The 72089-nt window shown below is 40.3% G+C and overlaps 3 protein-coding genes across 3 annotated transcripts; all 3 read right to left on the reverse strand.

Annotated features, from left to right (window-relative positions):
* Positions 1-5135: 5135 nt before the first annotated feature.
* LOC138873502 (uncharacterized) lies at positions 5136-7391 on the reverse strand. Its single transcript, XM_070151972.1, has 4 exons — positions 6828-7391; positions 6370-6753; positions 5647-6266; positions 5136-5466 (listed from the first exon to the last, which is right to left on the reverse strand). The coding sequence occupies exons 1-4, from the start codon at positions 7389-7391 to the stop codon at positions 5136-5138; spliced, it is 1899 nt and encodes a 632-aa protein (XP_070008073.1).
* Positions 7392-22673: 15282 nt separating this feature from the next.
* LOC138873503 (uncharacterized) lies at positions 22674-24383 on the reverse strand. Its single transcript, XM_070151973.1, has 2 exons — positions 23892-24383; positions 22674-23753 (listed from the first exon to the last, which is right to left on the reverse strand). Exons 1-2 carry the CDS (start codon positions 24381-24383, stop codon positions 22674-22676), a joined length of 1572 nt encoding a protein of 523 aa, XP_070008074.1.
* Positions 24384-25277: 894 nt separating this feature from the next.
* On the reverse strand, positions 25278-26000 carry LOC138873504 (uncharacterized). The gene has a single exon (XM_070151974.1). The coding sequence runs from the start codon at positions 25998-26000 to the stop codon at positions 25278-25280; it is 723 nt and encodes a 240-aa protein (XP_070008075.1).
* Positions 26001-72089: the final 46089 nt, after the last annotated feature.

Consider the following 72089-nt stretch of genomic DNA (forward strand, 5'->3'; position numbering starts at 1 on the left):
AGTGTTAATCGGATCATGTTACCTACAGAGCTCTAAAAATTTAAAAGCTAAATCCCATTATCCAGGAGGGCCCTGAAAACTTCAAATTAAATCTCATCTTAAGAGTGATAACTTTAAAGCTAAATTATATTTTCTAAAGGGAGAACTTACGCTAAAACTTAAAACTAAATCTCATTATCCAGGAGGGTCCTGAAAACTTTAAATTAAATCTCATTATCCAGGAGGATCCTGAAAGCTTTAAAACTAAATCTCATTATCCAGGAGGGTCCTGAAAGCTTTTAAATTAAATCCCCTTATCCAGGAGGGTCCTGAAAGCTTTTAAAATTAAATCACATTATCAAGGAAGGTCCTGAGAATGAACTTACCTGATCCATGCTCTCATCTTGGAGGATTCTGAACAGAATTTCTTGCTCTCTGAACCATGCTTTTCCATGGGAGGTCCCTGTGGATTAAAAAAGATTCTTGCCCCTATTTTAGAAAAATCTTGTTAGTTTGAAAATGTGGCGGTTAGTTTGTGGCATCATTGTTGAGCGTCTGCTTCTGCCACTGCCATGCTTCATTCTGATTAGCTGCTTCGGGCTAGCAAGGATTTGTTTGACCTTTTTATTGGAATTGGATCACAAAACCTCTGCATGACCTGAATCTCTCACACTCACTTGTGGCATTGTGTTTTCATTTGAAAGTTGTTGAATCCTTGTATTTTATCAAAATTCAAGACTCACTTGATTGCCTGAACCTCAGTTATCACCATACTGCTTATTCCAAATCAAGTCAACTGTGATGTGCCTGGCCGAACTCCGCTTTGTGCGATTTAGAAGTTGGTAGTAGGCTTTGAAATCCTTTCCTGCTTGTTCAACAAGGGCTAACTCGAAAGAGACTCATAAATATAGACTCAAAGAGCAAAGTGAAATGATTTTTGACAAAAGGAACAAATGAAAATTTTGAACACAAATGACTATGTGAAGAAGAATGAGGAAAAGAAGACTTATCTGAGGGAAGCAGCCAACTCCAATGATCATGACATGCATTCGGAATGATCAGCCTAATCCGCCCAACCAATCATATTTTCATTTTGTGTCATGTCTTCATACTTCAAGAACCGGGCTTTCATTGATCCAATTCCCTTGCAAAGTCATGAGCCTCATTCGACTTACAGTGCCCCGAAGGGTTTTCACCGACAAGCCTCTCTCATTTGTTCATCTCTCAACTCACCATCATCTTACGGTGCCCACAAAGGGTTTTCACCAATAAGACTCTTGCATTTCAAATTTTTCTCTTAGCTCACCATCGCGTTACGGTGCCCGTGAGGGTTTTCACCAACAAGACTCTCTCATTTTATTCATTTATTCTTTATGCCCAAGAACAAAGTGTTACCCAAGATGTAAATCATACCTCTATCTCGCTTGACCTGGCATCATCAAAGTTTGATCAAAAGGTCTTTCTTTGGACCGTAATATAGGCTTTTGGACAGGGTTAGAAAGAAAGGGTGGCATGAAGGCTCAAAATAATTCAAGATGAAAAGGGGTCAAAATTACAACTTTTGGAATCAGATCTTTTCAAAACCAAAACTTCTACCCCAGTTTCTTTTGGTATGGGGAATTTTAATTTTTATTTTGATGGGACCGAACCGTAAGGCTGCCTACGTATCCTTAAAAGCAATCAGGTCGAACGTAATTCAAAAGGAAGTTGTTTATTTTTGTTGTTTTTCTTTTCTTTTTTCTTTTTTTTTCTTCTCTCTTTTTTTTTTTCTTTTTTTTTCTCTTCTTTCTTTTTCCTTTTTTTTCTTTTTATTCTTCTAATTTTTCATTCATTCATTTTTTTTCATTATGTAATTCTATTACTGATTCCAAAAAAGGGATATGAAAGAAGATAAATAAGGCTCAAAAGGGATAACAAGGATATAAGTGTTTGGATAGCAGAACAAAATGCCTTCGTCATTTCAACCTTGAACATGCCAAGTACAAAATGCGACTGAAAATAAGCAAAGGACTCATACATAGTACCTCTTGACCGCATCAGAATTGATAGACATATCTACACATTTGCCTTCTATGTCTGTTAAATACAAAGCACCATTGGGAAACACTCTTGTCACTATGAACGACCCCTGCCAGTTTGGGCAAACTTTCCTTTAGCTTCAGCCTGATGTGGAAGGATGCATTTCAATACCATCTGGCCCACTTCGAATTTCCGAGGACGCACCTTTTTGTTGTATGATCTTGCCATTCTCTTCTGATACAATTGACTATGACATACTGCAGCCAATATTTTCTCATCAGTCAAACTCAACTGCTCTAGCCGAGTTTTGACCCACTCATCATCATCAATTTCAGCTTCTTTAACGATCCGAAGGGATGGAATCTTAACTTCTGCAGGTATAACTGCCTCAGTTCCATATACCAGCAAATAAGGGGTTGCACCTACTGAAGTGCGAACAGTAGTGCGATATCCCAGTAAGGCAAAAGGCAACTTTTCATGCCATTTCCAAGAACCTTGCACCAACTAACGAAGTATCTTCTTTATGTTCTTGTTAACAGCCTCAACAGCTCTATTTGCCTTGGGGCGATACGGAGTGGAGTTCCGATGCATGATCTTGTACTGTTGCCATACCTCTTTCATAAAATGACTATTGAGATTAGGAACATTGTCTGTGATGATCACCTTGGGAATCCCAAACAGACAAATGATGTTTGAATGAACAAAATCCACCACTGCCTTCTTTGTCACGGACTTGAAAGTTACAGCTTCGACCCACTTGGTAAAGTAATCAATGGCCACCAGAATAAACCTATGCTCGTGTTATACTGCCGTCTTAATTGGTCCAATAACATCCATGCCCCAAGCAACAAAGGGACAAGGTGCAGAAATTATGTGTACTCAGATGGGGGAGAAAGAATCAAATCACCGTGTACCTGGAATTGATGACACTTGCGAACAAAACTGATACAATCCCGTTCCATGGTGAGCCAATAATAACCTGCTCGAAGTATCTTCTTTGCCAAGACATACCCGTTCATATGCAGCCCGCAAACTCCAGAATGCACTTCGGCCCTGATAGTTGAAGCTTCTTTAGCATCTATTCACCTCAGCAGTCCTAAATCCGGAGTCCTCTTGTACAAGATTCCTCCACTCAAGAAAAATCCACTAGCCAGACATCGAATGGTTATCTTTTAGTCACTTGTAGAATGTACTGGATATACCCCCGACCTGATGTATTCCTTGATATCGTAGAACCAAGGTTTGCCATCGATTTCCTCTTCCACCACATTACAATAAGCATGTTAATCACGAACTTGGATATGCACGGGGTCGACATAAGCCTTGTCCGGATGATGTAACATTGACGCCAAAGTAGCCAAGGCATCAACAATCTCATTATGAATCCTGGGAATATGTCTAAATTCAACCGACCTTAATCGTTGATAAAGATCAAGCAGGCACTGTCGGTACGGTATGAGCTTCAAATCTCGAGTCTCCCATTCTCCTTGAATTTGGTGAACCAACAAATCTGAATCCCCTAGAACAAGTATTTCCTGGACTCCCATATCTATAGCTAACCTCAAACCCAGCATGCTTGCTTCGTACTCATCCATGTTGTTAGTGCAATAAAATCGAAGCTAGGCTGTTACAAGGTAGTGTTGCCCTGTTTCAGAGATAAGTACAGCCCCTATTCCAACCCCTTTCATGTTAGTAGCTCCATCAAAGAAGAGTTTCTAACCTGGCTTTTCATCATGGTCAACCTCGTCAACACACATGACATCTTCATCAGGAAAATAAGTCTTTAGTGGCTTATATTCATCATCCACCGGATTCTCGGCCAAGTGGTCGGCCAAGGCTTGGGCTTTTATCGCGGTCCGAGTCACACAGATGATGTCAAACTTTATAAGTAAAATCTGCCACTTTGCAAGTCTTCCCATGGGCATAGGCTTCTGAAAGATATACTTTAGAGGATCCATGCGAGAAATGAGGTAAGTAGTGTAGGACGAAAGATAATGCTTCAACTTTTATGACACCCAAGTCAGGGCGGAACATGTCCTCTCAAGCAGAGTGTACTTAACCTCATAGGGAGTGAACTTCTTACTGAGATAATAGATTGCTTGCTCCTTATTTCCCGTGACGTCATGCTGACCTAATACACAGCCAAAAGAATTATCCAAGACTGTCAAATAGAGAATTAAAGGTCTTCCAGGACCTGGTAGGACCAGCACAAGTGGATTCGACAAGTACCTCTTGATCTTATCAAATGCTTCTTGACACTCGTCAGTCCACTTGACTGCAACATTCTTCTTCAGCAGCATAAAGATGGGCTCACAGGTTGTCGTGAGTTGAGCAATAAACCTGCTGATGTAATTTAACCTTCCAAGCAAACTTATCACCTCTGTTTTGTTCTTTGGTGGCAGTAACTCTTGAATGGCTTTGATCTTCGACGGATCCAACTCAATACCGCGTCTACTGACCACGAATCCCAGCAGTTTCCCAGACGGGACACGAAATGCACATTTCGCTGGACTGAGCTTGAGGTTGTACCTGCGGAGCCTTTGGAAAAACTTTCTCAGATCTTTGACATGATCAGACTGCTTCTTTGACTTTATGATCACATCATCTACATAAACCTCGATCTCCCTATGTATCATGTCATGAAATATGGTGGTCATCGCCCTCATGTAAGTTTCCCCAGCATTCTTCAAACCAAATGGTATTACCCGATAACAGTATGTTCCCTATGGCGTGATGAATTCTATCTATTCTCTATCTTCCTCATAAATCAAGATCTAGTGATATCCAGCGTAACAGTCCATAAAAGACCCAATCGCAAGCTTGGCACAATTATTGATCAGAATGTGAATATTCGGTAATGGAAAATCTTCCTTTGGGCTTGCTTTGGTAAGATCACAGTAATCAACAGAGACCCTGGTCTTACCATCCTTCTTTGGTACTGGCACAACGTTGGCTAACCAAGTAGGATATCGAGTGACCCGAATGACCTTTTCAGTAAGCTGCTTTATGATTTCTTCTTTGATCTTCACACTCATGTCAGTCTTGAACTTTTGCAACTTTTGCTTGACATGAGGGAATGCTGGATTAGTTGGCAATTTATGAACTACCAGATGAGTGCTCAGGCCCGGCATATCGTCCTATAACCATGCAAAGACATCTTTGTACTCAAACAGTGATTTGATTATCTCCTCCTTAACTTGCGGTTCTAAATGTACACTTATCTTATTTTCCCTAACATCATCCTGGTCCCCTAAATTGATTGTTTCGGTTTCACTCAAATTAGGCTTTGGTTTTTCTTCAAATTGTTTTAGCTCTTTACTGATTTCCTTAAATGCTGCTTCTTCATCATAATCTATTTCATCGTCATATTTTACTTCTTGGGTTGTTATTTCAGAATTATATTGGCTTTTAAGACTTGGCTGAAAATTCTTCATGCATGTCATGTCATTGCAACCCGCATAAAAAGAACTGTACAAAAGAAAAAGGAACAAAATAAAATACTATTAAGAATAATGTAAAACGGGAAATTTCATTTCATTGAAAATAAAAGGATAGAAGGGTTTGAACATCAAAACAAGCAAAAACTAAAAATCTGGATTACAACCCTGGAATAACCCAGATAACAGAAAGGAAAACAAAGCAAACTACCAAACCTCCTTCCTGGTGGAGAGAGAAGTAGCTTCCCAATTGCTAAGCTTCATGTTTGGGCCAACGAGCTGCACATCTGCTTTACTAGAGCCTTCACCAACTTCTACCACATTGACCTCATCGAACAGACTTTGGAACCTCTTGATCAGCTCTTCATCAACATCGACCATAGGTTTTGGGATTAAGGAGGTTGGAGGTTTTTCGGCCCCTGGCTTGACAAAAGACTTAGAGATGTGTGTGACGGGCTTGGAGAGCGACCATACCTTCTGTTTCAGATTTTTAACCCTTTTCACGTCCTTCTCTATGGGCGTGAATCCCAAACCAAACAAACCAGGATTCCCATTGGGGCGCACTGGGTGCACAATACCCTGCAGAGAAGAGCCCAGACCCTTGCCCGGCACAAAACTATTCTTCAACATTTCATTCGCAACCATGACGGACGCGGAGGATAGCTTATGACCTAGAATGCATTTTCCTTCAGGAATTTTCTTTACAGTCACTATTTCGAAAGTCTGATAGACCCAAAGTCCCTTATCATCTTCAGCTTCAATAAATGGAATAATTGTGTCATTGCAAGCTGACAAGTCCTTATCACCGTGCACAACTATTTCCTGCTTGTCCTATTCAAACTTCACCATTTGGTGCAGAGAAGATGGGACTGCCTTAGCAGCATATATGTAGGGCCTGCCCAACAACAGATTATAGGAGAAAGCCAAATCTAACACTTGGAATTCCATGGTAAAACTCAACTGGCCATATCGACAATTCGAGCATTATATCTCCAACAGAATCTTTACCTCCCCCATCAAAGCCTCGAACACACACACTGTTCAAGTGGATTCTTTCGGTGCCAATCTTCAGTTTTTGCAGAGTAGACAGGGGACAAATATTCGCACTAGAGCCATTGTCAACCAAAACTCTTGAGACAACAGAATCTTCGCACTTCACCGTGAGATAAAGAGATCGATTGTGTTCAGTGCCCTCCACAGGAAGTTCATTGTCCGAGAAAGTGATCCTATTTGCTTCGAAGATCTTGCCGGCTATCTTTTCCAAGTGGTTCACTGTGATCTTATCAGGAGTGCCTCGTTCAAAATCATCATCAAGACCCTGCAATGTTCATCTGAATGTATCAGCAAAGACAAAAGAGAAATCTGAGCTAGTGTTTTCCTTAACTGCTCCACCATGGAATAATCCTGCACTTTCATCTTTTTCAGGAACTCCTCAGCCTCTTCCTCGGTAACCGATTTCTTTATTGGCATTTGGCTATCGTTGAATGGTCTGGCTTTCCTTAATTCTTCTGGGGTGAAACATCTCCCAGAACGAGTCAATCCTCCAGTTTCATTAACTTCTTCCTCTATTTCTTTTCCTTTGTATTTCACTATCACATGTTTATAATTCCATAGAACAGCCTTGACGTCCACCACTGGCCGCTGGGTTACTGGTTTAATGATGATAGGGGTAATAGGAGCCCCCTTCACAACTATGACAGACTTACTTGGAATCCCTAGTACTACCACTTTTGAACTTTCCGGACTTGCCCTGATATCTTTCGACAGCCCTTTCACAACCAACACTGGTGGTTTCGAATTGAGTGAGCTCGATTTTTCTGTCACCCCTTCAACTGTCAAGGGCATTGCTTTGGTAGAGTCTGGAGCTTTAACCAAATTACTTTCACTGGCCCGAATCATCATGACAGATTTAGAAGACTTCTTGGGCTCCCCATCCTTGTGAACTATTTCAATCATATGTGTCTCTTCATGGGCCGGCAAAGGGTTTTGGTTGATGTTTGGCGCTTCTAGGCTTTGCACTACAATTTGGTTTGAATCAATGAGCTCCCGGATTGCCCTTTTCAAATGCCAGCACTTCTCTATGTCATGCCGTGGAGTATTAGAACAATAGGCGCACCTCAAGGAATAATTGAGGTTCTTTGGAGGAGGATTTGGTATCTTTGACTCAATCGGCCTCAAGACGTCCAACTGCCTTAACCTTTGAAACAGACTAGCATAGGATTCTCCAAGCGGGGTAAAAGTTTGTTTTCACTACTGCCTCTCTCTTCTATACTCTGGCCTTGATCGAAAATTTGAACCATTAGGGTTTTGGTAAGGTTGTGGAGGTGGATAGGCATTTTATGGAGCTGGGTAGGTATTTTGTGGGACTGGGGCATGCCAATGTGGGTAAGGAGGGGGTTGAGCATATGCCTGTGCATGGTGAATAAGGTATTAGGATGGCCTGGCTGAGTATTGAGGGTTTTGCGAGGAAAAGTAATGTTGAGGTAGATTATATGAAGCTTGGGCGTAGGTTTGAGGTCGGGGTCGAGGATGGGTGTACTGATGAGGTGAACTCCTCTAGCCATGCCATGATCCAGGGACAACCATGGTGACATCTTCCTTCTTCTTCTTGCCTAGCAAACTTTCGGTACCACTCTGGATTGCCTGGGTGGTTACTTTTATAGCAGAATAGCTCATGATCTTACTCGACTTGAGCCCCTCTTCCACCATTTCTCCCATCTTTACCACATCATTGAAAGACTTACCAATGGCTGAGATCAAGTGGCTATAGTAAGTGGGCTCCAGGGCTTGAAGAAAGTATTTAACCATCTCGTCTTCTTCCATCAGAGGATTGACTCGTGCAGCTTGCTCCCACCATCGGAACCCATATTCTCTAAAGATTTCACTGGGTTACTTTTCCACCTTGGTCAAAGATAGGCAGTCTGGAACAATGTATATATTGTACTAAAAGTGTCGAGCGAAAGCCTAAGCCATATTGTCCCATGTGTACCACCTGCTAGCGTCCTGGAGGGTGTACCATTCTAAAGTTGCCCCATTCAGACTTTGGCTGAAGTATGTCATTAGCAATTCGTCTTTTCCCTTCGGCGCCCCTCATTTTACTGCAATAACCACTCAGATGAGCTACAGGGTCCCCATGTCCATCATACAAGTCAAACTTGGGCATCTTGAACCCGGCAGGCAGTTGGACATCGGGGAACAAACACAAATCCTTATAGGCCACACTCACCTGGTTCCCAACCCTTGCATATTTCTCAATAATTTCTCCAGACTTTGTACCTTCCTAAACATCTCTTCTTGCTCTGCATTCTTAGGTGGTTTGTCAGTTTCAACATGAGGCTCAAATTAGGGAGTGTAAGAGTAAGGATCTGGGACTTTGAAGGTGGGCTCAGGTGCATAGTAGTGGGCATCTGTAGCGAGAAATGCAGGCTCACTAGAGGATCGGTGGAGGGTAGCTTATGGAGGGGGTAAAAAAATAGGAAAAGATGTCGGAGCAGGGTACGAGGTTTTTTTGGCTGACGGAGCATGAACAGTTTGGGCTGAAGTGTTAAGGTAGTTGTGGTAAGGGGTAAAACCAAGTGCGTGTTGTGGGGAAAGATCAATGGTATTGGGTATCTGGGATTGAGAGAGTGGTGGAATGGAAGCAAGGTTTTTTGTGTAGTTAGTAGGGAATGAGGAGGGAGGGTGTCCCTTAATCTAAGCCTGATACATTTCCGCCATCTGGTGCTTCATCCTCCAGACCTCCTCTTGCAATTCCGATTCCGACTCAACAATCTCCCTTGGTGGGTCTACAACTCTAGTGTCTGTTTCCTTGATAGCCATGACTATTTGACGCTTTGATCGGGTGTTGTATGGATGACTTGCCAGGATACCAACAAACTAACCACCTTCCTGTTATTAAATAAAGATAACAGAGGACAACAACACAAAACCTCCATGTTAGCGTTAGGGAATTTATCATATGATAATATCACATTACGTGCAATGCACCTAGCAACAATTAACGGTTCTAAAATGACTTTGAGGGTCGCAGGGTCATATGGCATCACACAATTTGCTCATTTCAATCCTTCCTTCTCTTTCTTTTCCAAAGCCTCTTATCACTGTTTTCTCTTTTATCTTTTCTCTTTTTTTCTCTTTTTTTTAACCAAAAATGATTTGATCGAACTCGATGTAGGTTACCTACGTATCATGTACCTTATGAATCAGACCAAGCATAGTTCTGGAAAAGTGCTGGAAAATAAACTAAAAACAAAATATTTTCGGGATTTTTCATTTAAAACTTTTCGATATTAAAATACAAAAGGAAGTACGATAATGAAAGACATGAAAGACTCGACTACACTATGACAGACTTTGACACTACCTAAAGGACTCAGTACTCCTAGACAAGTCGCGAAAGTAAAAGACAACATAAGACAATCTCAAAACATCTAAGTAGGATGACTCCTCAAGCTGCTCCCGAATGCAACGGTCCTGGCTGGGACGGGTCTGATGATGGTCCGGATGGCCCTGTCAATCCTATCAAATCTAAGATCTGTATTATACCCTGCAAGGACACCTCGAAGGTGGGAATGAGAATCTTGGAATGCGCGCCTGCATCGGGAAGGCTGACTCTAGTAAGGTACTCACGGTGTTGTCCTATGTTGTCTACCAACCCTACCAACTGTGATCTCAGTGACTGAAGTGTGGCTCGAACCCCAATCCTTTCTGCTGCATGGGCCTCCTATGCCTAGATAAATCGATCCATTAACTGTCTAAGCAATATCCGTGAGGTAGCCTCCTCGTCAAATACTCCTCTAATACATCGGGGCAATGGCCTGCTAACCCCCCGCTGAGTAGACTGTAGCCATATGAATTACTCATGGGTATGCCCAAGTGAATATGGGTCATCTGCTAACGTATTCCTACCCATCTTCATTGCATGACGCAAATACGTCTGGATGTCGACCTCCCTGTGCGGCATAGTGTCAAATTCCCTAATGAAGTCACGAGAATCAAGAATGTAGGGGACTTCTTACCGCCTTCCTAACTGACGCATCACTCTAGCAGGGGTATATGGTCCAGTACACAAAAGTCCAATCAGTACCAAGAAGTCTTGCACGCGCGATCCTGCTAAGATCACGTCCAAATCAACCCACAGGTATTACCACAAAATCTTCTCTTCAGTCAAGGATCCTAAATAATTAACCCAATCCTGTACTCTGAGTGGTAATGCAAATTTATCGAACGTCATTCTATGCTCGATGCACTTCACTCGATCTCTTAGACAACGGTCAATCACATCTTTCTCAAACATGGTGGCGGGATGTAAGTGTACCATCATCTACAGCTGTACAACAAGTTGTTTCCCTCAAAGAACCTCCTACCTTCTCGAATCTTGGCCAAAGCACGATAGATCTCTGCCAAAATTGTCGGAACCAAGGTGACCTTTCTACTGTGTTTATCATGGAAGAGTGCAAAGGCTATTGACCCCAGACGCGTGCTAATATGTCTACCCTCCAAAGGAAATACCAGAAGACCCAATAATGCAATAGCGCAGACCATAGGACGCCTCTTCTTCCAAGAATTATAGGATATGGAAAATTCATCTATGAAGGTCTCATACCTAGTATGACGAGCAAACCTCTCAAATAAAAAGTCTAAAGGTACCCAAGATTGATCTAGACACCCCATGTGATCTTCCAAATCTATCCCTATGATCTTAAGAAACTTGGTGCTTGAATGAGCCCTTGTGTAAATCAAATCCTTGTCTAGGTATGGCAGGCGGGTTAACCCGGCTATCTCAGCTAAGGTGGGTGTCATCTCAAGATCCCCAAACTTGAATACCATTCCCTGCGGGTCCCAAAAGGTCAACATTGCTTCTATAAGGTCGGGACGGGGAGTGATGTCCATCAAAGAAATAAGAGTCCCTAATTTACCCATCAAATCACGCTGCTCAAGTAATGTGAACATGTTCCACCATTTTACTAGCCTTCTAGAGACTTTGACCACCATTGATACTCTAGCTTTGGTGAGTGGATCCATACCTGAATGGGAAAAACATGGTTAATGACTCAAGACATTATGTGACACCACAATATTTCCTTGGGGACAGTTGGGCTATTTTTGCAAAATGGTCTGAGGGGCCGAAAGTGGCTAAAAATGCAAACTCAAGAAAGGTGACCTCAAAGACATGGGAATACCTCACTAAAGCTTATGTGGATTCTAACTCTTAATAATCATGGCCCAAAATTAATTTGCAGAAATGACCCGTTTTGCAAAAACGGCCAATATGGCTAGAAGTGGCTAGATACAAACTTGAAAAGGACGGACCTTAAAAAAATATGACACCTAGTTGTGGACTCAAGATCCTAAGACATGGGTTATTGAACTACTTTTGCAAAAATAACCCTATTTTGCAAGAATGGCCGAGGTGGCCCAAAGTGGCTAGACATGCAAATTTAACAAGAATGGACCTTAGAATTAAGAGAAAACTTTATTGTAGACTCAGGGCTCTAAGACAAGAGATGACGAACTCCTTTGAGAAAATACTTCTATTTTTGCAAAAACAGTCGATGTGGCCAAATATGGCTATACATGCAAGATTTGGCTACGACCCCGGAAGCCAAGAACCCATGACCTACTAGGAAGATCGGACCCTATGTGGGTTGCCTATGTATCCCGTCCTGAAAGACGAGAATCAGGTTTGCGTAGTTCGGGAAGATCGGACATGGAGGAAAGCTTTTAAAAAAATGTAACTAATTTGGGAAAACCATTTTTTTGTCTTTATGAGAATTGATGGAAAATGTAAAATCTTTTTGGATTTTCTTTTTCTCCTTTTTTTTGAATATTTTGGAAAATGATAAAAGATGTAAAATCTTTTTGGATTTTTTTTTCTTTTTTTTGAATTTTTTGGAAAATGATGGAAAAGTGTAAAAAGTTTTTGAATTTTTTTTTTAATTTTTTTAAATTTTTGGAAAATTATGAAAGAAAAATGCGAGTGGGCCCTACTTGCTTCATTTTATACTTCACTCTCAAAAAAATTTGGTCTGCCAAATGACCCTTTTACCCTTAAAAAGATGTAACATGTAGCACATAGGGATGATTAAATATCTTTTTGGGCCATAAGCCCACTTTGACATAATTTGGATAGGCCTCCTACAACGGGACACGGTGCCTGGGACCGAACCCTGCTAGGTTTAAATGATATAATGCACATAAGTATGATCTAAAGGCTGACCTACGTTTGGGGTTCACTAGACAAGGCAATTTGGGGCGGCACGTGGTCGATGGCAGCTGCTTTAGTTGTCCGCCCACTCCACGCTCTCACGCCACCCCCCTAAAGACACGGGTGACTCACAAAAAGGCCTTGTACGCTCAAACGTACTCCGGAAGACTTGTTGCAGAAAGAATACCCATGGTTATGCAAATGATGACAATTTATAAAGCAGTAATACATAAAGGAAAAAATATAAACAGACATCCAACAAAACGGAAAATAAGACAAACAAACCAACTAAACAAAGCAAATAAAAAAAACAAACACCTCAACCGGATATCCTAAAAGCCAACAAGATCAAGTATCAGCTCGAACCTGCTAAGCACATGGGGTTTCCCCAGCAGAGTCGCCAGAGATGTCACACCCTTTTTTCTACCAACCTCGTTAAACCCTCTTAAATTAATAAAGAGATTTAGTAAAGCTAAAAAGGGGTTTTAATTAAAAAGTGACAAAATTGTGTTCAAAAGGAAATAACTCAGAGTCGCCACCTGACATTGGTTTCGGTGTGTCAGGTCACCGTTTTTATAAAAATAATTTTTCCTTTTTAAACACTTTGGACTCCAAAACCAAGTCTGCACCATAGATTCGGGTAAGGGGGTTCAATTGACTCGGGGAGAAGGTGTTAGGCACTCCCCAATTCCTGTAACGAGTACAGTTGCATACTTGATCTAGTCGGCTTTTAAGATATTCAATTGAGGTTATAACACACAAAAAAAAAAACAATCAAAAGAAGCTCGAGGTTGTCCCCACCTAAATGACGGAAAATTAAAAGAAGAAAAATTTAAGTTCTAAATTATCCTACGCTACTTCTTCTACGATGTTCGTCACGACCTCCAATTACATTCACTTCGGGGCATTCCCCGGAAATAAAATATATACAAATCATTCGGGGCATTCCCCAGATAAATTTAAATACGGGAACGACCTCTCGCCTCGAAACGAACAAAATACTAAGGCTCGCCTACCCAAGTGTGGTCGGCCTAAACATACTCCTAACGAACAATATCATCGATAAAGAAAATAAAAGGAGCTAAATAAAGAACTAAGTAAAAGAACAATTCAATTCATGCTCATGTTTCGTTTTAACTTTTCATTTTTATTAGGCCAAGCCCGATACCTAAATCATGGAACAAATTAATTGCTAATGGGCTTTGGCCTTTACCTTCCCCTTCCCCGCAGTACATTTCAAGAAAATTCAGTCGCTCATGTGAAGGAAAATAAAGGCATATCTAGCACACAATTATCCAAAAGCATTGTACCAGTAAACACACATACAGACGTGAGGATTAAGTGAAAAAGCAAACCAAAATATGATGAATTAGCAATATAATAAAAGCCACATCATTTCCCACCATGAAAAATTCCCAATCAAACCAATCTTCTCAGAATAGATCCTAATCACGTTCATTATGCAAACATGTTAAAATTCTCCTTCTCACATACTAAATTCTTCTCCAACTCATTTTCAAGTGCCTTAGAATTTCAGACATGCACCACCAGGCACATTTAGAAAAGACTCGTTCTCAAATTTCAGAAAGCAATTCATATATTCAAGGTTCAATAATCACTCAAGGAAAATAGGACTCCTACTTCATTATTGACAAGCTAGATGCTGAAGTTCTTGATAGATGACTAACTTCGCCTCTCACACTTTACATGCTTCAGCTCAATTCATTAAAGTATATAGATGATTTCCACAGGAGTACTACACATTCAGACAAGCAATCAGAATGACAAATTCTATTCAAAGTTCGTTGAAATAAAGTAGTTCAATCCTAGGCATTTCTTATCCATCGCATCCCAAAGAAACACATGAAAACTGTTGACAGTTTGCAACATAAGAAACCGAGCGTGATCAACATTTGAATAACAATTACTTAACGCCACAATCTGCTCCAAAACATACCATACTCGATCTTACTAAGCGCGCGACCAAACTGAATGCGTGGGGGAAAACTCACTAGTTCAAGTATTGAATTATTAGCACCCGTAGATGAAACAGAGAAGTTATAGCCAGATTGAGGCTCCTTTTAGGGAAAACAGTGACCCATCTTTAAATAACGAAGATAGTTAAATGCCATCACTGACCAACTAATAGAATAGAGACAGAGGCGACATTAAGCGGAGCCAACAGAGGAGACGAGAAACAGAGGACATCTTCAGCAAATAGTTTTCAGCAAAGCGACTCGGATATACATTTCGTTTAACACTCAATTTCAACCAAACATATAAAACATTGATTCAAGAGGCCAAGGAAATGCATCATTAATCTATAAGCCACATGAACAAACAAATTTCAGGAACTTAGAAATATCGAGCTAAGTTAACAGCAAGCTTAACTTCAAAACAGAACCAGGATGCATGTCAAAGAAAAAGAGAGTATCAACCAACCAAGAAGAGTATCGAATACCTCTTTCGAGCACAAATCAATGCTAAGGAAAGAAACGATAAAGGAAAAGATGGACCTATTAAGCCGAGGTTTTTCTCAACAACAATAAGAATCAATGAGTACACAAGCTTTGACTCCAAGAATACTATCGTGAAATGGCAACAAAAAAAAGAGCAGCAACCGCGATTAAAGCCGCAAGCAGCAACTGGAACCTCAACTCGGCACCGCAAATCTCGAATCGGACACGAACTCGAATCCAAATTTCAATCAAAATCCATTTCTGAACATCACGACCAGAAGAAGAAATTAAAATATTTTCTTTTTTTTTTTGGTATTTCCTGATTTTCGAAAATGGTACAACACTTGAACAAAAATCAAACTCAAACTATTTTGGTATTTTGTTTTTTTTCTGGAATACCAAACCAGACCGGAAAAAAAAAGTCTGAAAACTCCAAGAACCCTAGAACCTTCTCTTTCTAGATTTTCTTATCTCTGAAATTTTCTCCTCCCAGAGCCCCAATTTTTCTCTGATTTCTCTCTTTTATAGTTCGAAATCGAACAAATGGACTGTCTAGATTAATAGTGATTCAATCTACGGCCTCCATTTATTTGATTCCAACTTAGAGTGCAAGAAAACGCGTCTATAATGATGAGATTCGTTGGGACTTTGCTATGTGGAAGAAGAGAGGAGAAGAGGGGGGGACCAGTGGGTGAACTCGCCAGGTTTGGGCGAGTTCCGGCAAGTTTGGAGGCGGGCAACGATGGGGGTTGCGGCCGGTCTTGAGATTAGGTTTAGGATTAGGGTTTTTTGGGAAATATTGGGTTTATATTTGGGGGGTGTGTAGATTAATCATGGTCGTTGGATCAAGAGGGATGAATGGCTGAGATTAAAAATTAAAAGCGGGGCGGGTCGGTGGGTTTCATTGGTCAGGAAATTGGGTTGGCTGGGTTGAAAAGGTTATGGGATTGGGTTGCCCAGATTTGGGCCTCTTTAACATCCGAATTAGGCCTATAATTTGGGACTTTAACCCTTTTAAATCTACCAAGTAAGAAAACTTAAACCTTTTCTTTACAAAAGGATTTAAAATTTATTACGATTAATTAAAGTAAAATATATCATACTATGAAACTATATTTTATGTAAATTATTATATTCAAAATAATAGTGAAAATCATGGTAAAAATAAAAATATATGACCATAAAAATATTAATAACCTAAACTAAATAGAATAAAATAAAACATGAAACTATTTTGTATTTTTCAATTTTCTTGTGCTTTAAAAATAGAATTAAACTTAATAATAAAGTAAAATCCTATAGAAACAAGTTCAAATAAATATCCTAAAAATACTAGGATTATTAGAAGTGATTCTAATACGTGTGTCCAAAATTACATATCTACAGTCATCACACTCAAAACAAGCTCTGGGAGGATATGGCATTGGAAACTATGCGTACGGGTACTCCAAGACCCCTGAACACCTGAAACACTGTTTGAAATCTGAGATGCAAACTGAGTTGGCTGACCCACAAAACCTCTACCATGCCGTACTCTTCCTCCAGAATAAGGACCAGTGAGTCTCTCCAGTCTACGAGGTCTCCTCACTTCCCTATACTCTCTCTCATAACCTCGTCTGTACTCTCTCTCCTAGACCCACCTGTCTTCTCCATGGCGAGAGGTCCTCACCACTGGCTGAACTGGGACAACAGGTTGTGTCGCTATGATGCCCGGAACCAAACCAATGAGAACTCACTGCTCTGTAGTAGGGGTGGTGGAAGTCTGGGTCCCTTCCCCGATCTATGAAGTAGTTGGTACAACCTGAATCAACCTCGCCTGAACTAATGTACCAAACATGCTCAGGAACTGTGCTAATGTCTCCTAAAGTGCTGGAGTAGAAGTATCAGTAGGTGCATCTGGTGCTTGGGCTCTGGCTGGAACTGCTTGTGGCTCCTAGGTGGCATCTCACACGGGTACTCTGGCTACACCGCGTGCGCATCCTCGGCCTCTACCCCGGCCCCGACCTCTAACGGCTCTTGTAGGGGGCGTGGGGGTTTGATCTTCTCTGATAGCACAAGTTCTCACCATCTGTGAGAGAATGGAAGATAGAAGTTTAGGATTCGTGATGTCAAAAATCTTGCATGACAGGCAAATCAAATGAAGTGGAATTTTTCTAACGGTTACATAGCCTCTCGTAGATAAGTACAGATGTCTCCATACCGATTAGTGAGACTCTAATAAATCGTCTTGTGATCCATAACTCCTATGAACCTAGAGCTCTGATACCAACTTGTCACGACCCCGGTTCGCCCTCCGTGAACCATCGTGACGGCGCCTAGTCTGTACGACTAGGTAAGCCTAAGATGCGGAAGATAAACCAAATTTGTGAAAGAAAACAATTTAAAACAGAAATAGAGTAACAAAAAACAGTGTTTAAAAGTGCATCTTGGCATACACAATATTAAGTCTTAAAAACCAATACACCTTCCCAAAACCCAAAAACCCATGAATCACAAGCTAAGAGATATATAAGAAGCTCTAACTCCAGAAATGTCTAACAAAAGAGGAATACTGAAGGGCTATACTATTACAGGAAGATAGAAAGGGACTCCACTGTCTGCGAACGCGGCAGATATGCCTCGAAGTCTCTACAGAAGCGCCTCGCCTCAAGCATGATAAGACAGAGTAAAAGTACCTAGATCTGCACATGAAAAACATGCACAGAAAGGGCATGAGTACACCACAGCGGTACTCAGTAAGTGTCAAGCCTAACCTCGGTCGGGAAGTGACGAGGAAGGTCAGGGCCCTACTGAGGTTAAATAAAATATAAGGGTTAACAGTGTAAAATAACACAGTATAAATAAGTGCAACAGTAAGAAATGACATAGAATTGAAAGAACAACAACAACTAGAATAGAGACAAAATAAATCACGGGAAAGAAATACAACTCAACACAGAGGTAACAACAACTATCCAGTGGATCTCCCGGGATACCGTCCTGTAGTCCATCATATATATATCTGAAGGATCTCCCGGGATCCCGTCTTGTAGTCCAACTATTAGTGCGCGGTGATCTACCAAAATCCCGATCCGTAGTCCCAAATATAAATACCCAGTACTGGGGGAATCTATCGGGTGCAGTCCCGTAGTTCCATAAAACTGTGCAGGGGGATCTACCGGAATCCCACATCCGCAGTCCCAAATAAAAAGACAATGGGGATCTACCGGAATCCCACATCCGCGGTCCTAATGTAAATATACAACAGCAACAGGAAAATATTCAGCAAATGTCAATTTCATATTAAGGCAAACAAGTGATTCTAGTCTAGCATGCTGCACAGAATTCAGGTAAAGTAGTTTGAGCAAATAAAGCAATTAAATCACTTAGACATGCTTTCTTACGCTAACAACAGGCTTAAAGTGCAAGTAATATAAACAGGGAAGGAAACATACTAGTAATTACTTAATGAAAACCAAATTTTCAACAATTAGCACAAGTACTCGTCACCTCATGTACAAGGCATTTCAATTAACATTAATACAAAATTTTAAGGGGAAGGTCCCCCACACAAGGTTAGACAAGCCACTTACCTCGAACCGGCTCAAAATCAACTCGAAACCACGTTCTTACCACGAGTACTCGACTCCAAATGGCCCAAATCTATTCAATTCAATTTCATATTGTAAATAACACTTCAAGTAACCGATTCTACAAAGAAATTCTAAGCAAATATGCGAAATTAGATAAAATGACCAAAATGCCCCTCAGGCTCACGTCTCAGAATCGGTTAAAATTTATATTTTCAGAATTCTCATACTCTCACAAATTCATACATACCAAAATTATCCAAATCTAAGGTCAAATTCCCAATCAAAAGTCAACTTTTAGGTCTAAGAACTTTCTTCCAACTTTTCTCCAATTTTCATCTCCAATCTGAAATTAATTGGTAAAACTAACTATAGATTGATGGAATATAACTAGAAAGGGTTAAAGAATTGTTACCCACTGATATCCTCTTCAATTTCTTCCCAAAATCGCCCTCTCCCGAGCTCCAAATCGAATTTCCAACTTTTTAAACTAAACCCTCAAAATTTCATATTTCTGCCCAGCTGTTACCGCATTTGCGGTCCCGCCTCTGCGAAGCCAAGGTCGCATCTGCAACTTCTCACTTAAAGGCCAGATTCCGCACCTGCGATTATCTATTCGCAGATGCGATAAGTCTCCCACATCTGTGGAATCTGCTGATACTCCCCAATTTCACTTCTATGGTTTGTTCGCCGCTTCTGCGGATCTGCACCTACGGAACCCAAATCGCATATGCAGTTATGACAGATATCAGCTGAAGCTGCAAACTTCAAACTCCAAAATCATTCTGTCAAACATCCAAAATCATCCAGAGTCCCCCAGGACGTCAACCAAAGGCACCAACAAGTCTAATACCACTGTCCCAACCTATACACATCCTTAAAACACCTAAAACAACATCGAAACGACGAATCAACCACAGATTCAAGCCAAAGAACTCCAAAATTCTCAAAATACGTTTTCAATCAAAAAGTCTATCAAACCTCGTCAGAATGACCTGAAATTTTGCACACACGTCACATTCAATACTACGGAACTACTCTAACTTTCAGAATTCTATTCTGACCCTCGGATAAAAATCTTACTATCGAACCGGAAACTTCAAAAAATCAACTTTCGGTATTTCAAGCCTAAATTCGCTACGGACATCCAAAACACAATCCGAACACGCCCCTAAACCTGAAATTATCCATTATAGCTAATAGAACCATTGGAATTCCATTCCAAGGCCATCTTCACATTGTTCCGTCTATGGTCAAATTTTCAAAACATAAGCTCTCATTTAGGGACTAGGTTTCCCAAAACTCCCTGAAACTCAAAACTGAATATCCCGGCAAATCAAAATAGCAGAAATAAACTCGAGAAAAGCAGTTAATAGGGAATCGGGGCATTAATTCTTAAGACGACCGGCCGGGTCGTCACAATATGCGTTGATTTACGTACTCATACTATAGTTTTACACTAATTGTGCAGGTATTGAGACATGTACATATGGTGGTTATCTAGGCACATAGGTGCAGCTACTAAGGAGACTTTGTGGTAAGATGCAATCCATGTTACCATCCGCAGCACACGGAGTCCCCGTCCTATTCATTTACTGTATTCTATCTTTTTTCTATTCCAAATAGTTGTCGTAGTTGTATTAAATATTCTAGTAGATGCTTATACACTTAAGACATCGAGTTTTAGGGATTTTTATGACATCCGGATTTATATCCTGACCACATTCGAACATTTAAAATAATATTAGTATTTTACTATGAAAATGAATGATTCCAGTTGTTTATTTCATTATTTGTTTCGAGATGTGTTTTGAACTATCTATCGGTGTGTTGATTTAATAGATAGCTTGCCTAACAGTAGCTTTGGGCACGATCACAATCTATGATCGAAATTGGGTCGTGACATTATAGATGTGACTTCATAATTGCATTTGAGTAGTCATGTTGAGGAAACTCCGATAAGGATTCTTGCACTTTTTAAGGTATACAGATTAGATTTGTAGAGGTGGGACTATCTCATTTGTTTTGGATAGTGAAAGTGTGTTAATAGTCAGATAGCTGGTCGTATGTATCTTTAGTTGGTGACTTGAGTAGATTTGTGCTTGATGGAGCTCGGGTTTTAAGGTATTTGATGTGTTGTGATATTTCTAAGTATAGTAAGATTATCCTTCTTGGAGGTCTTAGTTTGAGTAGTAGGGTTCAAGAGGTTGCTAGCATTATTTTTGCGTTTTGGGATAATAAACAAAATAAGAAGGACTTTAGAGACTCAAAGATTTGTACATTCGATGCATTGGGTTCCACGAGGTTATAGCATATCATAAGTGATTGGCATGGATGTCAGAACAATAAAAGAAAAAAGATCTAGATATAATTTCTTGATAATTGGGTTGATAACAAATTGTATATATGTATTCATAGTTGAGGCTGGTGGTTTTAAACTTACTTGTATCCAAAGATATAATGGGTTCTTATGGAAGGCTTATTACTTACTTTAGAAGAATATGGAATCAGTTTGGATGTCTAATGGTAGGAGTGTTGGAGATGTGTATTCTATGGCGGGTTAGATTTGCTTAAACAGTGCAAGGAGTCATGGATACGTCATCCGAAAAGGGTTATAGTTATGTGAGGCACTTTCTACGATTGGATTTGATAGAGTGATAGTTTACCATTTCATTATGGAAGTTATGACCTATTGTTTGGGTACACAAGTTGAATTGGGTTGAGTTTTCTTAGTTGTTGCATAATGGACAGATGGAGTAAGTTTTATAGATACTCTTATACTTGTTGAGAAAAACACCATAGACACGGGGAGATATTGGGTAATAAATTGCTTTTTCACAGATTTATCTTATTTCGATTATTACTTGAATGATGCACAGATTATGATAATTGAGGTTCCATGTGAAATTTGGTGTGACTTGTTGGTCGGGCACTTGTACTACATGAGACAAAGCTAACAGACCTAGAATTAGTGCGATCATATTTAGATAAGTTATATTTGGAAGAAGAATGCTTTTAGGCAGCCTAGAACAAGCAATGGTTCTTACCGATCAAGAGATTGTCCTATTGCTGTATGAAATTAAGAACCAATTTTCCAAGAGATGGATGTTCGGGATTAATGGATCATTTTGGTACAGTTCCATGAACTATGTGAAAATCTATACAATTACCCTATAGATTGATAGTCCAAGTTATGAGCCACTAATATTAGACTTACAACACTGGTACGAAGAAAATACAACATCGGTTTGAATATACATAAATAGATGTACAAATCCTAAACTACCATGAACAAGGGGTAGCTTATATCTAGAATGCTCGTGCATCTTTGACACTAGCCTCTTCATCCATAGCAGCTCAACTCCAAGATTTGTATATAAAGTGTAGAAGTGTAGTATGAGTACAGCCAGCCTCATATACTCAGTAAGTATCAAGACTAGCCTCGATGAAGTAGTGTTGGGGTTTTAAGTCCGGGATACTCACTTACATAACTTGTATACCTTAATAACATATACATGTACACAAAAATAGTACTGCAATCTAAGCATGCAGTACAGATAAGGCCAGTGGTGAACATAAATAAGATATACACAAGAATTTCAACCAAACTAATAAAGAAGATATGCGCCTGGCATCACTAAATCATCAACAGTTGCATACAGATAAGATAAGCATAAATAAACAAGCCAAGTTACCTAGATTGACATATAGAGAAAACATGTACTTTGATTCAATTATTCAATCAAAAGGGCGTATAGAGAATATATGTATAAACATCAAATAACCGCCAACTATTGAATATAAACAAGATATGCATGAAATATCAAATAACCGTCAACAATTTTGTATAGAGAAGATATGCACAAATAAATAAGTCAAGTTACACGGATAATATAAAGAGAAGATATATATATATATATATATATATATATTGTGAATTAATTCATCATGTAAAGCAAAATATAGAGAAGATATGCATAAAAGGCATGTATATATTTTGGAGCTAGCATATATAGAAGATATGCGGTAAAATCATGTATACATCCAAGGAGTTTCCATACAGAGAAGATACACAAGCTTGACCGCTAATCAGTTTCCCATTATTCGCATGTACTTCATCAAGAGAGAAATATGACCATACCTTTGATGCAGCATATGACTTGAAGAAGACATGTTCCCTTGTTTCCACTTCTGGATTTGTACAACACCAACACCTTGAAGGTAAAAAGTAACCCCCACCTTCTGATTGTATCATCAAGAGGCAGCTTCCCCTTCCATAGCTTCCACATGAAAAATGATATCTTGAATGGCAATCCTTTTGGCCACATATTTTTTTAGATAATGCTAGGCTCCCTTCTCTTCTCAAATAGTCCCAAGCCAACTTAACAGTGAACTCTCCCTTTGACTCCAACATCCAGTAAGGTTTATCAATTTGTTCATGTATCATAGGAGGCTTGATATTGTCTATGATATGAGCAGCAAGATCTTCAGGTAGTATTTCCCTCAACCTTTCATCATCCCAAACTCCCTCTCTGGCAACATCATACACATTGTGTATTGATTCATCACAATAAAACTCCGGAGGAGTAACAAAATATAGTGCACCTAACCCTATCCAATTATCAAACCAAAACAAAGAGAATTTCATTTTTGGTTGCCACAATATCTGATGCTCCACCAAATCTCTACACTCCAACATTCTTCTCCAAGTATGAGACCCAGCCCTCCAAGGAACCACAAAAGCATTTAGCTTCTTACAATATTTTTGACTCATGTAGGAACTCCAAAGAGTAGGTTTTGTTTTAATGTTCCACCAAAGCTTGCAAAATAAAGCTTTAGCAACATCCTGTAATGATCTAAAATCATCTCCTCCTTCCTCCACTGGCAGACATAAATTCTTCCATGATGACCAATGTTTACTTTTTACACCAACTGAATTGCTCCAAAAGAATTGTGCAAACATTTTGTGTAGGTTTTCAATGACATAATTGGGAGGATTAACAACAGAGAGAAGGTGAATAAGCATACTTTTCAATAAATGAGTAATCAACACTGCCCTACCACCTATAGACAAGAGCTTTCGCTTTCAAGATTGCAACTTATCAAGAACCTTTTGAATAAGTCCTTGATACTACTCAATTTTCCTTCTAGAGTAAAAAATAGGACACCCCAAATAAGTAAATGGAAATTCTTGCCTTTCTATCCCAGTAACTCTTTGAACCTTGTTTACCACCTCCAAGCTAGTTGAGTGATGCATATATAGGGCTGATTTCGACTTGTTTATAAGTTGTCCAGAGGTAGCTTCATATGCACCAAGAACCTCCATAATAAGCCTCAAAGAAGTAGCATCTGCAGAGGAGAAAATGATGGTATCATCAGCATAAACTAGATGATTAATTTTAGAGCTCCATTTAGGCAATCCAAAACTACAAAAGTATGGATTCCTATGAAGTGAATTAAGCCCCCTTGACAGAGCCTCCGCTGCCAATATGAACAAAGTAGTAGACAAAGGATCTCCTTGCTTGACTGCTCTAGTTGATTTGAAAAATCCAAATGATTGACCATTAAGTAGCACTGAATACCAATTATTAGAGACAAGATGAAAGATCAAACCAATGAATCTCTCACAAAACCCTATCTTTCTCAATACTTTTGTCAAGAAAAGCCAAGAAAACCTATCATAAGCTTTTGTCATATCGAGCTTGATCACCATATTTGGACCTGCCTTAGTTCTCAATCTTATAGCAATGATGATCTCCTAGGTAAGTAACACATTCTCCACAATGTTTCTCCCTTTAACAAAACCAGCTCGCTCAACCAAAATTAGGTTGGGAAGAAGCTCCACCATCCTTTCATGAATAACTCTTGAAAAGACTTTATTGATGAAGTTGCTTGGTCTTATTGCTCTCATATCAGAAAATGTAGTAATATCCTTCTTCTTTGGAAATAACACCAAGTTTGTATGAGTCACAAACTTAGGCAATTCTTGACCATTGAAGAAAGCTCTAACCATATCAAATACATCATCTCCAATAATGTCCTAGAAGGTATGAAAGAATGTCTCATTAAAGCTATCCGGACCCCCTGCACTATCTCCATTTAGCTCAAACACAGTCCTCTTTACTTCTTCAATAGTTGGATTTATGATAATCTCCTCATTATGTTGCACCTCCACCATGCTAGGTACATGATCTAATATGTAAAAATCAGTAGGGACCCTATCTTCATGAATCTATTCCTCGAAAATCTCACTGCCTCTGCTGCCATATCTTCACTATTTTCCAACCACTGCCCAGTGATATTTTGAATTCTTCTCAACTGCAATCTATTTCTTCTCCCATTCACTTGTGCATGAAATAATATTATATTTCAATCATCATCATTGAACCAATTCATCCCAACTATTTGTTTCTAAAATTCCTCCTCCAAGTGAAGATATTTAATGAATTCTGTATGTACCTTCAGAAGCATTTCTCGATGTGTGGTGATGGATTTAGTTTAAACTGTCTTTCATGGACTATGACAAGCTCCTCCAAGCTAGCAATCTTCTGGAAAATGTTACCATATGTGGCCTTGCTCCACAATGAGCGTTCTTTCTTCAATTTCTTCATCTTATTTTGAACAAGATGAAAGGATTACCACTGAAATCTATCAGCCAATTTTCTCTAACAACATTCAAAAATCTTTTATGTTCAGTCCAAAATTTCAGGAATCTGAATGATTTCTTGATGGGAGGTGCATTACGATCACAAGATAGAATCATAGAGCAATGGTCTGATCCAGTTTTTGAAAGATGTGTGATCTCCAATCCAGGTAACATCTGTTGAAACTCCATATTACCCAAGCACCTATACAACCTCTTGAAGATACAATCATCATCAGTTCTTTCGTTCCACCATGTGTAGATACTACTCTTGAAGCCCAAATCAAACAAGTTACAAGTGTTGATACAATGTCTAAAATCTTCAATTTCATTCAAAGAAACTGGCCTCCCCCCAAACTTCTCTTCATTATCAACCATTACATTAAAATCACCTCCGACAAGCCATGGAAGAGTCATATCACTGGCCAATGAATACATCGTATACCATAATTCAATTCTTTCAATTGCATCATATTTGGCATACACTAAGGTGACTATAAATTCCTTATGCGACTGGTTATTTAATAGTCTTAGTGTAAGATGTTGCTCTATACCAATAATTACCTCTACATCATAGTCTTTCTCCACAAAAGTCCATACCTTATTAGAAATATTTACAAAAGCTTGAGGTATTCCAAGCTCCGTCCTATATGTTTCCAGCTTGTGTCTATTTTGCTTTGGGTCCATCAATTCAATAAAGTAAAAATTATATTGTCTATGTATTGTAACAAGACTTTCAAACACTTGCATTGGATTAACTAACCTTATATTCAAGATAATCACATTCATATCTAATAACTGTATTTAGAAAAGGTCCTTCTCATCTGTACACCAATGCCAGGGACACTAGTGTTCCCCTTTTGCTGTTTCTTTCTTTCCCTGCTCGCTAATTTTGCTTTCTCAATCTGCGTTGGTGATAAATCTCCTTGTCTAGCAACCTTCTTGAAATTTTGAGCTGTGGATTCTGTATCAAGATTTTTTCCTCCTCTTGTGTGTGGGTCTTCATCGTCCTGTGCCTGATTATGCCCCACAATCTGAGTTTGCACATGTTTTGACATCATCAACTTATTCAAATTTTCCTTTACCACCTTCAAAGGTTGAGCATTTGAAGCAGTAGTCACCACTGGTAGGCTCTTTGCAGCTGAAATATCATTCCCAACAGTGACTGTGGTATTAGGATTCAAAGTGTTTAGGGATCCATCCATTTGGCTAGGTTGAGGGTTAAGGTTAGGGTTAGGGTTAGGGTTAGGGTTGGGGTTAGGTATAGGGTTGGGTATTTCGATTAGTTTAGTGATTCTGGGTATTTGTTTCTTCTTTGCACTGTTTTCATGCATTACAGGTTTGACATCACCTTTAGCTCCATCTACCTTGCATTGTTTTTTCTTGCTAACCTTGATAGCTTCATTCAGTGTCATATGATCTTCCTTTTCATCAACATCTGCTAAAGAATCATTCTCCACTAATTGTTCATCATCTTCCATCTGATCTTCATCATCTCCCTCTTGACTTTCTCCTTTATCTTCTAAAAATTCCTCCGTTTGGTCACTCCATAATTTTCCCAGTTGTATATTGCCAATGTCTTGTGTTGGTGAAGGATCTTCTTGGCATAACTGATTTTTAGTAACAAAATGAGCTAAGATTAAACGTTAATTCCTTAGCTACCTTCACAACATTGTTATCTCCATTGGTTTCATTGTTGTTGCCAAAAGAACGACTAACACATTGAGTAGTGGATTTTTTTCTTGTTGTAATTTCCATCTCCTTGTCCTTAGCACTAGCTGATTCCCCCTTCTTTGTAATCCTAGTTCCAGCTAGATTAGGACTAAAAACTAGTACAGCTGGGTTTAAGTTTCTCTCAACACTCGTAGACTTAGGATTAGTACTGCATTGATCCGAAACATTCTTCACAAGAGCCAACTGAATCCCACCTTTAGTAGGAGAAGGTTTATCCACCTGAATTATCTCCTGGACTTTATAAATAACTGCCAACTGATTATTCTGCACTTCCCTAGCATCAACATCATTCAAAGCTGCAAATTTATTAGATGTTTGCACCGTCCCATCAGTAGCATTCTCGATTGGAACCAATTTTTTCCCATTGTTGGACTGATTAACTTCTTGTTGTGCCCCATCCTTATTCTTGACACGTTTATCACACACTTTCTTCCATTGTTCCATAATGTTTCCAACTACCGTCCCACTCGTAAGAATCATTATAGGCCCCTTATTTTTATCCTTGTCATTCATATTTCCTGCTGGTTCATTCTTATCTTTGTCTTGCACCATAAGTTCAGGATGTATTTCCAACACTCAAAATAATCATGACCTTGTAACTTGCATGATTTACAATATTTAGGTAAATAATCATATTGAATCTTTAACCATTTAGTTCTTACCTTCCCGGTAGCTTCATTCTCGATATCCATACGAACTTTCTTTGGTAGCTCGTCTAACAAATCAACTCGCACCTTAACTCTTGCACAACTTGGGCGTGTATTATTAACTGTTGTCATATCTAGTTATAATGGTTTCCGAATAGCTGATGCTAAAGAAAATAGGCATTCCTTAACAAAAAAGTAGGTAACAAGCTGGGAAATGAAATCCAAGCCATCACCTTATGAGTTTCTTCACCTGCCTTGAATTTGGAATCATAGATCAATGTTCTCATCTAATATTCCAAGCCATCCTTGGCTTTCACATAATAAACACTTTTCAACATAAAATCTAGAAAATATTGCCACAAAGTCAGTCGAATCAATATGTGCCTATCTTTAAGGAATCCAATATTGCATTGTCCCTTGATACCAAATTGCGCAGGGATGATTCTTCGAAGTTCTTGCAAATCTGGCCATCCATACGAGAATTTGCATACCACAGCATATTGCAAACCTTCAATAGCGCTCATACGATCCACCTCTGTTTCTGTAAACTTCACTAAGGGGTGCTCATTCACAAAAGAGACGCATCTTATCTTAATTGGCTCGACAGTAGCTTGCGCCACCTAGTTCACGTGCATGGGATTATTTAATGAAATGGGTTGAAGTATTTTTTAATAATCCAGTGGATGTTTTGTGGTTGAATTGTTGTTTAAATGTTGGAAATTAGTTGGGGGAGGCAAACCAACCCCCATAGGAGGTTGGTTGTTGATTGTAGTGGCAATGAGAGGGCTATCGTCGGTGATCTCCTCTAGTTGGAGTGTGATTCTTATTTTTGTTGTTGTTTGATGTGATTTGATTTCTCAACTAAGTTTGTATGATATTTTAGGACTTATTGGTATGTTTGGTTGAGGTCCCGAGGGCCTCCGGTCGATTCCGGGTGGTTAACGGACTAGATTTGGACTTGTTGGAATAGTAGAAAATCTGGTGTTTCAATTGTTGGATTCCTTCTATGCGTTTGCTAGTGGGCTCTCGCATTCGCGAAGAAGGTTTTAGACTGAAGGAATTTTTATGCTTCGTGAACGCGAGGAGGCTTCCACGTTCGCGAAGAAGGATTCACCTGGACAGATATAAATGTTTCAAAATCGAGGGTTTGTCATTTTCTTCATAACTTGAGATAGAGAGCTCGAATTTAGGCGAGATTTTAAAGGATTTTAGAGGAAACAATTGGGTAATGATTATTCACTCGTTTTTTGGTTATATCCCACTAATCTATCATTAATTTCATCTTTTAATTAAGGTTTTGGGTTGAAAATTTTGGGGGGGAAGTGGGAAAGATCTATAACAAAAATTTTGGGCTTTAATTGAGATTTTGGTATCGGATACGAGTAATTTTGGTATGAGTGAACTCGTGGTTGAATGTGTATTCATATTTTGTGAATTTTACCCTATTTCGAGATGTGGTCCTAGGTCAACTTTTTGGGGCGATTTTCTAATTTATTAAATCATTAATTAGATTTGTTTCTTATAGTTATATTTATGGTATGTAATTGCTTTTGGATATATTTGGCCTATTTAGAGTCGGAAAGTCATGAAAAATGCATTATTGATGATTGATTGAGGTTAGTTCGAGGTAGGTGTCTTGCCTAACCTTGTGCGGGGAAAATGCCCTTAGGATTTGGTATTGTTGTGATACTTTTGTGATATATGAGTGTCGTGTACACAAGGTTATGAGTGCATACATGGGCTAATTATTGTAAAATTCAAGTTTTACTGAGCAGTAACCGGTTACATCTTAATTGAGTTATAGTAGCATGTGTAGTTATCCTATTTACCCTAATATCGCATGTTTACATGTCTTAATAGCTTATTTGAAATCTGTGCAGCATGCTTGGTTGATTCTATGCTTTTGCTTGACTTGTATTTAGTCTTAAACTGTAGGATTTCTTGCAGTAATTGTTGCTTCCATCAATTTCGAGCTATATGTTTACTTTAGAGACTGCTAGGCGGTATCTCGGTTGATCTCCTGTCGCATATTTATTTTTGGGTCTATGATGCGGTACATCGGGAGATCCCCGTTGCATATTTACTTTTAGGGCTACGAGGTGGTACCTCGAGGTATCCTCTGTTGAGCATTTACTTTTGGGACTACGACACGGTATCTCGAGAGTGCCCCTATTGTTTATCCCTATGTGTTGTGCTGCTATCTTTCTGTAGATTCTCCTTGTTAAATTTCTAGTCTCTTATTACATTGCGATATTTTTCTGCCTTAAATTATTATATTCCAATAGGGCCCTGACCTGACCTCGTAACTACTTTACCGAGGTTAGGCTTGGCACTTACTAGATACCATTATGGTGTACTCATGCTACTCTTCTGCACATATTTTATGTGCAGACCTAGGTACCTCCTACCAGCCCTGCTATTATCAAGTGTATTTGATGCAGCTTTCAGTGACTTCAAGGTACATCTGCCAGCGTCAACAGACCTCGGAGTCCCCCTCTATCCCTTATGTTATTTATTCTTACTGTTCCTAAACACTGATGTATAGAGACAATTAGAGTTTTCCCCTAGAGCTTGTGACTTGTGACTATCGGGTCTTTGGAAATTGTTTATGCTCAAAATTGTTGGTTTTACTTGTATATGCTGAGTGGTAGTATATATATATATATACCTCTTAATATTAGTAAAACTTGCTAACGTTAATGTTTAGTAGTTATTTCTGTTATTGTTCTGTTGTTTCTACAACTGTTAGGCTTACCTAGTCTTAGACACTAGGTGCCGTGACGATGCCTTATGGAGGGAGATTTGGGTCGTGAAATGTTCCTAGAAGTAAACTGTCACAACCCAAACGCGGACCCGGTTGTGATGGAGCCTCTCGTGAAGACAAGGCCAGCCGACACTTCCCATTTTTCAATTATTAACGGTTAAGCATTTAAGAACGATCTAAACATGGTAAAATAATCTGAATAACAAATGATAACATAAATACGCAGAAGAACACTCATACACAACCCTAACCGGCGTGTCACTAGTCATGAGCATCTATAAGTCATAGTACAAATCCGCTAAGTCAATAAACTAGTACAACTGTCTGAAAAGAGATAGAAGTGATAAAGGAGTAGAGACACAGGGCTGCAGACACCAACAGCTACCTCGTGAACTCCAAATGTCCACATGAAGCTGGAGGTATCAACAATCGGGAGCGGAACCAGCTACGCCTGAATCTGCACACAGGGTGCAGGGAGTAAAGTTAGTACTCCAACTCAGTGAGTAACAAATGTAAATAAAGACTGAAAGCAAGAAATCACGTAAGGCACAAAGCATTCTATAAAGAAGCAGTAAAACCATTTAGAATCAGTAAATTGGTGAAAGGTAGGTAAAAATCCTTTAACTCAAATGTAGTTTCATGAAAAGCCTTTTTTCTATAATTAATCAGGTAATTGGCAGTCAAATATGAAAAATAAACACATAAAGGCTCCCCCTTTAGGCACAGTATCAACAAATCCGCCCCTCGGCAACATCTCAGAACAGTACCAATCCCGCGGGCAATCACATAGAACAATACCAGCCCCTCGGGCTCAATCTTACATCACAATGGGTACCCGCGCTCACTAGGAGTGTACAGACTCCTGGAGGGGCCCCTTACGGCCCAAGCTCAATATCAAGTCACCTCGTGGCGTCATCACTAAGCCCTCGGCCTCATATCAATCAAGCCACCTCGTGGCATACATATCTCAGGCCCTCGGCCTCATAACCAATATCAAATATTTCCTCACAACATAGGCCCTCGGCCTTACTCAGTCAAAATCTCACAAGCCCCTCGGGCAATAGTAAAACAATGTTTCTTAGCCCAAACACCATTTAAAATATCATTTAAGTCTTAAAACTGAGTAAACATGGCTAAATATGAAAACATTGGAAAATAGCATGACTGAGTTCAAGTATAAAGTCAAAATAGTGAGGAAATATCAATAAAAAGCCCCGAAGGGTTCAAATAGTTGGCAATAGGCCCAAATATGGCATTCAGCCCAAATAATAATGATAGCAAATAGTTTACAATCAAATACGCGGTAAAAATCATCAATCGGGGTGGACCAAGTCACAATCCCCAATAGTGCACGACCCCACGTTCATCATCAAGCATGTGTCTCACCTCAATATAGCACTACGATGTACAATACGGGGTTTCAAACCCTCAGAACATCATTTACAATCATTACTCACCTTGAACCCGTCAAATCTCTAGCTCGTGTTGCCTTTGCCCCTCAAATCGGCCTCCACTCGCGTCGAATCTATCCAAAATCAGAACGAGGACGTCAAAATATGCCAAGGGAACGAAGCCCAAGCAAAAACAATCAATAAATGGCACAAATCCCGAAATTACAAAAACCTGACCCCCGGGCCCACATCTCGGAATTCGATAATTTCCACATCAACGAAATCCTTATCCTCCCACGAGTTTATACATATCAAGAACACTGAAATCAGAGTCCAAATGACCCTCAAATCCCCATTTAGAGGCCTCTAAACTCAAGCCCTAATCCCCAATTTTTCTTCCTTAATCTCCACTAAAACCATGATTAAACAATGGAAAAATGATCTTAACCCAAGTAATTAAACTTAGGGAACTTACCCAACTGATATCCTTTGATTCCTCTTGAAATCCTATGCTTTAGCCTCTTTCCCGTCTTCAAAAATGATAAACTTATCAAAATTTCGCGAAGAAGACAATTTATACCTTCTACCCAGACCTTTTCGCATCTGCGGTCCCATATCCGCTTCTGCGGTACCGCAATTGCAGTTCAACGTCCGCTTCTGTGGAATCACTTAAGTTCCCAGCCATCTGCATCTGCGATTCCTCGCCCGCATCTGCAACATCGCAGATGCGGTTCTCCTAGCCGCTTCTGCAGTCCTAGTCAAACATACCTCTGGTCGCTTTTGCGGCCACTCTCTTGCATATGCGGCGCCACACCTGCGGTCCCCAATCCGCATGTGCGAAAATACCAGAAGCAGTAATTCAACATCTGCAACAACAATCCAAACTTCCCGTTAACCTTCCCAAATCACCCCGATGCCCCCGGGACCTCAACCAAAAGTACAAACATATCCTAATACCTTATTCAAACTTGTTTCAATCATCAAAACACCTCAAATAACATCAAATCACCCAAAACACTTCGGATTCAAGCGAAACTTTCAAAAATCTTCCGAATTCCACTTTTGATCAAAAAACCCAACCAAACCGCATCCGAATGACCTGAAATTTTGCACACACATCCCAAATAACACAACGAAACTATTTCATCTCTTGGAATTCCATTCCGACCCCTATATAAAAATCTCGCCTATCAACCGAAAATCGCCAAAATCTTAACTTCGCCAATTCAAGCCTAAATCAACTTCGAACCTCCAAAACTCATTCCGATCGCACTCCTAAGTCATAAATCACCTCCCAAAGCTAACCAAACCCTCGAAAATTACATCCGAGTCCTCTAACACATAAGTCAACATCCGGTTGATTTTTCCAACTTAAACTTCCTTAAAAGATACTAAGTGTCTCAAAGCTTACCAAAATCATTCCGGATTTGATCCGACCAACCCGATACCACAAAACACGGATAACGAAGCATAAAGAAATAGAAATGGGGAAAATAGAGCGGTAAATCATGAGACGACTGGCCGGGTCGTCACATTCTCCCCAACTTAAACAAACATTCGTCTACGAACGAATCAAGAAACATACCTGAAGCTACAAATAGGTGAGGATATATCCTCTGCATCTCCTGCTCAGTCTCCTAGGTAGCCTCCTCCACAGTACGACCTCTCCATTGCACTTTCACTGAAGCTATATCCTTTGACCTCAACTTTCGAACCTAACGACCCAAAATAGCTACTGGATCCACATCATAGGCCAAATTATCATCCAAATGAACCGTGCTGAAATCCAGAACATGAGACAGATCCCCAATATACTTCCGGAGCATAGATACATGAAATTCAGGATGCACACTCGACAAGCTGGGTGGCAAAGCAAGCTCATAAGCCACCTCCTCAATCCTCCGAAGCACCTCAAAAGGCCCAATGAACCGGGGACTCAATTTTCCTTTCTTCCGAAATCTCATAACACCCTTCATGGATGAAATCTTCAATAGAACCTTCTCGTCAACCATGTAGGACAACCTTCCTGTCAGCATAACTCTTTTGTCTCGACTGCGCTGTACGAAGCCTCTCCTGAATTACCTTCACCTTTTCTAAGGCATCCTGCACCAAGTCTGTCCCTAATAGCCTAGCCTCACCAGGCTCAAACCAACCAACTAGAGATCTACACTGCCTTCTATACAAAGCCTCATACGGAGCCATCTGAATACTCGACTGGTAGCTGTTGTTATAAGCAAACTCTGCAAGCGGTAGAAAGTGATCCCATGACCCTCCGGCATCAATGACATACGCACGCAATATGTCCTCCAATATTTTAATAGTGCGCTCGGACTGTCCGTTCGTCTAAGGGTGAAAAGCTGTGCTCAACTCAACCTGAGTATCAAACTCTCACTGCACAGACCTCCAAAACTGCGATGTAAACTGAGGGCCCCTATCTGAAATGATGGAAACTGGGACACCCTACAACTGAACAATCTCCCGGATATAGATCTCTGCCAACCGCTCTGAAGAATTCGTAGTACACACAGGAATAAAGTGTGCGGACTTGGTCAGCCAATGCACAATCACCCAAATAGTATTGAACTTTATCAAAGTCTGTGGAAGCCCAACAACAAAGTCCATAGTGATCCACTCCCACTTCCACTTGGGAATATCCATCTGCTGCAGCAAGCCACCCGGTCTCTAATGCTCATATTTCACCTGCTGACAATTGAGACACCGAGCTACAAATCCCAAAATGTCTTTCTTCATTATCCATCACCAATAGTGTTGTCTCAGATCCTGATACATCTTTGTGGTACCTGGATGAATGGAATACCGCAAGCTATGGGCCTCCTCAAGAATTAACTCCCAAAGCCCATCCATATTGGTTATACAAATCAGGCCCTGCATCTTCAACACCCCATCATCACCAATGGTCACATCTCTAGCATCATCATGTTGAACTCTGTCCTTAAGGACAAGCAAATGTGGATCATCATACTGGCGCTCTCTGATGCGATCATATAAGGAAGACCGAGAAACCACGCAAGCCAATACCCGACTAGGCTCCGAAATATCTAATCTCACGAACCAATTGGCCAAGGCCTGAACATCAACTTCAAGAGGTCTCTCCCCAACTGGAATATACGCCAAACTCCCCACACTCACTGCCTTTCGGCTCAAAGCATCGGCCACCACATTGGCCTTTCCTGGTTGGTACAATATAGTGGTATCATAATCCTTTAGCAACTCCAACCATCTCCGCTGCCTCAAATTAAGATCCTTCTGCTTGAACAAGTGCTGGAGGCTATGATGATCAGTGAACACCTCACAAGACACACCGTACAAGTAATGCCTCCAAATTTTCAACGCGTGAACTATGGCAGCCAACTTTAAATCATGAACGGGGTAGTTCTTCTCATGGTGCATAAGCAATAACTCTACCCTCCTGCATCAACATACAACCAATATCAACTCTCGAAGCATCACAATACATGGTATATAAACCTGAAGCTAATGGCAAAACCAATACTGGAGTTGTGGTCAAAGATGTCTTGAGCTTCTGAAAGCTCTCCTCACACTCGTCCGACAATACAAATGAAACACCCTTCTGAGTCAACTTGGTCAAGGGCGATGCAATAGATGAGAATCCCTGAACAAAACAGTGATAATAACCCACCAAACCAAGAAAGCTGCGAATCTCTGTGGTAGAGAACGGTCTGGGCCAACTCTGAACCACCTCTATCTTCTTCGAATCAACCTGAATACCCACGATGGACACCACGTGCCCTAAGAAAGCCACTAAACCGAGCCAAAACTCACACTTGGAGAATTTTGAATAAAGTTTCTCCTCCCTCAATATCTGCAACACAACTCTCAGATACTCCGCATGCTCCTCCTGACTACGCGAATATACAAGAATATCATCAATGAAGACTATGACAAACGAGTCAAGATAAGGCCGGAACATACTGTTCATCAAACGCATGAACGCTGTTGGGGCATTGGTCAGCCCAAAAGACATCACCAAGAACACATAATGACCGTATCAAGTCCTGAAAGTTGTCTTAAGAATATCCGAGTACCTGATCTTCAACTAGTGATAACCTGAACGGAGATCAATCTTGGAGAACACTCTTGCTCCCTGAAGCTGGTCGAATAAATCATCAATACGAGGCAAAGGATACTTGTTCTTAATTGTTACCTTGTTCAATTACCTATAATCAATGCACATTCTCATAGTGCCATCCTTCTTCTTCACGAATAGAACCGACGCACCCCAAGGTGACACACGAGGCCGAATGAACCCTTTATCAAGGAGTTCCTGAAGTTGTTCTTTTAATTCCTTCAACTCCACTGGTGCCATACGATACAACGGAATAGAAATGGGCTAAGTGCCCGGCACCAGGTCAATACCAAAATCAATATCCCTATCCAGCGGCATGCCCGGCAGGTCTGCCGGAAACACATCGGGAAAATCCCTTACAACTGGAACAGAATCAATATTGGGGTCATAGCTCCGACATCCCTCATAAATGCTAGATACGAAAGACAACCCTTCCCAACCATACGTTGGGCTTTCAAGAAGGAGATCACTCTACTGGGAACATAATCAGTCACACCTCGTCACTCATTCCGTGGCACACCCGGTATAGCCAACGAGACTGTCTTAGCACGACCGTCTAGAATAGCACGACATGGAGATAGCCAATCCATGCCCAAAATGACATCAAAATCCACCATACACAATAATAAAAGATCCACATGGGTCTGCAAACCCCTAATAGTCACCACACATGATTGGTACACATGGTGTACAACAACAGTATCGCCATCAGGGTAGATACATGAACAGGTGAAGCAAGAAACTCACGGGGCGTACCCAAATAACGAGCAAAGTATGATGATACATAAGAAAAGGTGGAACCGGGATCAAATAATACAGAGGCATCTCTGTGGCAGACTGAAACAATACATGTAATAACAGCATCTGAAGCAATAGCATCGGGTCTAGCTGGAAGTGCATAAAAACAGCCCTGATCGCCACCTGATTGACCTCCCCATCTGGGGAGACCCTTAGCTGACTGACCTCCACCCCTCGCTGGTTGGGCAGGTGGTGGTGAAGTAACTGGCGCTGAAGCAGATGACTGACCCCTCTGCCGAGATGAACTCGCAAGATGACGAGGGAACTGCCTCCACATATGACCCATCTCACCACACTCATAACAACTCCCAGGTGCTGGAGTAGGGGATTGAAGGGAACCCCTTGCACCAGAGTGACTAGCAAATGCACTCAGCATAGAAGAGCCCTGAAGTGATGGAGCACGGGATGAACTCTGAGCTGCAAGGGCACTAAATGATGACTGGCCCGGATGACAACTGTGAAAATAATGACCCAACGATGCCCCACGATAACCTGGGCGAGCTGGATGAGCATGCCTGAATGGAAGGCCTCTGTCGTGCTGAAACTAACCTCTTGAAGAAGTACCACTATAACTACCAAATCCTCGAGGCCTCTTGGCCTCCCTCTCCTCACGCTCCTAGCGACGAACAGACTCAATCTCACAGGCAATATCCACAACCTCCTCGAAAGTAGCACTAATCACTCTCTCCCTGGTCATGAGAATACGAAGCTGATGAGTGAGGACATCAACAAACCTCCTAATCCTCTCTCTATCTGTCGAAACCATCTAAATAGCATGGCGAGTTAACTCGGAGAACCTCATCTCATACTACATCACAGTCATCTCTCCCTGACGCAACCACTCAAACTCCCTACGTAGATCCTCTCTACGGGACTGCGGCACATACTTCTCCATAAAGAGAACGGAGAACTACTTCCAGGTAAGGGGTGCTACACCAACAACCCTACACCTCTCAAAATCCTCCCACCAAGTGAAGGCAGCTCCAGAAAACTGATAAGTAGTGAAAGTGACCCCGCTGGTCTCTAGAATACCTGTTGTACGAAGCATCCTTTCACATTTATCTAAGAAACTTTGGGCATCCTCGCCCTCTGCACCACTAAAGGTCGGAGGCTGCAGTCTACCAAACCTATCCAACCTACGTTGCTCATCATCTGGCATAGCAGGAACTACATAGTCCTGAGTAGCTGCAGCCGGCTGGGCTGGATGTGCCCCCGACGTCGAAAGTCCCTGCACAACCTGCTCAAGTGTGCGAGTGGTGGGAGTTTGGTATCTCGAGGATCTCTTGATATCCTCAATATATGCTAGGGATCTCTCGGTATCCCGAGGATCTCTTGGTATCCTCAATATATACTAGGGATCTCTCAATATCCCGAGGATCTCTTGGAATCCTCAATATACGTGCCAGGGATCTCTTGGTATCCCACACCTCAGTTCAGGTCATAAATACATATAAGAGATCTCTCGGGTACCGTCCCGTAGTCCCAAAGTAAAAACACACAGCAGCAACACAAGAATACCCAATTAAGCTAAATTTCGTACCAAGTAAATAGTTAATGCTAGCCTAACATGTTTCACATAACGCAATTAAGGCAGTTTAAGCAAATAGGCAATTAAGTCAACTAAACATGCCTTTCTAAACTAGCAACATGCTAAATTCACAAGTAGAATAAAATAGGAAAAAGAACTCAATTGAAATACTTAAGGAAAAACTGAATTTTCAACAATTAGCTCAAGTACGCGTTTGTCACCTCACGTACAAGGCATTTCAATTATCAATTATATCATATCCTAAGGGGAAGGTCCCCCACACAAGATTAGACAAGCCATTTACCTCGAACTGCTCAAAATCAACCCAACACCACGTCTTTACCACTAGTACTCAACTCCAAATGGCCCAAATCTATTCAATTAAATTGCATAATGTAAATAACACTTCAAGTAACTGATTCTACAATTAAAGTCTAAGCTAATACGCGAAATTATGTAAAATGACCAGAACACCGCTCGGTCCCACATTTCGGAGTCTGGTAAAATTTATAGGTTTAGAATCCTCACACTCTCACGAGTCTAACCATACCAAAATTATCCAAATCTGATGTCAAATCCCCAATCAAAACTCAATTTCTTGGCCTAAGAACTTTTCCCCAATTTGCATACAAATTCCGAAATTAAAGGATGAATTCATGTTTAGATTAATGGGTTACAAGCAAAAATGAGTTAAGAATCGTTACCCAATCGATATCTCTGAAAATCTCTTAAAATCTCACTCAAATCCGAGCTCTCAAGCTTAAGTTTTGATAAAAATGGCTAAAACCTTCGATTTTAAAATCTTATATCTGCCCAGAACATTCCTTCTTCACGAACGCGGTAAAAGACTCGCGTTCGCGAAGCACAAAATAACTTTGACCATTTTTCCTTCTTCGCGAACGCGTCCTTTCCTTGTGGTTTGCCTTCATCTCTATTTCCATTATTGTACTTTTATTATCCTGTGTATATTCTTACTGTAGATTTTTAATTCTACTGCTTATCTTATCCTGTCATCTTTATATTTATTTAATCTCAGTAGGGCCCTGACCTTTCTCGTCACTACCCAACCGAGGTTAGGCTTGGCACTTACTTAGTACCGTTGTAGTGTACTTATGCCTCTTCTGCGCATGTTTTTCATATGCAGATACAGGTACTTCTACTCAGGCCTACCATCCTTGAGGGAGGCGACTACTTCAAGACTTCGAGGTACATATGACGCGTCTGCAGACCGAGGAGTCCTTTTCTATTCTTGCCTTTTTGTATTTAGCCCTTCTATACTTTCTGCTCTTATTAGATAAATTCCGGAGTTAGAGCTATGTAGTATTTCCTTTTCTTAACTTGTGATTTGTGGGTTTCCGGGTCTTGGATTTGGATATTGGTTTTGAGATTTATATATGGTGTATGCCGAGAGGCACATTTAAATATTGTTATTCCCTTATTTATATTTTTAAATTGTTTACTTCCGAAGTTTTGGTTATCTTCCGTAATTTAGTCTTACCTAGTCGTAGAGACTAGGTGACGTCACGATGGTTCACAGAGGGTGAACCGGGGTCGTGACAAAGTTGGTATCAGAGCTCTAGGTTCATAGGAGTCATGGATCACAAGCCGGTTTATTAGAGCCTCACTAATCGGTACGGAGACGTCTGTACTAATCTACGAGAGGATATGTAACTGTTAGGAAAACTTCCACTTTATTTGATTTCCTTGTTGTGCGATATTTTGACATCCCAATTCTAAACTTCTGTCTTCTATTCTCTCACAGATGGTGAGGACACGTGCTACCCGAGATAATCAGGCACTCGCACCCCCTACTGCAGCTGTTAGAGGCCGAGGCCGGGGTAGAGGCCGAGGACGTGCACATGGTGTAGCTAGGGCACCTGCGTGAGCTGCCGCCGAGGTACCACCAGCGAATCTAGCCGTAGTCCAGTCACCTGATACGCCTACTACTGCTATCGCTCCAGCTCTTCAGGAGACTTTGGCACAGTTCATGAACATGTACACCACCTTGGCTCAGGTAAGGTTGCTTCCCCTTGCTGCAGCTATGTCTCAGGCCGGGGGAGGGCAGAGACTCCCACCGCCTGCACTTCTGAGCAGCGAGTACATGTTGAGCAGGTCCCTCAGATTATTCCCGGACCACCTGTAGTGCCAGTTTATCCCGAGGATAGGGCAGCGGCTTTCGAGGATGAGTAGTTGAGGCTTGAGAGGTTCAAGAAGTACAAGCCCCCTGTATTTAGTGGTCTAGCATCGAAGGATGCTCTGGGATTTCTTGATGAGTGTTACCGCATTCTCCGTACCATGGGTATCTTAGGATCGAGCAGGGTTTCTTTCACTACCTTCCAGCTTCGAGGAGCCGCCTATGAGTGGTGGCACACTTATGAGTTAGACAGTCCAGATGAGGCTGCTTCACTGACTTGGACTCAATTTTCAGATCTGTTCCGGAGGGAATATGTCCCTTAGAGCCTCAGGGACGCATGGCGCAAAGAGTTTGAGCATTTTAGCTAGGATGCTATGACTATCTCAAAGCATGCTATCTGTTACACTAGTTTGGCTAGGCATGCACCAGCCTTGGTTTCCACTGTTTGCGAGAGGGTTCGCCGGTTTATTGAGGGCCTTATTCCCAGCATCAAGTCTAGCATGGCTCTTGAGTTGTAGATGGACATTTCTTATCAGCGGGTGATGAGCATTGCTAGGAGGATTGAGGGTATACATTCTAGGGGGAGAGAGAAGAGGGAGGCCAAGAGTTCTCGAGAGTCGGGCCATTATTCTGGTGCCCGTACCCCAGCTACAGGTCGTCATAGTAGGGGTTATATGAGTCGTCCTATTCATTCAGCTCTTCCAATAGTCAGTAGTGCTCCAGCTCCTCCTAGGCCTCAGGAGCTTTATTATGCATCTCCGGTTTCTAGCGCGCCTCCTACACGGGGTGCTTCCAGAGGTCAGTCCAGCAGACCTGGTCCGAGCCACTCACAGCCGCCATGTCCTCCCAGAGCTTGTTTTGAGTATGGTGACACACGCCACATGGTGAGGGATTGCCCAAGACTTGGGAGGAGTGCACCTCCATAGACTTCTCAACCACAGCGTGCCCCGTAGAGTTCTCCGGCTATGACTACAGCTCCAGTTGCTACCCCACTTGCTCAGCCAGCTAGAGTTGGAGGACAGGGAGGTAGAGGTCGCCCTAGAGGGGGAGGACAGGCTAGATTCTATGCCCTTCCTACCCGTACCGAGGTTGTTGCCTCCAATTCTATCATCATAGGTATTATATTAGTTTGCCACAGAGATGCATCAGTTCTATTCTATCCAAGCTCTACTTACTCTTATGTGTCTTCTTATTTTGCTCTGCATTTGGTTGTATCTCGGGATTCTTTGAGTTCCCCTGTTTATGTTTCTACTCCTGTGGGAGATTTTCTTATTATGGATCACGTGTATAGGTCATTTTGGGTTGCTCTTTGTGGTTTTAAGACTAGAGCCAATTTATTGTTGCTCAGCATGGTGGATTTCGATATTATCTTGGGCATGGATTGGTTGTCGCCCCATTATGCTATTCTTGATTGTCACGCCAAAACTGTGACGCTGGCTATGCCAGGTATACCATGTGTTGAGTGGAGGGATACTTTAGATCACACTCCCAGCAGAGTTATTTCTTTTCTTAAAGCTCAATGTATGGTTGAGAAGGGGTGTGATGCGTATTTAGCTTATGTGAGAGATGTCAGTATTGACACCCCTTTAGTTGATTCAGTCCTAGTAGTACAGGATTTTCCTGATGTGTTTCCAGCTGATCTTCCAGGCATGCCACCTGATAGAGATATTAATTATGGCATTGATCTATTGCCAAGCAGTCAGCCCATTTCTATTCCTCCGTATCGCATGGCTTCTCCTAATTTAAAGGAGTTGAAGGATCAGTTACAGGAATCGCTTGATAAGGGTTTTATTCGGCCCAATGTATCACCTTGGGGTGCTCCTGTCTTGTTTGTGAAGAGAAAGGATGGTTTTATACGTATGTGCATTGATTATTACCAGTTGAACAAGGTTACAGTGAAGAACCGTTATCCTTTGCCTTGTATGATGATCTGTTTGACTAGCTTCAGGGCGCACGTGTGTTTTCTAAGATTGACTTACGCTCAGGTTACCATCAGTGGAACATTCGGGAGCCAGATATCTCGAAGATTGCTTTCAGGACTCGGTATGGCCATTACAAGTTCCTTGTTATGTCATTTGGGTTGACCAATTCCCCAACAACATTTATGCATTTGATGCACAGTGTGTTCCGACCGTATCTTGACTCGTTCGTAATTGTCTTTATTAATGATATTCTGGTGTATTCCCGGAGTCGGGAAGGTCATGAGTAGCACCTGAGGACTGTGCTTCAGACTCTGAGAGAGAAGAAGTTATATGCTAATTCTAGAAATATGAGTTTTGGTTGGATCCAGTGGCATTCTTGGGCCACGTGGTATCGAGTGAGGGTATTCAGGGTAGATCCGAAGAAGATAGAGGTCGTGTAGAGTTGGCCCAAACCATCTTTAGCTACCGAGATCCGTAGTTTCATTGGTTTGGCGGGCTACTATTGTCGTTTTATGGATGGGTTTTCATCAATTGCAGCCCCTATGACTAGGTTGACCCAGAAGGGTGCTCCGTTTCAGTAGACGAAGGAGTGCGAGGTGAGTTTTCAGAAGCTCAAGACAACTTTGACCACATCCCCAATTTTGATATTGCCTACAGGTTCGGGGTCTTATACGGTCTATTGTGATTCTTGGAGGATTGGCCTCAGAGCGGTGTTGATGCAGGACGGTAGGGTGATTGCCTAAGCGTCCATACAATTGAAGATACATGAGAAGAATTACCTTGTTCACGACCTTGAGTTAGCTGCCATTGTTCACGCCCTAAAGATTTGGCGCCATTATTTATACGGGGTTCCCTGTGAGATTTATACTGACCATCGGAGCTTGCAGTACTTGTTCAAGCAAAAGGATCTAAATTTGCGCTAGAAGAGGTGGTTAGAGTTACTGAATGATTATGACATCACTATTTTGTATCACCCGGGCAAGGCCAATGTAGTGGCTGATGCCTTGAGTCATCAGGCAGAGAGTTTGGGGAGTTTATCTTATTTACCAGCATCAGAGAGGCTATGGCGATGGATGTTCAGGCCTTAGCTAGTCAGTTTGTGAGATTGGATCTTTCGGAGCCTAGTCGGGTTCTAGTTTGCGTGGTTTCTCGGTCTTCCTTATTTAATCGTATCAGGGAGCGAGAGTATGATGACCCTCACTTTCTTGTCCTCAAGGACAAGGTTCATCACAGTGATGCCAGAGATGTGACTATTGGTGATGATGGGGTATTGAGGATGCAGGGTCGGATTTGTGTACCCAATGTTGACGGGCTTCGAGAGTTGATTCTAGAGGAGGCCCATAGTTCACAGTATTCTATACATCTGGGTGCCACGAAGATGTATCAGGATTTTAGATAGCACTATTGGTGGAAGAGGATGAAGAAGAATATAGTTGGATTTGTAGCTCGTTGCCTCAACTGTCAGCAGGTGAAGTATGAGCACCAAAAACCGGGTGGGTTGCTTCAGCAGATAGAGATTCCGGAGTGGAAGTGGGAGCAGATCACCACGGATAGTTAGGCTCCCACAGACTTTGAGAAAGTTTGATGCTATTTGGGTGATTGTGGATTGGCTGACCAAGTCCGCTCACTTTATTCCTGTGTGTACTACTTATTTCTCGGAGCGGTTGGCGGAGATCTATATCCGGGAGATTGTTCGTCTGCATGGTATTCCGGTTTCCATCATTTCAGATAGAGGTACTCAATTCACATCACGGTTCTGGAGGGTCATTCAGCATGAGTTAGGTACTCGGGTAGAGTTGAGTACAACATTTCACCCTCAGACGGACGGACAGTCCAAGCGCACTATTCAGATTTTTGAGGATATGCTTCGTACATGTGTGATTTAGTTTGGAGGGTCTTGGGATTAGTTCTTACCATTGGTGAAGTTTGCTTATAACAACAACTATCAATCCATCATTCAGATGGCACCATAAGAGGCTTTATGTGGGAGACGGTGTAGATCCCCGGTGGGTTAGTTTGAGCCAGGTGAGGCCAGCTTATTGGGCACAGACTTAGTTCAGGATACTTTGGAAAAGGTTAAGGTGATTCAGGATAGACTCTGTATTGCCCAGTCCAGACAAAAGAGTTATGCAGATCGGAAGGTTCGTGATGTTTCCTATATGGTTGGAGAGTGGGTTTTGCTTTGGGTATCGCGTATGAAGGGTGTTATGAGATTTGGGAAGAAAGGGAAGTTGAGTTTGAGGTTTATTGGCCCTTTTGAGATATTGAGGCGTGTTGGGGAGGTTGCTTATGAGCTTGCCTTACCTCCCAGCATGGTTGAAATTCATCCGGTATTCCATATTTCGATGCTTAGGAGGTATCACGGTAATTCGTCGCACATGTTGGATTTCAGTTCAGTCCTAATGGACAAGGATCTATCCTATGTTGAGGAGCCAGTGGCAATATTGGACAGGCAGATTAGAAATCTGAGGTCAATGAACATTGCATCCGTGAAGGTTCAGTGGCGGGGTCAGCCGGTTGAGGAGGTGACCTGGGAGACCGAGCAGGATATGCACAACAATTACCCCCATCTTTTCACTACTTCAGGTATGTCTTTATACTCGTTCGAGGATGAACGAATTATTAAGTGTAGGAGGATATGATGATTCGGCCAGTCATCTTAAGAATTAACGCCCCGGTCCCCTATTAATTGCTTTTCCCAAGTTTATTTCTGCTATTTCGATTTGCCGGGATGTTTGGTTTTGAGTTTCGAAGAGTTTTGGGGCACTTAGACCCTAAATGAGAGCTTAAGTGTTGGAAAGTTGATTCTAGCCGGAATAGTGTGAAGATGGCCTCGGAATAGAAATCTGATGGTTTCGTTAGCTCCGTTGGGTGATTTCGGGGTTAGGAGCATGTTCAGAGTGTCTTTTGGAGGTCCGTAGCTAAATTAGGATTGAAATTCCGGAAGTTGAATTTTTGAAGTTTCTGGTTCGATAGTGAAATTTTGATCTGAGGGTCAGAATGGAATTTTGAGAGTTGCAGTAGTTCCGTCATGTCATTTGGGATGTGTGTGCAAAATTTCAGGTCATTCGGACGAGGTTTGGTAGACTTTATGATCGAAAGTATGTTTTCGAGTTTTTGGAATTTTTAAGCTTGAATCCGATGAAAAATAGGTGTTTTGATGTTGTTTTGAGCGTTCCGAAGGTTGGAACAAGTTTGAATGATTTTTTATGATTGGTTGGCAGGTTTGGTTGAGGTCCCGGGGGCCTCAGGTGTGTTTCGGATGTTCAACGGGTCATTTTTGGAACTTAGGAAATTTGCAGAAAATGTTGCAGCAGTCAATTCTGGTTTCCTTCATCGTGTTCGCGAATGGGTTCTCGTGTTCGCGAAGAGGAGCTGGGACTTGGGGGTAAAGTTTGGCCTTCGCATTCGCGAGAGGGCCTCCGCGTTCGTGAAGAGGCTGGATGGTTGTGTTATGCGTTCGCGATTGGGCTTCGCGTTCGCGGGCCCATTCATGGGCCACTGGGCCAATACCTCTTCCGCGAACGTGGAGGCCCTCTCGCGAACGCGAAGGCCAAACTTTTCCCCCAGTCCTAGCTCCTCTTCGCGACATGAGAACCCACTCGCGAACACGATGATGGAAACCAGAACTGACTGCTATAACATTTTCTGTAAAGTTCCTAAGTTCCAAAAATGACCCGTTGAGCATCTGAAACACACCCGAGGCCCCCAGGACCTCAACCAAACCTGCCATCCAATCCTAAAACATCATTCAAACTTGTTCCAACCTTCGGAATGCTCAAAACAACATCAAAACACCTATTTTTCATCGGATTAAAGCTTAAAAATTCAAAAAACTATAAAAATACACTTTCGATCAAAAAGACTACCAAACATCGTCCGAATGACCTGAATTTTTGCACGCACATCCCAAATAACATGACGGAACTACTGCAACTCCCGAAATTTCATTCCGACACTCGGATCAAAATCTCACTATCGAACCGAAAACTTCAAAAATTCAACTTACAGCATTTCAAGCCTAAATTAGCTAGGAACCTCCAAAATACACTTCGAACACGCTCCTAACCCCGAAATCACCCAGCGGAGCTAACGGAACCATCGGATTTCCATTCCGAAGCCGCCTTCACACTGTTCCGACTACTATCAAGTTTCCAACACTTAAGCTCTCATTTAGGGACTAAGTGTCCCAAAACTCTCTGAAACTCAAAACCGAACATCCCGGCAAATCGAAATAGCAGAAATAAACTTGGGGAAAGCAGTTAATAGGGGATCGGGGCATTAATTCTTAAGATGACCGGTCGGGTCGTTACAACATAGGCCCTCGGCCTTACTCAGTCAAAAATCTCACAAGCCCCTCGGGCAATAGTAAAACAGTGTTTCTCAGCCCAAACACCATTTAAAATATAATTTAAGTCTTAAAACTGAGTAAACATGACTGAGTATGAAAATAGTGGAAAATAGCATGACTGAGTTCAAGTATAAAGTCAAAACAGTGAGGAAATATCAATAAAAAGCCCGGAAGGGTTCAAATAGTTGGCACTAGGCCCAAATATGACATTCAGCCCTAATAATAATGATAGCAAATAGTTTTCAATCAAATACGTGGTAAAAATCATCAATCAGGACGGACCAAGTCACGATCCCCAATAGTGCACCACCCCACGCTCGTCATCAAACGTGTGTCTCACCTCAATATAGTACTACGATGTGCAATCCGGGGTTTCAAACCCTCAGAACATCATTTACAATCATTACTCACCTCGAACGGGTCAAATCTCTAGCTCATGACACCTTTGCCCCTCGAATCGGCCTCCAATCGTATCGAATCTATCCAAAATCAGAACGAGGACGTCAAAATATGTCAAGAGAACAAAGCCCAAGCGAAAACAATCAATAAATGGCACAAATCCCGAAATTACCAAAACCCAACCCCGGGGCCCACGTCTCGAAATTCAATAATTTCCACATCAACGGAATCCTTATCCTCCCATGAGTCTATATATATCAAGAATACTGAAATCGGAGTCCAAATGACCCCTCAAATCCCAATTTAGAGGCCTCTTAAACTCAAGCCCTAATCCCCATTTTTCTTCCTTAATCTCCACAAAATCATGATTAAACAATGGAAAATGATCTTAAACCCAAGTAGTTAAGCTTAGGGAACTTACCCAACTGATATCCTTTGATTCCTCTTGAAATCCTATTCTTTAGCCTCTTTCCCGTCTTCAAAAATGATAAACTTAGCACAATTTCGCGAAAAAGACAATTTATACCTTTTGCCAAAACCTTTTCGCATCTACGGTCCCATACCCGCTTCTGCGGTACCGCAATTGCGGTTCAACGTTTACTTCTGCGGAATCACTTATGTTCCCAGTCATCTGCATCTGCGGTTCCTCGCCCGCATCTGCAACATCGCAGATGCGGTTCTCCTAGCCGCTTCTGCGGTCCCAGTCAAATATACCTCTAGTCGCTTTTGCGGCCAATCTCTCACATATACGGTGCTGCACCTGCGGTCCCTAATCCGCAAGTGCTAAAATACCAGAAGCAGCAAATCAGCAGCTGTAACAATAATCCAAACTTCCCATTAACCTTCCGAAATCACCCCAAGGCCCTCCCGGGACCTCAACCAAAAGCACAAACATATCCTAATACCTTATTCAAACTTGTTCCAATCATCAAAACACCTCAAACAACACCAAATCACCCAAAACACATCGGATTCAAGCCAAACTTTCAAAAATCTTCTGAATTCCGCTTTTGAACAAAAACCCAACCAAACCACGTCCGAATGACCTGAAATTTTGCACACACATCCCAAATGATGCAATGGAACTACTGCAACTCTCAGAATTCCATTCTGACCCATATATAAAAATATTTCCAATCAACCTGAAATTGCCAAAATCTCAACTTCGCCAATTCAAGCCTAATTCAACTCCGAACATCCAAAACTCATTCCAATTGCACTCCTAAGTCATAAATCATCTCACAAAGCTAACCGACCCATCAGAACTCACATTCGAATCCTCTAACACATAAGTTAACATCCGGTTGACTTTTTCAACTTAAACTTCCTTAAAAGAGACTAAGTGTCTCCAACCTTACCAAAATCATTCCAGATTAGATCCGACCAACCCAATACTACAAAACACGTATAACGAAGCATAAAGAAATAGAAATGGAGAAAACAGAGCGGTAACTCATGAGACGACTGGCCGGGTCGTCACATAAACTAGTAACTAGGCAAAAAAATAACTAGATGTTCAAGAACACCAAAACCCAAACGTTGGAATTGATCTTCCATTACATTTTAGCAGTGGAAAAACGTTAATAGGCAGAATATGCCTTTATTGAGTGGGAGTGATATTTGGACAGTGAACAGTATAGTAAGAAGTCGCTAATGTTTAAATATTGTACTGTAATGAAGGTAATATTAGTGGTACTTCATCATAGTGGGAGAATACTAAGGAAAATCATAGTTCGGTGTACACTCTTGGGGTAATTTCCGCAGCAGGATCCCTAAAGAGTTTAATACAAAACTAGATAGTTATGACAAAGCACTACTGGACAAAGATTGCATCAGAAATAACTTGGCAACATTCTTTAACAGAACCTTATTTGGTAATGACTTTTAATAGTCATGTAAAATAATGGCTAAAAAAGTTGCAGATGCATGGTTATGAATCTAAATGGGAGATTATTGGGGCATATACTATTAATCTTGCATTTGGATATAGTATATTATAATAATTTTCATAGTTAAAAGCCTGAGTGGGAGATTGTTAGGATATATACTATTAACTATGAGTTTGGTTTAGATATAGTATTTATTATGAAATACTCCCTCCGGTTCACAATAAGTAACCAGTCTACTTTTTCATTTTGGTTCAAAATAAGTGTCCGGTTAGGTAATCAAGAAAAAATTTAATTTGTTTTTAATCTTTTACCCTTATGTGCATATCCGTAAAAAGTTTTCTCACTCCTCACTATAACTATGTGACCAATATTTAATAAGGGTAGTTTAGTCATACTAGGTATTTTTTTTATAGGATTTAACATTTTCTTAATGGGCGTGCTAAAAGGAAACTAGTAACTTATTGTGAACCGGAGGGAGTAGTTGTTTATTCAGTTTTAATAAAGTTACAAATAGATCTTATATTAGTCTGTATCCTTTGCTTATATAGTAGATGATTTAGTGTATCGAGCTTAGCTTATACACGGAAGATTAATCATCAGTTCTTATAAGCATAAAGTTTGAGTTCACAATCTAGTGATGGAATTGGACAACCGATCACAGATGATTGTAGCATAAGATTAAATATTATTTATCTTGATTATGAGAGGGGTATAATTCCAGCTTCTTGTGCTAGTACATTTTGTATGTATTGAACGGACCAAGTGAAGATAAGTATTTTATGCTGACTTAATAAAATAAACTCTCTAGCCATTAAATGTACTTATGCTCTTAATCTTGATATAATTATTATTAGCTGTGTATATTATTATTATTATTTTGATTCATTGAAAGGCGAGATTCTATTGTTGGTCAATATGCCTGGTGATTGGATAATAATAATGTACATTGGCGAAATAATAATTAGTTGATGGAATTCATGTGTCGGTTCAGAGATTGATGATACACCTTTATAAAAGCTTATAAGCTTTCATGTGTAAACTCGGCCGGTAGATTTTGTATCCGACACATGAAATAAGTTAAGCGAAAGACTGAAGGAAATAATTAATAAATTAAATCATCAATAATTTAATTTAATTGATTAGTATCTGAATCTTGACATGGGAGTTAAATAAGATTTAATGGATGAATTTTGAAATTGAATAAGAAGTAAAATTATGAATTTTTAGTGGAATAATTCGTAAGTAATTATAGTGGATATTAATTTCAAAAATTACAAATTAATTCCATAATTGAAAGCCTTGTTAATAAAATTCTGTGGTCTCTGTTGTGCCTAAATAATAGAAAATAAATGAATTCTTTTTCTAGTGGAAAAGAAAAACAAACATGTTTTGGAAAAGGGTTTTAACCCTTAAAACTTGTGCTATAAATACATAATATTTTCCACCTAGAGGTAAAAGAACAAGGCGGCCGAAAATTTCAGCCAATATTTTCCTAGAAAATTTCGCCCACATCAAATTGCTATTTACGGATATTATTTGGGTAACACGGTAGAAGATCGTGGAACGTTCGGAGATCGTGATCGTACGGATGGTGTAGATTTCATTGAATTGTTGTGGAATTGGAGGTTCACGTGATAGAGGAGCTTTGTTCACGCTTCAAGAAGAAACTATTGAAATCCCGTGTATACTAGTTGTCTAGATTACATGTGATTTTGATAGTGGGATTGCTTCTGCTGCTTATTATAATGCATCAATTGGTGTCAAAACTCACTCACATGTAATTAGATAACTTGATTTTTCATGATACAAGAATATCGTGTTTATGTGCGTTTTCGAATTACGTGTATGTTGTTTTCTGAAAAACTGTACTGTTGTTTTATAAATTAACTGTGCAAAATTTTTTGATTATTCTTGTAATCATGACATATCTGTTTTTTATTGATATTTGATTGCGATGATCTGGATACTTTTTTGGTAAACCTTAGAAAAACGCAAAACCCGATTTTGACCGAATTATCGGTGTTTTCGGAGGTCAACAAACTTGACGGACTCCGATTGAGCTGAAATTTGGTAGCTCCATTGAAAACGACATGGTGAAAAACACTTATTGCTATGTAGTGAATCATATTGTTTTTCAGCATTTTGAGATCGTTTGGACTGTATTTTGGGCGTTTTTCTATTTTCTGGAAATTATTTCGTGCTCGAAGTATCTCACTCGCTAAAATAGTCACTCAATCAGTTAATTTCCATATGGTGAAATATGATTTATACAAGTTCTTCTGACACTGTCAAGGTTTAAACCCACGCATCATCTACAATATGTTTTCATTAAAAAAAAAAAAAAAGACAGTTATATTAAATTGTGGACGGCAAACAGTCATTTGAAGTACAAAGAATCTGGGCAATGAGTGTCGCAATCAATTTCACGTTTTATAGCTTTCGAAGTTTCAAAAGTGGATGGAAGAATTTCAAGAAATTGGCTTCTTATGACCTAATCTTCTTTATTCATTTAATTCCCAGAAATACTCCTAGAAGATATTTGGGGCCCATTGAGAAACACACTCTATCCACAGTTCTAATCAATGAGAAATCTTTGAAACAACAAACTTGATTTTCATATCATTTCGTATCTGTTAATAACGAAGTTAGTCGAGATGTGTTTCCGCAATGCGCGTCAGCTGCAGCGACCAAAATTTTTTCTGATAAATAGACGTCCTAAGATTTTCTTGTCTTCTTTTTCTTGTTGGTTATCCTGAGTTATTGCAAGTAAATTGTAGTCGTTCCCCTTGACTTTAATTTAACATATCTAAGCATATTTTTATTTTCCATGCTATGAATTTACTTGGTATTCAGTATAGTTTTTCACCAAAACAACTTTTAAACTTAGTACTAAAAATTATGTCTCATCTATATTATATTAAAAGGAGAGAGTAGTGAAGCATGTGGTTAAGCCAAGTGACAAGCTAAAATGAAGCCATTTGGCAATTTAAAAACAACATAAAAGATTTGAATTATAAATGGAAACATATTTAATGAAAATAGTAGTCCAAGATTTTCCGTAAGTTGAATTTCATTCTTTAATTAATCAAAGCCAATTATTTTAAGATTTAAACTAAAAATAAAAATGTTCTCTTTTAATGACCAAAGACGTACACCAAAAAATGATGCAATTTTCATTAAGCAAACCAATATACTATAACTATAGGTATCTTTAATTAAATTTGTGTATAATACAAATTTTGTGTATAATTCAATAATGGTATGAATTCTTTTTTGAGAAAGAATCATTGCATCTTACACATTAATTTTAAGTTAAAATAATAATTCTTTATTTAGTACAAGCTTTGTATTTAACCTTATTTGTGAACAATATACATTACTATAGGTATCTTTAATTAAATTTTGTGTATAATTTAGTTATGATCGGTATCTTTTTTTGAGAAAGAATTAATTAAAATTTCATTAATTTCGTTTTGTATCTTACACATTTATTTTAAGTTGAAATAATAATTCTTTATTTAGTACAAGCTTTGTATCTGACCTTATTTGTGAACAATATACATTATTATTGGTATCATATACATTACTATAGGTATCTTTAATTAATTTTTTTTATAATTCAGTTATGGTAAGTGTCTTTTTTTAAGAAAGAATTAATTAAATTTTATTAATTTCGTTTTGTATCTTACACATTAATTTTATGTTGAAATAATAATTTTTATTTAGTACAAGCTTTGTATTTGAACTTATTTGTGAACAATATACATTATTATAGATATCTTTAATTAAATTGTTTGTATAATTCAATTATAGTAGGTATTCTTTTTTAAGAAAGAATTAATTAAATAAATATTTTGTATCTTACATCTATATTATATTAAAGGAAATAATATTATTAACAAGAGGACAAAGGAAAAAGGCAAGAAAAATTAAAGCTCGGTGGTTAATAAAAAATAAACGAAGGTTAAAAATTCAAAAAGCTAAAAAAATGAAGATCTGTGTCATTTCTTGAGCGCACTCGCTCTTACATATTGATTTACACATATCTTTTTTAAAAATTAAGATTTCAGATGCCTTAAAATTGATTTACTACGATAGCTTTCCTTAAAAAGTTTTATTTAAGCAACTTTTATTTAGATTTGGCTTCTCTACATTGCTTAGGGTTTAGCTTACGCACAAACTACTGCAAAGTATGGCTCCGAATTATAACTATATCAGTGAAATATCAACGTCTAAAATGAGTTGGAATTTGAAGGTTCGTGTTGTTAGATTATAGTAATGCTGTATTTTGGCCCGGGCCTTAGTGGGCCTAACGGGCCGGGCCTCGCGGTCCCGGGCTTCGTGGTCCTGGGCTCTGGCGGTCCCGGTCTTCGTGGGCTCAATGGGTGGAACCGGCCCGTGACGGGCCTAAGCCCACATGGTCCTGTGCTTAACGGGCCGGGCTCGTGGGCTTCGCGGGCCTAGCGGGCTTTTTTTTTAAGACAATTTCTTGTAGTATCATGGCTATATTAAAAATATATATGTAGTATATATGTATATCTAATTATTAAAGTGCTTGACGAAAAAGAAAATAACAAAACAATAGTAAAACACTAAATTGTCATGCATAATATATTTTCTTGTAGTATATTATATTGTATCTTATGTATATATATTCTCTTATATATTTTCTTGTAGTATATATATTGTATCTTATGTATATATATTCGCATAATATATTGTATCTTATGTATATATGTTCGCATAATATATTTTCTTGTAGTATATATATTGTATATTATGTATATATTGTAGCATAATATATTTTCTTGTAGTATATATATTGTATCTTATGTATATATGTTCGCATAATATATTTTCTTGTAGTATATATATTGTATATTATGTATATATTGTAGCATAATATATTTTCTTGTAGTATATTATATTGTATCTTATGTATATATATTCTCTTATATATTTTCTTGTAGTATATATATTGTATCTTATGTATATATTGTAGCTTATAAATATATTTTCTTGTAGTATATATATTGTATATTATGTATATATTGTAGCTTATAAATAATTCTAAGTATAGACAAAGAAATATTGCGAAAAGAAGCTCATGGGTAGAAGCAATAAATTTTATTACCAAAAAATGGCATATCTTTCTTAGTCATCCTTCCCCCAATGGAATGAGCACAACAAGGTACTAATACCACCATTAGAAGGAAAAAAACTAAGGAAGATGTGCCAAAATACAAGTTACATATTATTCTATGTATTATCTCTAACAAATCTCATAAATCCTTCAAGGTTCGGAGGAGGTTGCGTTGGTGGTGGTGGAAAAGAAGCTTGTTCATCACCACTTCCGGGCGAAGCCGAATCCTCCGCAAGTTCCGCTATCATTTCTTCATAAGCTTCATCTATCGCCGGTTGTGCTTCTGCAATTCCAAAGTTTCTTCTTTCCGAGCGGATCCAATCTCTAAACAATACTGATTTTTCCAAGCTATCCCTCATAGACGCTCTATGATCACCTATTTGCAGTCTTGCTTGACTGAAAGCGCTCTCTGATGCAACAGTTGAAGCTTGAATTGATAAAATATCCCGAGCCATCCTTGCAAGAACAGGAAAATGTTTTTCCCTTGCCTTCCACCATTCCAAAAGATCAAAAGAGCCGTCTGGATTCTCCTTTTCAAGTCCCTGAGACAAATAAACTTGAAGCTCATTTAGATGTGAAGTTTCATCATAATTTTCACCTTGAGACCCCCTGAACTCCGTCCAAGATTTAAGAGCTTTTAAGCCCGCAACTCTTTTAGAGGATTGTGAGCTAGACGAAGTAGGGGTTGGAATAGTTGGCCTAGCATGCTCTAAGGCAAGTTGATAAGCATTATAAACTGTTTGAGCGTTAATCTTAATTGAAGCTTTTGCATCTGCAAGTGTCGCAATTTCCTCATTTGAAAGATCTAAAGCCTTATAAATATTTGAATACCAAAAATGAGGACCTCCCAATTTCATTGTAGGATTTAGCATTGCAGCAAGACCATAAATAGGAGGGATAGGAAAAAAATATTTTTTAAACTTTTGTTTCATTTCATTTATAGCAAGTTCATAAATATCCCCACCCTCACTAAATTCAACAAACAAATCAGATAGTGCTGCAATATAAACTAAACAGTTTGAAATAGTAGGATAATATTGCCCAGAAAATGCATTTGTAGCAATTTGAAAATGTTCTAAAAAATCTAAAAGAATTTTAACATTAGTCCAATCTTGAGTGGTAAGCATTTCATCATCATCCTCACCACCTACCCGAGAATTAAACGTTGCATTAATTGGGTTTCTATATTCATATGCTACTACTAAACTTTCGTACATACAATTCCATCTAGTCGGGCAAGGTTTAGGAACCTTTCTTTCTCTAAGGCCATATTCATCACATTTTTTAAAATACTCTCTAAGTCTACTTCTACGGTTTGAATAAAAAAGCCAATTAAGAGCCATTCTAACCTTTTCAATTTCTATGTTTAATATTCGCATACCATCACCGACAATTAAATGATAAATATGACAAATACATCTAACATGGAAAATATTAGTAAATGCAGGATTTAGTGTTGTTGTAAGCATGCCTATAGCACTGGTGTTACTAGAAGCATTATCCATTGAAATTGCCATTATTTTATCGCTAAAGCAAAAATATCTACAAATATCTGCAACAGTGTTAGCTATAAACTTACCTGTGTGACGCGAATTAATTATTCTATATGCAATTATGCATTTTTGCATTATCCATTCCTCATCTATCCAATGACTTGTAACAGTTAGATAATCACAATCATTACCACTTCTACCAATATCAGTAGTAATAGAAATCCGATTAGGTATATGAGTAAATAAATACCGCAAATATTGTTCATATTCATGTTTGAATTTATAAATATCACTCTTAACTGTTGCGCGAGGCCAACCTTTATAAGTAGGATTAAACACTCTTCTAATATAATGAACCCAATTAGGATTAGAAGCAAAAGTATAAGGTAAGCACATAACAGTAATCATCTTTGCTAATTCTTCACGATCTCTATTTGGATCGTAATATAAAATACCTCCGGTGACAGTGTTAATTCCTGGTTGAACTAGATTTGAACCTGTACTAGGGTTAACCGCAGAATCTACACTTGTCCCCTCTAGCTGCGCTTTCATTTGAAAAAATCTAGCCTTATCTCTAGGGTGTGTTTTTATGTGCCTAGTCAAACTACCTGTGCCGCTACGGTCTCCAGTATATTTATGCGACATTAATTTCCCACAAGTTTTACACTTAGCCTTATTTTGTTCTCTTACTTGAGTAAAAAAATTCCAAACTAATGATGTTTCTAGGCGTTTAGCAGGTTCTCTATTAAAAGTAGGAGTTTCTACAGGTGGGTCGACCGGTGCATCAGTTGGGTTATTAAGAGGACTAGTAGGTGTATCATCTAAATCCGGTGCTTGGGTTTCATCATCATCCTCATTTTCCTCATTATTTTCTAAGATGGTTTCATTAGGATAAAGAGCATTCATAATTTCATCATCTAATCTATCACCTGGTGCAACATTATGATAAAATTCACTATCGGTAAATTGAAAACAAGGGTGATCACTATCAAGAATTACGGAAGGAGGAGGACGTCTAGGTTGGCGACTACTTTCAACTTGCTTATCTTTTCTAGGTCGGGGAGCCGGGGGAAGGGTAGTTGGTTGGCCACTACTTTCACCGGTTTTATCTTTTCCTTTACCAAACATTTTTTTCAAAGTAAATGCCATATTAATTATAATTATGCAAACTAAACCACACAAAAATATATTCTAAAAACGTAAGAGTTGAAACGAGTTTACCGGATTGCCGAACAACTTCTTGAAAATTGAAAATCGTTGAACACTTGAAAACTTCAATTCAACAACTTCACAATTTTTCACGAAATTTCAACAATAAATTAAGTAATTGTAGTAGAGAGATTGAGAGAGATTGAGAGATATTGAGAGATATTGATGAATTGGTGAATAAAAATGAAAGAATGAGGGGGTATTTATAGTTGAGAAATGGGGAAAAGTGTAATTATATAAAGTTTGGGGGCCAAATGACCATTTTTTAAACTTAAAAACGGTCATATTTTCAGCCCAAATGGCTAGATTTTAAATATGGCCGTTGGAGAATTTTAATTTTTTTTTTATAAAAATAGCCGTTGGGCCCGCCAGGACCGGCTCAGGCCCGCCTGACGGTCCCGGGCTAAACGGTCCCGGGCTCGTGGGCTCAACCTTGAAGACCAGCCCGTGACGGGCTTAGGAGGACCACCAAGACCGGCCCACCCAGGACCGGCCCACCAGGCCCATTAGGACCGCGGGCCCGGTCCGGTCCGGTTCAGGCCCGGCCCACCGAGCAGCCCTAGATTATAGCATGTTCCAGACCGCGAGAAACCAGAAAATCTTAATTCAATTGAATTATTTATTCAAGATGAAAGGTGCATACTCTTTTAGCTGTTATTACTTTTTCGAGTTGTGATGTATTTTCTTCAAGTTATGCGACTTACTAACTTAACTTTCTTTTCAAATTTTTTGTTTAAGGGAGATCGAATTCATGCAACTATTGGAAGAGCTGTTATTAAATGATTTATCATTTAATTATTGAGTATTGTTATTGTCTTATGATCCTTTGGGCTTATGTATCATTTTCTTTAGTTATTATTTTTAATTTGGTATAACTATGTTATGTGGCAGTTCATCAGAGGTGACATTTTAGCTTTTTTGTCTAGCACCTCACTCCTAGAATCTTGAAGCCAATCAAGTATTTATCTGTTTTCCTTATATATGATTTACTCTATGTCATTATTGGTTACTGCATTTGTGTATTTTATTGTCGTATTGTTATGATTAATCTGCCACAAGTTATTATCATATTTGAGTGATACTGTCGTCTTAGCTTGCAGATTAGTGAGAAATGGAGAATACTAATGGATTATGTGACGACCCAAAGGGTCATCACCGTAATTCTTCCTTGATACTTGTCACGACCCTAGTTCACCAACCGTGAACATGTCATGACGGCACCTAGTCTCCGTGACCAGGTAAGCCTAACGCTTGCGGAAACATGACGGCTCCTAGTACATATTGAGGATACCAAGAGATCCTCGGGATACCAAGAGATCCCTGGCTTATATTGAGGATACCGAGAGATCCTCGGGATACCAAGAGATCCCTAGTACATATTGAGGATACCAAGAGATCCTCGGGATACCAAGAGATCCTTGGCTTATATTGAGGATACCGAGAGATCCTCGGGATACCAAGAGATCCCTAGTACATGTCGAGGATACTAAGAGATCCTCGGGATACTTAGAGATCCCCGGTTACTTTCCTTATGGTTTGCTTTCATCATTGTTTCCGTTATTGTACTCTTATTATCCTGCATAGATTCTTACTGTAGGTTCTCAATTGCACTGCTTATCTTATCCTGATATCTTTATATTTTATATAACCTCAATAGGGCCCTGACCTTCCTCGTTACTACCCAACCGATGTTAGGATTGGCACTTACTAAGTACCGCTGTGGTGTACTCACGCCTCTTCTGTGCATGCTTTCATGTGCAGATCCAGGTACCTCTACTTAGGCGCACTATCAGTGAGGCAGGAGGACTACAGAGACTTCGAGGTAGATCTGCTGCATTCGCAGACCGACGAGTCTCTCACTTTATTCTATCTTTAGTACTTAGTTCTCTTTCCTTCCGTTTGTTAGATATTCTGGAGTTTGGAGCCTCACTATACATTTCTGTAGCCTGTGTTTTCCCGTGAGTTTCCGGGTTTTGGGATTGTTTTAGTCTTGAAATATTGAGTCGTATATGTCGAGCGGCATTCAGTACAATTTCCTTTTTAGATAATTAAATATGGTATTCTATTTTTCCGCAATTATTATGTTTCTGCAAGTGTTAGGCTTACCTGGTCACGGAGACTAGGTGCCGTCATGACATGTTCACGGTTGGTGAACTAGGGTCGTGACAATACTAGCAATCCTCATCTGCTGCTGGGTGGACAGCAACAGTGGCCAAAGAACTAGAAATTGGAGAATTCTATATTGAGGTAGTATGCAACTTTTTACTTTAATGCAAAGTTGGATAATTTATTGCAGAGAGCATAATATAAGCTAGATGCACTGAGAAAGTCTAAAAAGATGTCACCTGTAGTGACATGGAACAACGGCCTGTGACTATGTTATCTGCAGTCCAAGTGCATGAAGCTCATCTAGATTCTGATGTTGGCGTGATGAGATCTATCAGCTTCCTAGAATCCAAGCTATTGATGTATTTGAATATATTTTATTCTACACTTAATCTAAATATCTGAAAGTGTGCAATAATTTTAGATGCCAAATAAGTTTCTTTCTAAAGGATCATTCTGGCATGTCTTCTTCATTATCTCATCAGTAATACAATATATGTTGTCTCTCATTTCCGTCAAAAATTGTCGTCCAAGGACCAGAAATTCTTGAATTTTTACCCATGCCTTTTTGTAGTGATAAATCTCAATACAGAGGACAACTTCTGGAAAATACACTGCAATATGTCCATGAGAATTTGCTACAATAATGTTCCCTTAGGCACATGCTTCATATCAAGCAAATTATATGGCATCATTATTTTTCATGGAACATTCATATCAAGCAAATTGTATAGTATCATTATTTTTTATGGAACATTTATTAGGAGATGGAATGAAAGTTTTACCAAAGTCCTAATATGTTTTTAATGTTTGGTTGTAAAGGTGGTATTAACACTAACATATTAAATTTTACGGTGTACATCGTTCTTTTTAATTATCCGCGCATCGCGCAGGTACTAATACTAGTTCTAATTACTCGAGGATACTCTTACTAAATCTTTTTGTATAAGGAAAACTAGACGTATAAGGAATCTACTCGTAATAGGAAACCAGATATATCGCTTGTACTATTTTCATTATATATATGAAGACCAGGGGCTCCCAGTTGGTAGAATCTTACAATTAATTTTAATTGTAATGGATTGATAGGTCGTTTTGAGTACCAACTTCTTTTTCTTTATTCGGAGACCACTTATAGCTTTATTTGACGATTTATGACTTGCGTGCGTGGTCCAAGTCATTTCCAGAAAAGTTTATATGTGACATTTTGAAGAAAATGTAATTTTGACTTTAAATATGGCTAGAGTTGACCACGGTCAACATTTTGTTAAACGACCTCGGATCGTTGTTTTGATGATTTCGGTAGGTTTGTATGATGATTTTAGACGCGTATACATGTTTGGTTGGGGTCCTGGCCTGAGGATGTTTCGGCGCATTATGTGAAAAGTTGAAAAAATATGTTTTGAAGTTAAAAATCTTGAGTTTTCATGATTGAGTCGTCATATTTGATGTTATTTTGATGATTTGAGATAGAGAGTGAGTTTGTATGATGTTATTACACTTGTGTGAATGTTCGGATTGGAGCCCTAAGGGATCGGTGAGTTTCAGATGTGTTGTGCATGGTTTTGGCATTGTTGAGAAAAATCTGGTGTGCATGGTCTGCATGTCTCGTATTTGGGATTACTTGTTGACAAATGCGAGCCTCGTATTTTCTATGATAGGCTTGCAATTGCGAAGTGGGGTTGGGAGATAGGATTTCGCTTTTCGATGATCGTGTTGCATTTGTGACCAGAAATGGCTTCATATTTATGACATAAGGGTTGCATTTGCAACACTAGTGGGCTAGGCACTGCTTCGCTTTTGCGAAGTTTGGTCCGCATTTATTAGCTGGAGGGCCTTATGCGAAGCAAGAGTCGCATTTGCGACAACTCGGTAGTTTGCATTTGCAAACATCACAATTTCAAACAAGAGTTCGCAATTGCGACATCTACAACTCAGTAAAGGTTGTTAATTTCCGGATTTAGCTTATTTTACACCATTTTGAATCTTAGACTCCATAGAGAGGATTTTTGAAGAGCAATTTCTTCCCAAATTCATAGGTTAATAACTTTAACTTCTTTTCAATCACTTTTTCATAAATTTTATCACCAAATCTATGCATTTAAAGTAGAAATTAGGGATTTTAGGTATTTTATAAAATTTAGATTTAGACCTCGAATTAAGTCGAATTTTGAAATAAATCACATATTCGAGCTCGAGTGGTGAATGGATAATTGGAATTTGGCCTTAATTTTAGATTTCGATCATGTGAGCCCGGATTGACTTTTCGTTATGATTGCTTGGTGAGGAAGAGATTGTGCTTGAATGGTGTTTTGTGCCTATATATATATATATATATATATATATATACACACATACACACACAAAAAAAACAACAGTAACCTAGTATAATCTCACAAGTGGGATCTGGGAGGGCAGAATGTACGCTGACCTTAGCGCTATCCCGGAGGGATAGAGAGGTTGTTTCCAAGAGACCTTCAGCTCAAGAAGATGATATATATATATATATATATGCGTGCTTGCTTGAGTGAAAGTGAGGATAAAGCACGAAAGGTGATGTCATCCGATTTTTTATAGTATTATGTGAGGATGAGGGTAAAGCACGATGAGTGATACCATGCAATTGCTTTTATATTATTATGTGATGAAGGGAGTAAAAGCACGAAGGATGATGCTATCCACTTGTCTTTATATTGTTTTATATGTAAGGATAAGAGTAAAAGCACAAAGAATGATGTCGTGCACTTGCTTTTTATTTTATAATAAGAGGATGAGAGTAAAAGCATGAAGGGGCCGTATAATATTGTTGATTCATTGCTATTTACTTTGACTTTGAAATGTCCTCTTGACTTATGACTTCGCTAACTGTTTTTGAAAGATTGTTCAGAGTTGTTGTCACTTTACTTTATGTCACGACCCAGATTTTTCACCCTCGGGAGTCGTGATGGCGCTTACTAATGTTAGCTAGGCAAGCCAAACCTTTGATCTAATTACTTCATTAACCGATTATTTCTTTATAACAGCGGAAATTCAAATATAAGCGGAAGATAACAATAAAATATATGAAAACGGTATCTATTACACATATTTAAGCCTTAACCACCCAAAATTTGGTGTCACAGTGTCACAGACTGTCTAAGATTGCTACATACAAAGTCTAAAGAAATAATAGTACAATGTTTCTTAATAGAAGGAAGATTTAACATGAAATATGGATAGAGGGAGACGCCAGGGCCTGCGGACGCCTACAGGTCTACCTTGGATCTCTGGGTGGGTTGAAGGTAGCTTCCACACTATGGTCCAAAAGCTGCTCCAGGATCTGCACATAATGCAGAGTGTAGTATCAGCACAACCGACCCCATGTGCTGGTAAGTGTCTAGCCTAACCTTCGAAGTAGTGACGAGGCTAGGACCAGACTACAAAATAAACCTGTGCAGTTCAAATACATATATAGCGAAAAGAAATACAGAAATAACCAGTCAATGTGGGAGGGGGTGCATGTTGTGGGGGAGATAACAATTCCTAATAGAAAGACATCAAGTAATGAAAGGAACAACGTAACTCGAATATCAACAAAGAATCAGAAATCAACAAATGCACGACATCACCCTTCGTGCTTTTATTCTCGTCCTCACCAAAGCAATCATATAATAAAAATATACACGGCATCACCCTTCGTGCTTTTACTCTCTTTACTCACCATATAATCAATATAATCGGTACGGAATGGTACATCGTGCGGCACGGTATCACCCTTCATGCTTTACACTCTTGCCTCACAAAACAAACAATGCACGACATCACCCTTCGTACTTTACACTCTTTCCTCACAAAATAAACAATGCACGGCATCACTCTTCGTGCTTTAACTCTCTTCCTCACCCAAACAACAATCACAAACAATAGGGCAAGGGAACATATGAAATTGCAATAAAAATTTGACAAGGGAACAATAATTCAACAATTTAATCCCGGCAAGGGAACAACATCAATAATATCAACATCCCGGCAAGGGAGATAACAAATAAATCAACAATAGCCCGGCAAGGGTGACAACATAATGATCTCTTCTCTTTCTCACTTTTGCTTCACTATTCACTTCACAACTCGAGCCAATGCTCTAGAGGTTCAATTATCACTTATACTTTCACAATTCGTTATACAACTTGAGCCAACGCTCCTCAAGGTTCATAGATCACAATTCCTTCTGCAAACTTTATACCACAAATAGAAACCACCACTAAGGTATGAAAGATACAACAAAGTCATGATAATCACAATATAAAGACTCACGAGCATGCTAGACACCAATGTATACATACTCATCACCATGCCTATACGTCGTACTCAATAATTACCACATAGCAAATAGGACTCAATTCCTAATCCCTTAAGCTAAGGTTAGACCAAACAATTACCTCGATGCCACGAACACAATTCACGATTCAATGATAGCTTTACCCCTTGATTCCACCACCAATTTGCTCGTATCTAGTCAAAAGTTACTTAATTACATCAATAAACGCCAAATAAATCAATTTGAATGCATAAAAATGAGTTTTCCAAAGTTTTGCCCAAAAAGTCAAAAATCGACCCCGGGCCCAAAAGGTGAAAACCTGAGGTTCGAACCAAAACTCGATTACCCATTCCCCCACGAACCCAAATATATAATTTGTTTTGATATCAGACCTCATATCGAGGTCCAAATCCCCAATTTTTGAAAAACCTAGGTTCTACCCAAAACACCCAACTTTCCCCATGAAAACCATTGATTTTAAGTTGAAATCATGTTAAAAGATGTTAATGATTGAAGGAAATGAGTTAAAATTAACTTACAATCGATTTGGAAGAAGAGTTGTTCTTAAAAAATCACCAAAAGGAGTTTATGTTTTGAAAAGATGTGAAAAATGGGTTTAAAATCGTCTAAGTATAAAGTTGTAGGTCGCATGTATGGGAAATGGGAACAGGGGTTCGCAATTGCGAACCCCGACCTTTGCTAAGTAGGGAAATGCAAAAGAGGGTTCACATTCAACCTTTGCTAAGTTGGGAAATGCAAAAGAGGGTTCGCAAAGCAAAGCTGGACTTTCGCATTTGTGAAAGGGACCCTCGCATTTGCGAGTTGGAATTTGCAAGAGGTGAGTCGCATTTGCGACTCAAGGCTGAAACAGGACTAATCGCATTTGCGATCAAAGCCTCTCATTTGCGAGCAAGACAGGCCTGGGCTAGTTTCGCATTTGCGATCCAGCCTTCGCATTTGCGAGCTCGCATTTGCAAGCCAATGTGAAGCCTGCAGGCCTGATCATACTAGAAAAGTTTCTGCAACTTTTTGAGTTTAAAAATCCACCCCGTGGCCTACCTAAAACTCACCCGAGCCCTCGGGGCTCCAAACCAAATATACACACAACCTCAAAAACATCCTACAAACGTATTCGTGCAGTCAAATCACCAAAATAACATCATGAACATCGAATTAGACCTCAAGATCAATAAAATTTCTCAAAACTCCTTTAAACATCAAATTTGCATTAAAGGTCCGAATCACATCAAACGAATTCCATTTCTTACCAAACTTCGCAAAGTTATCTTAAATCATATATAACACCTATACCGAGCACCGGAACCAAGATATGGGCCCGATACCAAAACGTTCTAATCAAAACTAATTTCCAAAACCTTTAAACTATTTCAGAAAACAATTTTCTTTAAAAAATTCATTTTTCGGGCTTGGGACCTCGAAATTCAATTCCGGGCATACGCCCAAGTCCCATATTTTCCTTCGGACCCTCCGGCACCGTCAAATCACGGCTCTGGGTCCATTTACCCAAAATATTGATCGAAGTCAAATTAATTCATTTTATATTCAAAATTTATCACTTTTCACATATTTTCACATTTAGGCCTTCCGTCTACGCGCCCGGACTTTGCACGCAAATCGAGGTGATGCTAAGAGAGGTTTATAAGGCCTCGGAACGTGGAATTTCATTTTTAAACAAAAGGTCATCAAATTCTCCATCTCTAAAACAATCATTCGTCCTCGAACAGACAGAAGAAGGAAGTACCTGAGTCGGGGAAAAGATGGGGATAACGGCTCCGCATATCAGACTCAAACTCCTAGGTCGATGCCTCAGGAGGCTGACCTCTCCACTGAACACGAACAGAAGGAAAACTCTTCGATCTCAACTGACGAACCTGCCGATCTAGAATAGCTACCGGCTCCTCCTCATAAGACAAGTCCTTGTCCAACTGGACAGTGCTGAAATCTAACACGTGGGATGGATCAACGTGATATTTCCGAGGCATGGACATATGAAACACTGGATGTACGGCTGATAAGCTCGGCGGAAATGCAAGTCTTTAAGCCACCTCCCCTACTCGATCAAGAATCTCAAACGGGCCAATGAACCTAGGGCTAAGCTTGCCCTTCTTCCCAAATCTCATCACGCCCTTCATAGGCGACACTCGAATCAATACCCGCTCACCGACCATGAATGCTAAATCATGAACTTTGCGGTCGGCATAACTCTTTTGCCTAGACTGAGAAGTACGAAGCCTATCCTGAATGATCCTGACCTTGTCCAAGGCATCCCGAACTAGATCTGTACCTAGCAACCGAGCCTCTCTCGGCTCAAACCATCCAACCAGAGACCGACACCGCCTACCATATAACCTTGGAATTCAATTCTGGGCATACGCCCAAATTCCAAATTTTCCTATGGACCCTCTGGGACAGTCAAATCACGGTTCAGGGTCACCAACGTCAAATTAATTCATTTTCTAGTCAAAATTTATCACTTTTTCACAGATTTTCACATTTAGACTTTCTGGCTATGTGCCCGGACTGCGCATGCAAATCGAGCTAATGCTAAGAGAAGTTTTTAAGGACTCGGAATGTGGAATTTCATTTTTAAACTAGTCTCTAAAACAATCGCTCGTCCTCGAACGGACAGAAGAAGAAGGTACTTGAGTCGGGGAAAAGATGGGGATAACGGCTCTGCATATCGGACTCGGACTCCCAGGTCGATGCCTCAGGAGGCTGACCTCTCCACTGAACACGAACCGAAGGAAAACTCTTTGATCTCAACTAACGAACATGCCGGTCTAGAATAGCTACCGGCTCTTCCTCATAAGACAAGTCCTTGTCCAACTAGACAGTGCTGAAATCTAACACGTGGGATGGATCACTATGATATTTCCGAAGCATGGACACATGAAACACTGGATGCACGGCTGATAAGCTCGGTGGCAATGCAAGTCTATAAGCCACCTCTCCCACTGGATCAAGAATCTCAAACAGGCCAATGAACCTAGGGATAAGCTTGCCCTTCTTCCCAAATCTCATCACGCCCTTCACAGGCGACACTCGAAGCAATACCCATTCACCGACCATGCGTGATAAATCACGAACTTTGCGGTCGGCATAACTCTTTTGCCTTGACTGAGCAGTACGAATCCTATCCTGAATGATCCTGACCTTGTCCAAGGCATACCGAACTAGATCTGTACCCAACAATCGAGCCTCTCCCGGTTCAAACCATCCAACCGGAGACTGACACCACCTACCATATAAAGCCTCATAAGGAGCCATCTAAATACTCGACTGGTAGCTGTTGTTGTAGGCAAACTCTGGTAAAGGCAAAAACTGATCCCACGAGCCTCCAAAGTCAATGACACAAGCTCGCAGCATATCCTCCAAAATCTAAATAGTCCGCTCGGACTGCCCTTCCATCTGAGGATGAAATGCTATGCTCAACTCAACCCGTGTGCCCAACTCTCGCTAAACTACCCTCCAAAAGTACGAGGTAAACTACGTACCTCAGTCCAAAATAATAGGCTCGGGCACACCATGAAGACGAACAATCTCCCGGATATAGAACTCAACTAACCTCTTGGAAGAATAAGAGACTGCCACAGGAATGAAATACGCTAACTTGGTCAGCCTATCAACAATAACCCACACTACATCGAACTTCCTCTGAGTCCGTTGGAGACCAACAAAAAAGTCTATAGTGATGTGCTCCCATTTCCACTAAGGAATCTCAATCTTTTGAAATGAACCACCGGGCCTCTGATGCTCGTACTTAACCTGCCGACAATTCAAACACCGAGCCACATATGTAAAGATATCCTTCTTCATTCTCAGGCACCAATAATGCTGTTGCAAATCCTGATACATCATTGTGGTGCCCGAATGAATAGAGTACCGGGAACTATGGGCCTCTTTTAAAATCAACTCTCGAAGCCCATCCATTTTAGGCACACAAACCCGACCCTGCAATCTCAAAACTCCATCATCACCTAAGGTAACTTGCTTGGCACCTCCGTGCTGCACCGTGACTCTGAGGACACAAAAATGGGGATCATGATACTGTTGATCTCGGATACGCTCCAGTAATGAAGAGCGAGCGACTGTGCAAGCTAACACATGGCTGGGCTCAGAAACATCCAACCTCACGAACTGATTGGCCAAAGATTGATCATCCAAAGCAAGCAGTCTCTCACCAGCCGGAATATAAGCAATACTGCCCATACTGGCTAACTTCCTACTTAACATCAGCCACCAAATTGGCAAATTCAACTCCTTTTGCTTGAACAAATACTGAAGACTCTTGTGATCCGTGAACACCTCACATGCCACGTCATACAGATAGTACCTCCAAATCTTCAACACATGAATAATGGCTGCCAACTCCTAACCATGAACCGGATAAATTTTCTCATGAATCTTCAACTACCACGAAGCATAGGCAATGACCTTGCCATCCTGCATCAACACTGCACCAATACCAATATGAGATGCATCACAATAGACTGTATAAGGCCCTGAAACCTTTGGGCAATACCAACACTGGTGCCGTAGTCAAAGCTATCTTGAGCTTCTGAAAGCTCGCCTCACACTCATCCAACCATCTGAACTGGGCACCCTTTTGGGTCAACCTGGTCATCGGGGTTGCGATAGATGAAAACCCTCCACGAACCGACGATAGTAGCATGCCAATCCTAAGAAACACCGAATATCTATAGCTGATGCTGGTCTAAGCCAGTTCTTGACTGCCTCAATCTTCTTCGGATCAACCTAAATACCCTCCGCTAATACAACATGACCCAGGAATGCAACTAAACTCAACCAGAACTCACACTTTGAGAACTTAGCATATAACTGACTATCCCTCAAGGTTTGAAGAACAACTCTAAGATGCTGCTCGTGCTCCCCCTAGCTGCGGAATAAATCAAAATATCATCAATGAAGACTATCACAAACGAATCCAAATAAGGCCTGAACACTTGGTTCATCAAATCCATAAAAGCTACTGGGGCATTTGTCAACCCGAATGACATCACCAAGAACTCATAATGCCCGTACCGAGTGCGAAACGTTGTCTTAGGGACATCAGATGCCCTAATCCTTAACTGATGGTAGCCAGATCTCAAGTCAATCTTCGAAAATACCTTGGCATCCTGAAGCTGATCAAACAAATCATCAATCCTCGGCAATGGATATTATTCTTGATTGTAACCTTGTTCAAGTGCCTGTAATCAATACACGTTCTCATCAATCTGTCCTTCTTCTTAACAAACAACACCGGCGCACCCCAAGGCGAAACACTTGGCCTAATGAAACCCTTTTCAAGCAAGTCTTGCAACTGTTCCTTCAACTCTTTTAACTCTGGTGGGGCTATATGATACGGCGGAATAAAAATGGGCTGAGTGCTCGGAGCCAAATCAATGCAAAAGTCAATATCCCTGTCGGGTGGCATACCCGGCAGGTTTGAAGGAAAAACCTCAGGGAACTAACAAACAATGAGCATAGAATCAATAGACGGAACCTCAGCACAAGAATCACGTACATATGCCAAATAGGGCAAACACCCCTTCTCGACCATATGTCGAGCCTTCACATAAGATATAACACTACGAGTAGAATGACTAGAGTCCCTATCCACTCTAAACGAGCCAAACCCAGTAAAGCTAAGGTCACATACTTGGCATGACAGTCCAAGATAGCATAGTAAGGTGACAACCAGTCCATCCCCAATATGACATCTAAATCAACAATGTCCAGAAGAAGCAAATCTACGCGAGTCTCAAGACCCCCTATCATAACTATACATGAACGATGGACTCGATCTACCACAATAGAATCACCCACCAGTGTAGACACATAAACAGGAGCACTCAAAGAATCACTAGGCATGACTAGATATGGTGCAAAATAACATGACACATACGAGTATGTAGACCCTGGATCAAATAACACTAAAGCATCTTTATCACAAACCAGAACCGTATCTGTAATAACCACATTTGAAGCCTCAGCCTCGGGCCTGGTTGGAAGAGCATAACATCAGGGTTGGGCCCCACCACCATGAACTACATCTCTAGGACAGCCTGTTGATGGTTGGCCTCCACCTCTAGTGGCGTGAGCTCCACCTCTAATACCTCTACCTCTACCTCTAGCACCTCTACCCCCACGTCTAGGTGGATGGGCGGCCTGTGGGACACCTAGTGCTTGAACCATGACACGAGAACTCTGATGCTGAGAGCTACTCGGTGCTCGAGGGCAAAACCTAGCAATGTGACCCATATCACCACAAATGTAGCAATCCCTCGACAGCTGGAACTGCTGGCCCTAATGACCTGAATGACCACCCCGAAAACTCTGAAGCGGCGGTGCACTGATAGGAGCAGGTGGTGCACTGTAGGACTATTGATCAGAATACTGCATCTGAGGACCACGTCCACCTGAAGCACTGTGAGAAACCTGAAATGTTGACTAAAAAGGCCTACGAGGATGGCCTCTACCATATGAATCCCTACCTCCAGACGAGGTACCACTGAATCAGCATGAATGATGAGGCCTCTTGTCTGACCCACGACCACCTCTATGACAGAACCATCTCCACTCTCCTGGCCACATTCGTTGCCTCCTGGAAAGATATCTCACTCCCTGCCTCCCTAGCCATCTGAAGACTAATCGGCTGAATAAGTCCATCAATGAACCTCCTCACCCCCTCTCTCTCTCAGTGGGAAGTATGATAAGAGCATAACGAGCCAAGTTGATGAATCTTGTCCCATACTGGGTAACAGTCATAGAACCCTGTTGGATGCGCTCAAACTGCCTCTGATTGGCCTCTCTCTAAGTGATGGGCAGAAACTTCTCCAGAAATAACTGCATAAACTGCTCCCAAGTCAAGGCTGGCGATCCGGCTGGTCTAGCTAAGGAATAATCTCTTCACCAAGTCTTGGCGGATCCAGATAAGCGAAAAGTAGCAAAATCCACCCCATTGGTCTCAACTATCCCCATGTTCCTAAGAACCTCGTGACAGCTATCTAGATAATCCTGGGGATCCTCAATAGATGTACCGCTGAAAGTAGTAGTGAAGAGCTTGGTGAACCTATCCAACCTCCACAAAGCATCGGCAGACATAGCTACTCCATCGTCGGTCTGAGCTACCACACCCGACTGAACTGCTCCAACTGGATGGACCGCTAGAGTCTGAAACTAAGGAGCTACCTGCTCCGGAGTGCGAGTAGTAGGAGTTTGGGCTCCTCCTCCAGCCTAAGAGACGGCTGGTGCTACAGGAAGCAAGCCTGCTCTAGTGACACTCTCCATGAGGCCCACCAGACGGACAAGAGCATCCTGAAGAACTAGGGTAGCAATAAACCCCTCTGGGACTTGATCTGGGCCCACCGAAACTATTGGGGCCGGAACCTCATCATCAAAGTCAACCTAAGGCTCTGCCGTTGTTGCTGCTGCTCGAGGCTGAGCTATGCCCCTACCTCGGGATCTAGTACGGCCATGGCCTCACCCTCTTCCCTTCGTGGGAGCTGCTACTGGGGGATTGGGCTACTGGTCAGTGGATGAGGAAGCGCGTGTTCTCGCTATCTACGAAAGAACAAAGTAGAAATTCAATTACCATTGAGAAACCAAACCACACGACAGGAGAGAATAAATGTGAAGTTGTTCCTAACTTTGTAGCCTCAGGAGGATAAATACAGACGTCTCTGTACCGATCCCTCAGACTCTACTAAGCTTGTCTGTGAACTGTGAGACCCATGTAACCTAGAGCTTTGATACCAACTTGTCACAACCCGAATTTCCCACCGTCAAGAGTCATGATGGTGTCTACTAATGTGAGCTAGAAAAGCCAAACCTTTGATCTAATTACTTCATTAACCGATTATTTCTTTATAACAAATATAAGGCGATAATGTGATAACAGCGGAAATTCAAATTTAAGCTGAAGACAACAATATAATATATGAAAACTGTATCTATTACAAATACTTAAGCCTTAACTACCCAAAACCTGGTGTCACAATGTCATAGACTGTCTAAGATTGCTAAATATAAAGTCTGAAGAAATAATAGTACACTGTTTCTGAATAGAAGGAAGATGAAATAGGAAATAGGGATAGAGGGAGACGCCAGGGCCTACGGATGCCTGCAGGTCTACCTTGGATATCCGGGTGGGCTGAAGGTAGCTTCCACACTACGGTCCAAAAGCTGCTCCGGGATCTGCATATAGTGCAGAGTGTAGTGTTAGCACAACCGACCCCATGTGCTAGTAAGTGTCTAGCCTAACCTCGGCGAAGTAGTGACGAGGCTAGGACCAGACTACCAAATAAACCTGTGCAGTTCAAATACATATACAGCGGAAAGAAATACAGAAAACTAGTCAATATGGGAGGGGGAGCATGCTGTGAGGGAGATAACAATTTCGAATAGAAAGACATCAAGTAATGAAAGGAACAATATAACGCGGATATCAACAAAGAATCAGAAATCAACAAATGCACGACATCACCCTTCGTGCTTTTACTCTCGTCCTCACCAAAGCAATCATATAATAAAAATGTACATGGCATCATCCTTCGTGTTTTTACTCTCTTTCCTCACCATATAATCAATACAATCGGCACGGAATGGTACATTGTGCGGCACGGCATCACCCTTCGTGATTTACACTCTTGCCTCACAAAACAAACAATGCACGACATCACCCTTCGTGCTTTACACACTTTCCTCACAAAACAAACAATGCACGACATCACCCTTCCTACTTTAACTCTCTTCCTCACCCAAACAACAATCACAAATAATAGGGCAAGGGAACAAATGAAATTGCAATAAAAATCCCGGAAAGGAAACAACATCAATA

Source organism: Nicotiana sylvestris, chromosome 7 (assembly GCF_000393655.2).
Source record: "Nicotiana sylvestris chromosome 7, ASM39365v2, whole genome shotgun sequence".
Classification (NCBI taxonomy): domain Eukaryota; kingdom Viridiplantae; phylum Streptophyta; class Magnoliopsida; order Solanales; family Solanaceae; genus Nicotiana; species Nicotiana sylvestris.

What these genes read in the sequence shown, in the direction of transcription:
- LOC138873503 (XM_070151973.1), bottom strand. Translation starts at nt 24,383, where the DNA reads ATGGTGATCAAGCTCGATATGACAAAAGCTTATGATAGGTTTTCTTGG. An exon ending in GCTTGGAGGTGGTAAACAAG is followed by an intron (nt 23,754 to 23,891) that starts GTTCAAAGAGTT and finishes CAATCTTGAAAG; the next exon opens with CGAAAGCTCTTGTCTATAGG.
- LOC138873504 (XM_070151974.1), bottom strand. Translation starts at nt 26,000, where the DNA reads ATGGACCCAAAGCAAAATAGACACAAGCTGGAAACATATAGGACGGAG.
- LOC138873502 (XM_070151972.1), bottom strand. Translation starts at nt 7,391, where the DNA reads ATGATTGAAATAGTTCACAAGGATGGGGAGCCCAAGAAGTCTTCTAAA. An exon ending in AAGTGCAGGATTATTCCATG is followed by an intron (nt 6,754 to 6,827) that starts GTGGAGCAGTTA and finishes TGAACATTGCAG; the next exon opens with GGTCTTGATGATGATTTTGA. An exon ending in TCCACCAGGAAGGAGGTTTG is followed by an intron (nt 5,467 to 5,646) that starts GTAGTTTGCTTT and finishes TCTTTTGTACAG; the next exon opens with TTCTTTTTATGCGGGTTGCA.